General features: G+C 45.6%; 1 protein-coding gene across 1 annotated transcript; it reads right to left on the minus strand.

Annotated features, from left to right (window-relative positions):
• Positions 1-19,521: 19,521 nt before the first annotated feature.
• Positions 19,522-40,240, minus strand: LOC310648724 (uncharacterized protein). The gene is made up of 8 exons (XM_083376744.1): positions 40,204-40,240; positions 38,727-38,893; positions 37,187-37,294; positions 34,689-34,750; positions 33,766-33,808; positions 32,128-32,252; positions 29,771-29,809; positions 19,522-19,841 (listed from the first exon to the last, which is right to left on the minus strand). Exons 2-8 carry the CDS (start codon positions 38,745-38,747, stop codon positions 19,697-19,699), a joined length of 543 nt encoding a protein of 180 aa, XP_083232870.1. The 5' UTR covers positions 38,748-38,893; positions 40,204-40,240; the 3' UTR covers positions 19,522-19,696.
• Between the last annotated feature and the right edge of the window lie 31,849 nt (positions 40,241-72,089).

A 72,089-nucleotide genomic window follows, 5' to 3' on the forward strand; every position in this document is an offset into this window, starting at 1 on the left:
CATTGATTTTGAAGAACTGGTTCAGCCAGACAACCCTGAATTGCATCAAGAAGTTGGAAGACCCAAGCGTACAATAAAACCAACCCAGAAACTCAAAGAAATTTATGAGGCAAAGAAAGATGAATTTTCCACTAATCTGTCAGAGATATGGGACAGAACCACACACGCCATAACAATTTTGCTCAGTGTTGATGGTAATCCTGCTGTATTAAGAGACTCTATAGATCGCTTATCTGCAGCTTATGAACGGTACCAGCAGCTGTCTACAAAATACATAGGTTTTTTGAATGACTCTAATATAGCTAATTCCTCAACATACGGTAATTAATTAAAATTGAGGATCTGAACCAGCAAAGAGATCTCATGGTGCAAGCGGCAAAGAATAAGGCAAAAAACCGTATTGCTGACCTGCAAGAGATCAGATCTCATAGGTCCACATCAAGTAGACACACAGTAGACCGTATTGCTGACCTGCAAGAGACCATATCTCATAGGTCCACATCAAGTAGACACACAGCAAACCGCATTGCTGACCTGCAAGAGACTAGATCTCATAGGTCCACATCAAGTAGACACACAGTACACTCCGCTAGATCCTCTCGCTCCAGGACTTCAACAATAAGTAACAAGTTGGCAGAGGCACGTGCACACCTAGAAGCAAAGAAAGTACATGCTTCCTTTGCCAAACAGGAAGCAGAGCTGGAAGCACAGGAAGAAGTCCGTCAAGCACAGGATAAAGCCCGTCAAGCACAGGAGAAAGCCCGTCAAGCAGAGATGGAAGCACAGGAGAAAGCCTGTCAAGCAGAGATGGAAGCACAGGAGAAAGCCCGTCAAGCACAGGAGAAAGCCCGTCAAGTACAGGAGAAAGCCCGTCAAGCAGAGATGGAAGCACAGGAGAAAGCCCGTCAAGCAGCGATGGCAGCCAAAATAAAGATTCTGCGAATTGAAGGAGAAGAAGCCGTTGCCCTAGCAAAGCTGAAGGCCTTTGAACAAGCGACACAGGAAGATACCGATGTAGATGGTTCCATCCCAACGGAAGTGGAAGATCCGATGGAACGCACCAGTCAATACGTGCTAAAGCATAATGTTTGTAATGATGCAGAGCCATCTTCCACACTGCCTACAAAAATCATAGACATCCCAGAACCACAAGGGCCTGCACTCCTTCAACACCACAGCACAAGTGCATCTTTGGCACCCCCCACTCACCAGTCAGAGACCACAGAACTGCCAAAGCCTACACCTCTCCTCCAAAACAACACAGGTGCGTCAGCTGTGCTTCCCACAAACACCGCAGAAGTTCCGTGCCTGCCAGGGTCTACACCTCTCCTCCAAAACACAGGTGCATCAGCTGTGCTTCCCACAAACACCGCAGAAGTTCTGCGCCTGCCAGGACCTACACCTCTTCTCCAAAGCAACACAGGTGCATCAACCGTGCTTCCTTCAAACAGCACCCAGACCCCAAGCCTGCAGAGACTTGCACCTAGTCAACCCCACAATACAGGTGTGCCAATACTTCAAACGGCATCACCTCTTGTCACTGACAATGTAATTCCCAACCAAGATCAACGGTTGACCCCACAGCCTGCACAAACCACAGGGCATACACCACAGCTGAATGCTCTTGCAACACCTTTCCATCCCAGTGCACCTCATCCTTCTTCTCCAGAGAACCTTCACAATCAAGGAGTCCCACAGGTTTCTTTGGCATCGCGGACTGAAGGGTCAGAACGCTCTGATCATGCCAAATATATGTTTCGCTGAGAGCTTCTCAACTCTAGCCTCTCAAAGTTTAATGACCGTCCAGAGAAATATAGATTCTGGAAAGCAACCTTTAAAGCTGCTATTGCTGATCTCAACTTCAACGTCAGAGAAGAACTTGAACTACTCATAAAGTGGCTAGGCCCAGAATCCGCAGATCATGTGCAAGGGCTGAGTGTAGCACACGTTGACTCCCCAGACACAGGTCTTGCTGCTGCATGGACAAGACTTGACCGAACCTACGGAAGCCCAGAAGCGTTAGAGGCTGCCTTATACGTAAGACTATATAACTTTCCAAAGATAAGCAACAATGACCATTATAAGCTTCAAAAACTAAGTGATCTTCTCACCGAAATAGAATCGGCAAAAAAAGACCCACGTCTAGTTGGTCTACGACACCTGGATTCCTCCTTCGGTGTCGATCCATTGGTGTTAAAACTGCCCTACAGCATGCAGATGGACTGGAAACGGCAGGGCACAGACTACAAATGACGCCATGATGTTTCTTATCCCCCGTTCCCATTTTTTTGTGAATTCATAAGTCAACACGCCTGGATGAACACAGATCCCAGTTTTAACCACCCTCGATCCAGTGCGCATGCTACATTATTATCATCAAGGTTCACCGACAGACACACCTGGACAAGAAATGATCACAGTTTCAACCAACATCAATTCAGTGTGCCTACTGCATCATCATCATCAAGGCATGATAGCACCACAGCTAAACACAGTGACGCACATGGAGCTGTGTTTACAAGAAAGACGGACATCTTGCCTCCTGTGCCATCTCCTCCTAAACGGAGTGATTCAGGTGGTGGGAATGATGATCCTAATCGTCAGTGTCCTATTCATAAAAAACCACACCCTTTCAGGAAATGTCGTCAGCTTAGAGCAATGACTGTACAAGAGCGGAAAGAGGTCCTCCAGAAACTTCGAATATGCTACAGGTGCTGTGCCTCATATGACCATTTTGCTAAAAATTGTAAAGCCTTCATCAAGTGCACAGAATGTGGCAGCGACAACCACGATACGGCTATGCATCCTGATCCACTTCCAGGCAATCCACAGCAACCACCTGTATCCAACCCTGCTTCACGTTATGGCGGGGAGCAGCATGGCGGGGAGCACCAAAGTCACACTCCAGTCACAAACGTCTCATCTTAACTCCAATCTCCAAGTTAGAGACCTTGTTCGGTTCAACGTCCAATGAGCTCAAGACTCGAAAGACACCAAAACTTTCACCAGACCATCGCAGAACTTGTCTTGCCTTTAACCCTTGAACACTGAACTCATTGTTTTCCTGTTGAATCCTGCCTTCAAGAAGAAAAGTGCCTTCAACCTGATCCAGACTATTGAAGCCTGAAAAGGCAATTGTTATTGTTGCAATATATATGCATGTTCTTTTATATTTTTCAGGTCTTGAACGCAACAAGCAAAACCTCAGCCTGAAATGGCAGTTTTATTATTGCAATATGTATGCATGTTTACTTATATATCTCAGGTTTTATGTCCTATATGGACGCATGTTTACCTCTTATATCTCTCAGGTTTTTATGCCTCATATATCATGTTTATTTTTTTATATCTCTCAAGTTTACATTTATATGTATGCATGTTTATTTTTATATATTTTTCTCAGATGTATTACTTATATTTTTAGGTGTTTTCTGACAACAACAAACCACAAACGTGTTTGCATTTGCATAACTACCGTTATGGGATTTTATATGGTGGTATTATGAAATACCAGACGGGGAGTGTGCTGCCACCACATGGCTGTGTGGAGAAATCACAGTGTGGGCAGTCAGACCCTCCTACCCTATGATGTATTTCCTTTCCCCTCCCCTTTCTGGGATGGACTTCCTCCTGCGTTTTCCCTAGAGAGCCATGCTTCATTAGGAGAAAACATGGGGTCCCAATATGCAGACCCTGGGAGCATTATCATTTTCTAACCTTGGAGGCACCTTGGGAATATCTTGGAAATGCTGTACAACGTCATCTGAATTGCAATAAAGGTATTTCTATATAAAAGGTGTTTCTACGAGTTCAAACTATCTGGAGAGACCTGTTAAGGTTAATTATATCTGCTTACACAGACCATAGAAGTCTTACAAGAGATTAATTATAGCACAACAGCTTCGATCCAGAATAATATCAACAATTTCAGTACTGATGTCTGCTTCTGTGGATAGACTATATGCAAAAGATAATATTGAAGAAATTACAGATGCTTTACTGGATCTACAAAAACCCTTGTTTTTTTTCTGTTTTTTTTCCTCTTTCTATTCTGGGTTTTTTTTCTTGTTTTTAATGTATATTTAATATTATTAAGGTTTGTTTTATTCTATATAAGCTAGAAAGTGTTTTTTTTATTTTAGTTTTTTATATATATTTAATATTGCCAAGGTTTGGTTTATCCTATATAAGCTAGAGAGTGATGGATTTTAGAATTTATAGTTGTTAGTACATGGTTGTTTATGTTTGCCTTTCTTTTTTTGTTCTTTTTATATATATACCTTGTATTCAGCTCTGGGAAGTCGGGGGGGAGGGGGGGAGGGGGGGAGTCAGGGGGGAGGAGGGAGGGAGGGGGGGAGGTAGGGGGGGAGGAGGGAGGGGGAAGGGGGGTTTTTTAAAGGAAAATTGTATTTTAAAACTTTTCAATTAAAAAAAATGAACTCAGGCTTGCGACCAAAGTCAAAAATAAGAAAAAAGCTTCTTTCAACATATAAAAAAGAAAAAAGTTAAGGAAATGATTGGTCCATTACTGGGGGGAAATGGCAACAGGGAGAAAGCAGAACTATTTAACTCATTTTTTGCATCTGTCTCTACACAAAGGGAAAAAACAGTCCAACCTACCAAAACCAGTGCCATAAAAAACAGAATAGAAACGCAAGTTAAGATAGGCAAGAAAATGGTAAGTGAGCACCTGTCCAGCCTAGACGAGTTCAAATCACCAGGACCAGATGGATTACACCCCAAAGTTCTCAAGGAACTGGCAGATGTGATCTCAGAAACACTGAACTATATTTTTCAAAGATCCTGGAGCACTGGGGAACTACCAGAGGACTGGAAGAGAGCTGATGTAGTTCCCATCTTCAAAAAAGGGGAAAAATAGATCCAGGAAACTACAGACCTATCAACCTGACCTCAATATCTGGGAAGATTCTGGAAAAGATAATCAAACAACAAATCAGCAAACACCTTGATGCGAACAAAGTTATCACTAAAAGCCAACATGGGTTTGTCAAAAACAGTTCATGCCAGACAAATCTTATTGCATTCTTTGACCAAGTGACAAAATTAGTGGACCAGAGGAATGCTGTAGATATAATTTACTTGGCCTTCAGTAAGGCATTTGATAAAGTAGATCACAACCTACTACTTGATAAGATAGAAAAATGTGGGTTAGATAGCATCCCCACCGGATGGATTCATAGCTGGCTGACAGACCATACTCAGCGTGTGGTCCTCAATGGAACTGCATCTACATGGAAGGAAGTGTGTACTGGGGTGCCCCAGAGCTCTGTTCTGGGCCCAGTGCTCTTCAACATCTTCATCAACGATTTGGATGAGGGGATAGATGGGGAACTCATCAAATTTGCAGATGACACCAAGCTGGCAGGAATAGCCAATACTCCAGAAGATAGGCTTAAGATACAGGAGGATCTGGACACACTCGAACACTGGGCACTATCTAACAAAATGAAATTCAGTGGTGAAAAAGGTAAGGTTCTACACTTAGGCAGGAAAAATAAAATGCACAGATATAGTATAGGTGGTACCTTGCTCAATAGTAGTTACTGTGAGAGGGATCTCGGAGTCCTAGTAAACAATCACTTCAATATGAGCCAGCAGTGTGCTGCAGCTGCCAAAAAAGCTAACACAGTGCTAGCTGCATTAACAGAGGGATATAATCAAGATCACGTGAAGTACTAATACCACTTTACAATGCCTTGGTAAGACCACACCTGGAATACTGCATCCAGTTTTGGTCACCACGATGTAAAAAAGATGTTGAGACTCTAGAAAGGGTACAGAGAAGGGCAACAAAGATGATTGGGGGACTGGAGACTAAAAACATATAGGGAACAGTTGCTGGAATTGGGTATGTGTAGTTTAACGAAGAGAAGGGTGAGGGGTGACATGATAGCAGTGTTCCAATATTTCAGGGGCTACCACAAAGAAGAGGGAGTCAAGCTATTCTCCAAAGCACCAGAAAGCAGGACAAGAAGCAATGGATGGAAACTAGTCAAGGAGAGAAGCAACCTAGAACTAAGGAGAAACTTCCTGATAGTTAGAACAATTAACCAGTGGAACAACCTGCCTCCAGAAGTGGTGAATGCTCCAACACTGGAAGTTTTTAAGAGCAGACTGGACAGCCATTTGCCTGAAATAGTATAGGGTTTCCTGCCTGAGCAGGGGTTGGACTAGATGACCTCCAAGGTCCCTTCCAACTACTTCTTCTTCTTCTTCTTCTTCTTCTTCTTCTTCTTCTTCTTCTTCTTCTTCTTCTTCTTCTTCTTCTTCTTCTTCTTCTTCTTCTTCTTCTTCTTCTTATTCTTATTATTATTATTATTATTATTATTATTATCATCATTATCATTATCATTATCATTATCATTATCATTATCATTATCATTATTAGATTCAGACTGTTAGAAATAAAAGAAAGGAATATAAAGTTTCATTATATTTTGGTTTATTTGATCGTTAAAGCAAAATGTTGTTATTTCTGGTAATCCTTTATGGACTTTCTGCTGACAGAAGGACTGAAAACTGTTGTATCCAATGTTGCATGCAGTTGTTTATAGAAAAGAGATGGCATATGGGATGAAAAGGTAAATATTAGTAAGCTCAGAGGGAGGGAAGATGTCAGGCCCTAGGCCTCTGTAATGTGGAGTGCCTCAGGGCTCCCCCCTCCCCATTCTTCTTTAACATCTATGTGAGACCACTGCAGGAGGCCATCCAGCAGCACATAGTATGGTATCATCAATGTGCTGTTTTTATAACTGGTAAAAAGGTAAAGGTTCCCCCGCACATGTGTGCTAGTCGTTTCCAACTCTAGGGGCCGGTGCTCATCTCCGTTTTAAAGCCGAAGAGCCAGCGCTTGTCCGAGGACTTCTCCATGGTCATGTGGCCACCATGACTCGATGCCAAAGGCGCAAGGAACACTGTTACTTTCCCACCGAAGTGGTCCCTATTTTTCTACTTGCATTTTTACATGCTTTCGAACTGCTAGGTTGGCAGAAGCTGGGGCGAGTAACAGGCGCTCACTGTTACGCGGCACTTGAGATTTGACCCGCCAAACTGCCGACCATCTGATCGACAAGCTCAGCGTCCTAACCCACTGAGCCACCGTTTCCCTTTTATAACTGGTAACCAGATATATATCTCAGCCTCTAGCCATTAATTGGCATATGTCATTTTTATTCAGAATATATATATTCAGAGATAACTGAAGCTTGCTTCACCACTTTTATGACCACGAATGAAGTTTTAAGAAAAACTCTCCCCTGTGCTTAGTTACTGTCACTCTTATTGCTCATTTTCCCCCAACCTTCCAGTTTATCTACAGCCTTGGGATTACCTGGAGATGATCCTTCCAGTTGCTAAAAGGGCCTGATTCTGGTCAGCTTTTTAAAAATCAGATATGGTTAGCTAGGTATTGCCAGCTTCTCTGATTCCAGAAAGGATAATGGAAACATTTTGTACTAAGTCAGATGCTGTTGAGATACTATTCTTCTCAATATATGTCTATAGAGTTATTATGTTCCAGAAGAGCCAGGGTTCACACTGCACAGTAAGTTTATTTGATGTAATTGGCACCTGTCTTGTTTCAAAGTGATCCTGGGAGATGTAAAGTCGCGTGCTTCACCCCTTGTAGTGGACCATGACCGACGCCTCCCCCCTGACTTTAATCGGAGAGTTCTGGAAGTCTGAGAGGGTCAGTTTGGATGGCCTCAGGGGAACCCGCTGGCCGCTCCGCTTGCAGATCTTGAATAGTCCCAGCAGGGGCTTGTGATCTGTGTAAATGAGGAACTCCCTCCCATACAGGTAGTCGTGGAACTTTTCAACCCCCGCGACGACTGCCAGCGCCTCCTTATCTATCTGCGTGTAGTTTCTCTCCGCCGCTGACAGGGTCCGGGAATAGTATGCTATGGGAGCCTGCGTGCCATCCTCCCTTAGGTGGCTGAGGACTGCCCTGTTCTGTACCAGCCTGCTACCGGCCCTGCAGAAAAGGCAGGGACAAACCCTTTTACAATAAGGCAAGAGGCTGGAGTTACGCCTGCCAAATTTATTACTACAAAAACAAACAAGACACGAGCCAAGAAACAGGAGCTTTAAGAAACACAAACTATCCAAGCGGTTGCCTTCAGCAAACCAGCCCTCCCCACACATTCCCCTTATATAGAGTTCAGGGCGTGGCTTCTCTCTGCCTCCTTCCGAGAAGCCCCATTGCCTTCCTCTGTTTACTCCTAATTGACTGCCTCCTGTGTCTGGCGTCCTTGAACAGGGCCAGCTGTGGGTCATCTTCATCCACGCTGTCAGGCTCACACAGCTGGGTCTCTGTGGTGACCAAGTGGGAGGGGCCTGGCTGAGGGCTCTCATCAGCAAGATCTTCAACCCTCTCAGCAAGGTCTTCAACACCCCCTCCTCCTCCTCTGAGTCATCCGACCCAACTGCCAAACCCACAGGCTGACCCTGAATCACAACACGCCCCTATCCCATAAGGGGATGCATCACACGCTAGGCAGATGGGCTGGTCCTCCCTGAAGTGAGTGACCGTTGCGTCCCCGGCTAGCATGTTCTTAAGGGTCCTGAACATGCTTGTGTGTGAGGCAGTCCAGTCCCAGGGTGTTTGTTTGTCCAGGAGCCTGTGCAAGGGCTCTGCGATGGTTGCCTTGTGCGGCAGGAATGTATGATAAAAATTTAAGAGACCAAGGAACGCTTGCAGTTCCGCTTTGTTTTTTGGAATTGGGGCTTCCTTGATAGCCCTCACCTTGGAGGCTGACGGGTGGATGCCCTGAGCATCTATCCTGAATCCCAGGAACTCCGTCTCCATGACCCCAATTTTACACTTGTCCCTTTTTAGTCTTAGACCCACATCCCTAAAACGACCGAGTACCACTCTTAGCCGTGATGCCAGGACGTCCTCCGAGCTGGCCACTATGAGGACGTCGTCGAAATATGGGCAAACCCCGGGGATCCCCTTTAGTGTTTTTTCCATGACTTCCTGGAAAATCCCCGGAGCTACGCTCACCCCAAATTGCAGTCGGTTTACCCGGAACGCCCCTTTGTGGGTGATGATCGTCTGGGCCCTTGCTGCCTCAGGGTCTGCCGGCAGCTGCTGATAAGCCTGGGCAAGATCTAATTTTGTAAATACCACCCCGCCTTGCAGGGATGCCAGGATGCTGCTTACGGCGGGAACCGAGTAAGAATGCGCACTTAATGCCCGGTTGATTGTCCCTTTGTAATCTGCGCAGATTCTAATGTCCCCATTTGCCTTTAACGGGGTAACTATGGGGGTCTCCCAATCCACCCCATCTACCGGCGTCAGCACCCCCTGTTCCACTAACTTATCCAGTTCCTGCTCAATTTTATGCTTGAGCACAAAGGGAACTCTCCTCGCCTTCATCCTGACCGGCGGGACTAGGGGATTTAATTTAAAAGAAATCGGGGTCCCGGTGTACCTCCCCAACCGTTCGTCGAAGACATCCGCGAACTCCCTGCAGATGCCCTCCAGAGAGGGGTGGCACTGCGTTTGGTGGATCCCGGTGATCCCAATGCCCAACACCCTGAACCACCCTAGCCCCACAAGGCTGCTCCGTTGCCCTTTGACAACCAGCACGCTCAACTTCCCCTTAAACCCCTTGTAGTGGACCGTGACTGACGCCTCCCCCCTGACTTTAATCGGAGAGTTCTGGAAGTCTGAGAGGGTCAGTTTGGATGGCCTCAGGGGACCCCTTGAATTTTGACCCTCAGTTTGATTTTTGGGATGAGGAGTGGGTGTTCCCCGGTTTCGCAAACAGCTGACCATCCCACCGTGTGGCTAACCGTAAGCCTCGGCAACTGCTCCCCTGTACCTGTGGCCAGCTGGAAGTCTGCCTCCACCTCGTGTAGACTGTCCCTCGGCCGGCTCCGACAGACCGCCGCGATGTGGCCGGTCTTCCCGCACGCTCTGCACTTTGCCGATTTGAAACGGCAGGAAGACCGGGGGTGCTGTCCTCCACAGCTGGCACAATGGGTAGATCGGTTGGAGGTTCCTGACCCGCAGCCGATGCACGGGGTAGACCGGTGTTGTCCTAGTGAGCTGGGCTGGGTAGACCTGGGGCCGCTGCTGCACTGCTAGGTAGACCGGGAGCGATGGGCGCTGCAGCCGGGAAACTGGGTAGACCAGGGGCCGCTCGTTCCGCATCCACACTACTGATACCGCTGCTCGGCTGCCGCTGGGCGTTGCTCCTTCACACGGTCCCAGGAGTAGGTGGTCGATTGCTGCTGGCGGTGGATGGTGTCTACCTCGAAGTCTCCCCCGTCTGCGTCGCCGGGGCTGGACAGCTGATGGATGGCCCATTCTCCCTTGCGTTGGACTCCTCCACTACATCCCAGGCTAAGAACTCCTCCTGGACATCCCGTAGGGTCAGCTTCTGCTTGGCAAACATCTTCTGCCTCAGCTTCCGGTCCCTTAGCCCGCAGATGATCTGATCTCGCAAACGGACTTCGAGGTTGTCAAAATTGCACAGTCTTGCCACTTGTCGCAGGGCAGCCATGTATTGCTTCGCGGTCTCGCCTGGACGCTGGTACTGTTTCTCAAAACGGTACCGCCAAGCTATCTCTGATGTTTCGGGCTTAAAATGCTCCATTAGTTTGGTTATCAGTTCACTGTACCCGACAGCGTGAATGTCGTCGGGCGCGCAAAGACCGACCGCCAGCTGGTACGTCTCCGTGCCACAGCTGCAGAGTAGTGCCGCTGCTCTCTGTCGGTCATCCTTGACCCCATTCGCCCATAGGTAGCACTTGAGCTGACCTACAAACGCCTCCCACTCCTCAGGGCGGTTGCTGTTGAAGATGGGGTATTGTCCCAGTTGTGCCATTACCTTGATCGGGGTCGTCCTGCGTCGGTTCCTGAGCTGCCGATGGGGGTTTGTCCGCGGCTAGCGTTTTCCAGAGCAGGATCCCACCTTCGTCGCCAGTGTAAAGTTGCGTGCTTCACAGAGAGGCGGACACAGAGCTGGGTAACGATGAGTTTATTCAGAATAGAACGAACTGGGGAAACAGGGGGAACCTGGCGTCTATTTGTACCTGCCCAGGTGGATGGCATCCAATCAGTTCAAACCCGGGCTTCCCGCCAGTGCAGGTGACCAATGGGTTTAAATCCTGGCTTTGCACCAGGCTGACCATGCCTGGGGCTGTCAACAGCTTAACTCATTAGGCTTATCCGCGTGAGCAGTTATCGCCTGGAGCTGTCCAACCCCCCTGCTGATCTGCACCATCAGCCTCCTGCTGTGCTGTTCTTTGTGTATGCTGGGAGGCATACACTGCAGGAGACGTACAGCATTGAAAGCATTAAAACAATAAAAGATAAATATTTCTAAGATAATACAAATGGTTATAATCAAAGACAAAGTTAATAGATGAAAGATAACTAAAAGATAAAAGTTGAGGCGGATTCTCTCTTAATGCATCAACTACCTCCAGTGTCATGCTCTCCTCTTGGGGCCCCCAGTCATCAACCAGAGCCAGGTCGTCAGGCCCATATGGAAGGTCTGAAGGTCTGAAGAGACTATTCCTCAAGTAAGCCATGCAAGTCTTTGAGGGTAGTAACTCACACTCTGAATTGCATCCGTAAGTAAACCAGCAACCAGTACAGCTCGCAGAGCAGTGATGTAACATGGACCCCTCTAGAGGACCTAGGAATTACATGGGTTGCAGCAGCCCTTGCATCAGTTGGCGCTTGTATGTAAGCTTGCTTCTTCTATGGGTTCTCCATGCATTGGATCTATTATTTCAGTCCTTTCATTTCAAATACTACTACCTTTAGATTAGCTTGTCTTTGTCTCTCCAACTGCAGCTATTGTGTAGTGGGTCCGACGCAAGGAAGAGACGCCAGCCGATGTGTGAGTTCAGCTCTTTATTGAAGGGGGTAGTGAACTGGGGAATGAGGGCTACCTGGCCTCCTTATATACCTGGCCAGGTAAGCTAACAGCCAATGGGGTTGGCCCTAGGTTTCCCGCCGAAAGTGTTCAGGCCAATGCCCCCCTGTGCCTGTTGCTATGCAGGTGCCTGCATATATAACACCCCTCCCCCCTCAGAGAAGAACCACATAACAACAACACTTGCAACTACTATAACTATGATTATATATAAAAAACAGTGGTGTCCTTGTGTGAGGGTCACTTGCACACATAGTCCGACAGGTAGGCTGGTGTCCTGTGTGGATGGGTGGATCGTCTGGGTGTGCTTGGCCCCTGGGCTTGGACCGTGGGTTCCTGAGGCCTTTGTGCAGGGCTGCAAGGAGCCGGAATCAAAAAGTCCTCCTCCTCTGGTCCCTGCTCTGTGACGTCCACGGATGGGTTGACCCCTCCTGGAGTGTGGTCCTCCTGTTGATCGTGAGCGTTGAGTTCAGGGACATGTGTGACGCACTCGGGGGCGTGTGTGATGTGCTCAGGGACTCTTCCTCTGAGCTGATCGATGTGTCGCCTTATGCGTCTGTCCCCCTCCACCCCTACAATGTACAAAAGGGGTCCTGTTTTCTCGACCACTGTCCCCAGAACCCAGGGATGTCCAGCCCCATAGTTCCTTGCCCAGACCAGGTCCCCCAGGTTGAGGGCCCTGTGTGTGGGTGATGATGGCAATGGTGATGGTAGTGATGCTGGTGGTGATGGTGATGATGGTGATGATGGTGATGTCGCCCTTCCAGTCTCGGCTGCTACCCGGTCTGGGTGTAGGCAGTCCAGCTTGGTGATGAGGTGCCGTCCCCATCACAGTTCTGCTGGGCTCTTGCTGGTAGCCATGCATGGTGTTGTGTGTTGGGCTAGTAAAAATTTGGCCAGTCTGTGGTGCCAGTCCCCGCTGATGATGTGCCGGAGTGCGTCTTTGGTCGTCCTTACCATCCGTTCGGCCTGTCCATTGGTAGATGGATGGAAAGGCACAGAGGTGGCATGCCTAATCCAGTTCGCCTTCAAGAATGCCTGGAAATCAGCAGCAGTAAACTGAGGCCCATTATCAGACACAATTACGTCGGGGAGGCCGTGTGTGGCAAAGAGAGCTCTGAACAACTGGATTGTCCTCCCCGAGGTCATGTTGGGGACAGGGACTACCTCTAACCACTTGGAGTGACTGTCCACCACTACTAAAAATAGTTGACCCTGAAATGGCCCCGCATAGTCAATGTGAATGCGGGACCATGGCGTGTGTGTGGCCTCCCACCGGTGTACTGGTGCATGTGGCATTTCTGGCCTGGATCTCTGGCACGTGTAACAGGCCCTGACCCGATCCTCAACCTCCTTGTCCAACCCGGGCCACCAGAGGTAGCTCCTAGCCAGTGCCTTCATTCTGACCACCCCCGGGTGCCCTTCGTGTAAGGAGTCCAATACCCTGGAGCATAGTGCGGGTGGAATGATGACCCTGCTACCCCACAGGAGGCACCCCTTGTGTGTGGAGATTTCGTCATGTCTAATGAAGTAGGCCTGAAACTCTGGCCCCGGGGATTTGTCCTGCCACCCTGTGCAAACCCATGAGTGCACCCTGCCCATGATGTTGTCTGTGGCTGTGTGGCTGGCAATGTCCTTGGCAAGAACTGGACACGGGTAGTTCCTGCAGGGCTAGGATCTGTGTGGCTGGTGCTGGGTCTGGGTCGTGTGTGTCTAAGGGGAGCCTACTTAGACCGTCTGCGTCGCCCATCTCCTTCCCTGGCTTGTGCACCAGCTTGCAATTGTATGCTGCAAGGAAGATGGACCACCGGAGCATCCTAGGGGACAGAATCTGGGGGGTTTGCCTGTCTGTGGTGAACAGGCCCAGGAGTGATTTGTGGTCCGTGAAGACAGTGAACTCCCTGCCATATAAGTAATCGTGGAATTTCTTGATTCCTGCCACGATTGCCAGGGCTTCTTTGTCTATTTGGGCGTAGTTTCTTTCTGCTCCAGACAGTGTCCTAGAATAGTATGCTATGGGAATTTGTGCCCCGTTGGGCTCAAGGTGGCTTAGGACAGCGCCCACACCGTAAGGGGATACATCGCAGGTGATGAAAATGGGCTTGGACTCGATGAAATGGGTTACTGTGGACTTGTCCGACAGCAATGCCTTCAGGGCCTTGAAGCTCTGGTCATGGGTGGCCGTCCAGGCCCATGTTGCCTGCTTGTCTAGCAGCCTGTGGAGCGGTTCAGCGATGGCTGCCTTGAAAATGCCGGGAGCAACGCTGACTCCAAACTGCAGCCTGTTCACCCGGAACGCCCCCCTGTGGGTTACTATGGTTTGGATGTCAGCTGTTTCCCTAGTGACCATGAGTTGCTGGTACACCTGTGCAAGATCGAGCCTTGCAAAGATGGCGCCACCTTGGAGGGAAGTGAGAACGTGGCTGACCGCAGGAACCTGGTAAGCGTGCGGGTTTAGGGCGCGGTTCACCGAGCACTTATAGTCGGCGCAGATCCTTATTTCCCCGTTGGATTTGAGGGGGGTCACGATGGGGGTTTCCCACTCCCCTCCATCTACGGGCTCTAAGATTCCCTGGGCGACCAACTTATCTAGTTCGCACTCGATTTTGTGTTTGAGCACGAAAGGGACTCGCCGGGGCCGGACCCTAATGGGGGAGACATTCGAGTTAAGCTTGAATGATATGGGCCCCCCGGTGTACTTGCCTAATGATCCGTCGAAGACGTCGGCAAACTCCCGGCAAACGGCTTCAACGGAGTCCCCCTGGATCCGATGGATCCCGGATACTGAGATTCCCAGGGCCTCAAACCAGTCCAGCCCGACCAGGCTGGCTCTGCGGCCCTCTACCACTACAACGTCCAGGTGCCCTTCGCGACCCTTAAACCCCACTGAAACAGTGGCCTCCCCCTTCACCTTGACCGGCGAGTTCTGAAAATCAGTCAGGGTTAATTTAGTAGGCCGTAATTTAATCCGTTGCTTGCTCCGGCTAATTATGTGATTAAGGGTCTCATCTGAAATAATCGAGACCGCTGATCCAGAGTCAAGCTCCATGCTGCAAGAGACGCCTTGCAAACGGATTGCTAATCTAATTTTGGGTTTGAGAAGCCGGCGGCTACCCGTGTGGTTAATGGCCAGCTGGCTCTTGACATAGCCAATTTTTGTTTTGGTGGGGGCCCCAGTACCTTCGAACGGCGGTTCCTCCGGCTGCAGCTCGTGGATCTCCTCCCGGGGGCGGCGGCTACGGCAGACAGCGGCTATCTGGCCTGTTTTCTTGCAGGCCCGACACGTGGTGGACCGGAACTTGCAGAGGCTGCGCACAGGGTTCCCACCACACCCTGCACACCTCTGAGGAACGGTGGTGTTGCTGGGAGGCCTGGGCCTGTCTGGGCGTCTGGCTCGCTGGTCGGGGGTCGACTTCCGCTGGAGGAGGTCGATGCTCAGGTCGTCCTCCTCTGTGGCCCCTTGCCGGTGGATGCTGGTTGCCAGGTTGCCGGGCCGGATTCCCTGGCAGGCTTGGACGGCCCCGCAGGCCGCTTCGTGGGCTAGGATGGCGTCCTCGGCTTCCTGGAGAGAGACCTCCTTTCTTTCGAACAGGCACTCCTGCTGCCGCCTGTCGCAAAGGCCGCAAATCAGCCGGTCCCATAGCCGCTCCCCCAAATTTGTGAACCTGCAAGTGATGGCAGCTTCCCGCAGGGCGGCGACGAAGTCGGCGCCAGTCTCGTCGGGGCGCTGGTCCCTTTTCTCGAATTGTGACCGTGCGGCCACCTTGGAGCGCCGAGGCTTGAAATGTGCGTTGAGCCTGGCCACGAGGTCTCAGTACGCGACGGTGTTGATGGCCTCCTGGGGGAACAGGTTCGCGGCGACTTCCAGCAGCGCTGGCCCCCCAAAGCAGAGCAGGGCGGCCGCCTTTGCACCGTCCTCCGATATCTGATTGAACCGCATGTACAGTTCAACGTGAGCCAGGTAATGGGCCCAGGTTTCGGGGTGGCGGGTCTCGAATTCACAGGGTTGTCCGGCTCTAGCCATGGCGGCAGTTGCTGTCTTGGTCGTGGCGCTTGGCGTTGCTGGTTCGGCTGGCGGTCGTGGGGGGAAGAAGGAAAAATGCCTTTCCCTTCAGCTCGCAGAGCGTTTCCCCAGTGACTTCAGCTCCTGGTCGGCAGCTATCCCACCTTCGTCGCCACTATTGTGTAGTGGGTCCGATGCAAGGAAGAGATGCCAGCCGGTGTGTGAGTTCAGCTCTTTATTGAAGGGGGTAGTGAACTGGGGAATGAGGGCTACCTGGCCTCCTTATATACCTGGCCAGGTAAGCTAACAGCCAATGGGGTTGGCCCTAGGTTTCCCACCAAAACTGTTCAGGCCAACGCCCCCTGGTGGCTGTTGCTATGCAGGTGCCTGCATATATAACAGCAGCCATTGAGGATTTTACGAATGGGACATCAGCAAAAAGATGCTCTTTAATCTCACAGTGTGATCTCTTCTGTTGGGCTTGGAGGAAAGTCAACCTCACATTTAAGCCTTCTTATCCAAGCCCTAGTCAAGTTGGAACATACTTTGCAGGTAAATGAATTTGTGGTAGAAGATGACAATCCTCTTTTGTGCACAGCTTCAAAAGCATTGTGCAAGGCATTTCTCCCATCCTCCATTTTGCCAGCAAGCAAAGAAATTTTGTAGTGTCATTAACTCAATTCACTTACAGCTAAAGAGAGTGAGAGTCAGAGGATTTCTACATCAGCTAGGAACTCTCATTTGGGTTAGTGAAGTAGGATGGTCTAGAAAAAAATGCAATTTTTGCCTTGTATTTTCAACCAGGTTAGTGAGTGCTAGTACTAGGAGGCGTCCTCTGCTTCCTAGTTCTGCTTTCCCCAATCTGAATTTTTAACTCAGAATGCTCTTAGAATCTGAACTATGTTCAGCTACTAAAAATGGACCCTTTATTTTTTGCATCTTACACTACTACAGCACAAGAGAAATTAGGATATTAACATTCTGTGGGCAGTGTATTTTCTATTTAGTTTATATATGCAAAGAGTTTTGGGTGTGTAGAGTTGTTAAAGATAGAATAGAATAGAGCTGGAAGGGACGTTGGTGGCCTTCCAGTCCAGCCTGCTGCTCAAGCAGCAGAACCTATACTATCTCAGACAAAAACCTCTTTAAAAACCTCCAATGATGGAGCACCCACGATTTCTGAAGGCAAGCTGTTCCATTGGTTAATTGTTCTCACTGTTAGGAAGTTTCTCCTTAATTCCAGGTTGCTTCTCTCTTTGATCAGTTTCCAGCCATTGTTTCTTGTCCTGCCCTCTGGTGCTTTGGTGAATAATGTAACCCTCTCTTCTTTGTGGCAGCCCCTCAAATTTTGGAATACCGCTATCATGTCTCCCCTATTTCTTCTTTTATTTAGCCAAACCCAAATCCTGCAGCCATTCTTCATATGTTTTAGTCTGTAGAACTTTAATCACTTTAGTTGCTCTTCTCTGAACTTTTTCAAAAGTCTCAACATCTTTTTGTAGTATGGTGACCAAAATTGATTGCAGTATTCTAAGTGTAGTCTTACTAGGGTTTTATAAAGTGGTACTAATACTTCGTGTGATCTCAATTCTATGCCTCTGTTTATACAACCCAGGATTGTTTTAGCTTTTTTGGCTGCAGCTGCACACTGCTCATATGCAAGTGATCATGCACTAGGACTCCAAGGCCCCTCTCACAGTTACTGTTTTTGAGCCAGGTCTCACCTAATCTCTACTTATAACTTTGATTTTCCTCCCTAAATGTAAAACCTTGCTTTTCTCCACATTACAACTCATTTTTTGGATAGGGCCCATTGTTCAAGTCTGTCGAGATCTTTTTGGATCCTGAGCTTGTCTTCTGGGGTGTTGGCTATTGCTGCCAGCATAGTGTCATCTGCAAATTTGATGGGTTCCCCTTGTATTCCCTCTTCTAAGTCATTTATGAAGATATTGAAGAGTACTGGGCCTAAGATGGAGCCTTGTACCCCACTGCTTACTTTTCTCCATGTGGATGTAGTACCATTGAGGACTACTCATTGGTGGTGATGTTGACTATTCCACATTTTTTCAAGCTTACCAAGAAATAGGTTGTGGTCCACTTTGTCAAATGCCTTACTGAAATTTAAGTATACTATGTCCACAGCATTTCGCTGGTCTACTAATGTCCACTTTATCAAAGAATGAAATAAGCTTGGTTTAGCATGATCTCTTTTTAACAAACCCATGCTGTCTACTAGTTATAACTTTGTTTGCTTCTAGTTGTTTGCAGATCTTTTTTTATTATCTTTTCCAGGCTCTTTTCAGGGATTGATGTTAGACTGATTGGTCTGTAGTTTTCTGGATCTGTCCCCCCACCCCACCTTTCTTGAAGATGGGAACCACATCAGCCCTTTTCCAATCCTCAGGTATTTCCCCGGTGCTCCGGGATTTTTGCAATGGTTCTGCGAGCTCCTTCAGAACTCTGGGATGTAATCTGTTGCATCCTGGTGATTTATATTCTTCGAGGTCAGATAGGTGTTCGCTAACCATTTTCTTGCTTATTTTAATTTTTATTTCTAGATCGTCTTTTACAGTAGTTTTTTTTTTGTATGTTGGACTACAATTTCTTTTTGTTAATTTTAATTGCAATGAAACTGCAATAGTAACAGTATATATTAGATGTTGTTTTACAGGAATGCTACTCACTCCGTCTTTGGAGAAGTTTCACTAGTGGGAGTCTCTTTTTCAGATCTGACAAAGAACAGACAAACATTTTAGCAGAACAGAAGTTAAAAAGAACTCTGGTGCAGTTAAGATTGTCTTCTTCCAAGGAAATATTTTGGAAGAAAAAAGTTCTAAATTAAAGAACAGCCCTTGACAGACTGTACTACTCACTCAACGTTTGGAGAAGTTTCACTAGCGGGAGACTCTTTTTCAGATCTGACAAAGAACAGAAAGACAGAGCAGAAGTTAAAAAGAACTCTGCTGCAGCTACGCTTGTCTCCCTTCCAGGATGGGAAGGATGATGGCTCATTTGTTTTCAAAGTTCCTAAAATGAAAGGAAGTTTTAACCTAGTTTTTCTCAATCTCAGCGTCTTTTAAGATGTTAATCTTAAGTACGGCTGGGAGTTGAAACCCAGATATCTTAAAGGCCCTGTGATTGAGAAATCCTGCTAAAGACAAATTGTCCTCTGGAACATGGCTACCATGAGCTCCAATCTTTTGGAGAATTTTTTTTCTCCTGGACAAATTAAACAAAATATTGCTCCATCCCAATTTGCTTGCCTTTAGATACGGCTAGCAATTTCAATTTCTCTTTGTCTAGCAACTATGAAACACAACCATTTTATATAAATATGATTCATAAATTAAATAGCAATGGCACCAAAACTTACATACAGTGCTTTATAGCTCTGTCTAAGCAGTTTATAGAATCAATATATTCCCCCAACAATCTGAGTCCTCATCTGAGTCCTCATCAGCAGGATGAAAGGCTAAGTCAATGTTGAGACAGTCAGGTCTGAACTCCTGGCGGTAAGCAGTGCGCCACTGTCTGCTCTTTCATAATTCAATGGTCGGGCGAGTGAAAACACGGAGCCAGACTGCTGTTAGCTGTTTATTCAGGTACACGTGGCCGAACTCACCTTACCTGCCCCGTCGCTGGTATTTATGCCCGGCGTGCCCGTCGCTGGCCAACCCCCAGGCTCAGATTTCCCACACTAGCCCCTGGTCACCCAACCCAGTGTCCAGGAATTCCCGCCGTGCGGCTGGGCCAATCAGGTGGCCGGGCAGGTGTGTGCCTAACATAGCCTCTGGAGGTGTGTGCCTAACATAGCCTCTGGAGCTGGAGCTGGAGCAGGACTTGGAGCTGGAGCCAGACTCGGAGCCAGAGCTGGAGCTTCAGATGGAGCCAGAGTCAGAGGTGCTGGTGGTGGCATTAGCTCCCTAGGAGGACAAAATAGAAACAAAGATTAATCCAAGTTTAAAGGGGTTAATAAAGATCAAGATCTTTTGTTTCCTTGTGTGAACCCAGCATTTCACATTTTTTCTAAAGGAAGCAACAATTATATAATTGCTTTGTTGCAAAAGCCAGGTGTTGCCTGCATGTTAGAGAATGCTTGTGTGTACCCAGGGCCTTACTTTTATGAATCTCAAGTCCAGCTTTCCCAAAATGCCTAAGCAGACTCTTGTTCTTTTTTTCAAGTCTTTGATTCTTATATACATTTATTTCTTTTATGTATTCTCATTCCTTCAGCTTGTTAATTCATAGCTGAAAGTGGGATTTAAAGGATAACTGGGTTAAACTGTTGGACCAGGTGTGGGGAGACCCAAGTTCAAATCTCCACAAATGTTATGGAGTCCTCTGATTTGGAACCAGTCACTTCCTGGGATTAACCCGGCTCACAGGATTGTTGCTGTTGGGATAAAATGAGGGGGATTCTCCTATATGCTACCTTGAGTCCACAGAAAAAAATGGTAAAACACACGTCCAACAAATAAAAATATAAACAAATATTTCTCTAGCATTGGTACCAGAAGCTGGTCAGTTGAAAAATATTCATGTCTCTTCTATAACTTGAGAGACTGTTAACCATCCTAGAGGAGAAGATGCAATAAAATAACAAACTAATTTTAGCCCATATGAAATCTGAATTTGTCACTGAACAAAATACAGACTTTTTTGTTTTGTTTTTGTTGCTCATCCAAACATAAAGGACTTCTTTTTTTATTAATTTTATTCATTTATAACAAAAAATATGAAAATACAAAAGAAATAGTAGAGGACAATAGTAGAAAAAGGGAAAACAAAAAAGAAAGGAGGGGGAGAAACAAAAGGCATTGACTTCCAACTCTCTCTCTCGCAGTAAAATCAGTCATTAAAATCAAATCTCAGCCATTTCTGCATCGGCAAATCAGTCTAATCGGTAAAACCCAAAATCATAATATTATTTTTTCCACCTCAAGCACAAAGACCAGAAGCAGTTTTCAAGGAGAAACAAAAGTACTTAGATTCTTTTCTTTTATCAGCACAATCAATTTGGCCATCACTGTTAATTCCATCAGCTTTTGTAACCATTCGTCCATGGTGGGAACCGAGGCATCCTTCCACTTTTGTGCATAGAGCAATGTTGCTGCCATCACCATATATAAAATCAGAGTTCCAGTTTTTTTTCTAGTTCTCTTTCCATTAGACCCAGAAGGAAAGTTTCTGATTTAATCTTTATGTTCACTTTAAGAATTTTCTGCATTAATATATGAATCCTACTCCAATATTTCTTTGCCTTATCACATGTCCACCATAAATGATAAAAACTCCTTTCTTTACATTTACATTTCCAACATTCATTTGAAATACCTTTAGGGCTTTTCAACTGGTGGTATGCATACCACCAGTGGTAAGCGAGCACCTGGCTGGTGGTATGCAAGCCTGCCTAGGTAATTGGAGTGGGAAAGAGAAAAAAATTAATACGGAGCCACACAGACCTGGAGGAGATCAGTTGGAGCGGCAGAGCTTGCCTGAATCCCCAGGATCTGTGGCGACATACTAATTGGACTGGAGCTTCTGATGCACCCGGAAGAGAAAAGGAGGAGGGCCAAGAGAAGGAGAGGTATAAAAGGGGCAGACTGTCCTGGCCTGTTTTCTGAGGAGCAGCAAGAAAGGGTGAGTGAGCAAGTGTTGTGTTTTGGGGGGAAGGGCTGGCAAGTGAACGGCTCATTCCCAGCTCGCTTGTGGAAAACATGCTTCTTGCTAAGTGAAGCCCCAGGATCAGTGCTGGGCTACAGCTGATACAGCTGTAGCCCACTGATCCTGGGACTTCACTTAGCAAGAAGCATGTTTTCCTCAAACAAAATGAGCAGAAAGCAAGCGGAAAGCAAGAAAGGGGGAGGAACGCAGGATCGATGTGTGCAAGTACAGCTGAGCCGCACTTCTGCACCCAGAGCACGGCTTCTGAGCATGGGCGGCTTCCGAGCGCCGGGCAGCTTCTGAGCGCTGCCAGCTTCAGAGTGTCCCGCGTGGGGTGGCTTCCGAGCGCTCTGTGTGGGTGGCTTCCGAGCACCACCGGCTTTCGAGCGCCCCATGCCGCTGGCTTCTGAGTACTCTATTGTGTAGTGGGTCCGACGCAAGAGAGACGCCAGCCGGTGTGTGAGTTCAGCTCTTTATTGGAAGGGGAAGTGAACTGGGGAATGAGGGCTACCTGGCCTCCTTATATACCTGGCCAGGTAAGCTAACAGCCAATGGGGTTGGCCCTAGGTTTCCCGCCGAAACTGTCCAAGCCAACGCCCCCTGATGGCTGTTGCTATGCAGATGCCTGCATACATAACACCCCTCGCCCCTTAGAGAAGACCCACATAACAACAACAACATGCAACTGCTATAACTATGAGTATAAATATAAAAAAACAGTGGTGTCCTTGTGTGAGGATCACTTGCACACATAGTCCGACAGGTAGGCTGGTGTCCTGTGTGGACGGGTGGATCGCCTGGGTGTGCTTGGCCCCTGGGCTTGGACCGTGGGTTCCTGAGGCCTTTGTGCAGGGCTGCAAGGAGCCGGCATCAGGAAGTCCTCCTCCTATGGTCCCTGCCCTGTGACGTCCTCAGCTGGGTTGACCCCTCCTGGAGTGTGGTCCTCCTGTTGATCGTGTGCGTTGAGTTCAGGGACGTGTGTGATGTGCTCAGGGGCGTGTGTGACATGCTCAGGGACTCTTCCTCTGAGCTGATCGATGTGTCGCCTGATGCGTCTGTCCCCCTCCACCCCTACAATGTACGAAAGGGGTCCTGTTTTCCCGACCACTGTCCCCGGAACCCAAGGATGTCCAGCCCCATAGTTCCTTGCCCAGACCAGGTCCCCCAGGTTGAGGACCCTGTGTGTGGGTGATGATGGCAATGGTGATGGTAGTGATGCTGGTGGTGATGTTGCCCTTCCGGTTTCGGCTGCTACCCGGTCTGGGTGTAGGCGGTCCAGCTTGGTGATGAGGCGCCGTCCCCATCGCAGTTCTGCTGGGCTCTTGCCGGTAGCCACGCATGGTGTTGTGTGTTGGGCTAGTAAAAATTTGGCCAGTCTGTGGTGCCAGTCCCCGCTGATGATGCGCCGGAGTGCGTCTTTGGTCGTCCTTACCATCCGTTCGGCCTGCCCATTGGTAGATGGATGGAAAGGCGCAGAGGTGGCGTGCCTAATCCAGTTCGCCTTCAAGAATGCCTGGAAATCAGCAGCAGTAAACTGAGGCCCATTATCAGACACAATTACGTCGGGGAGGCCGTGTGTGGCAAAGAGAGCTCTGAGCACCTGGATTGTCCTCCCCGAGGTCATGTTGGGGACAGGGACTACCTCTAACCACTTGGAGTGACTGTCCACCACTACTAAAAATAGTTGACCCTGGAATGGCCCCGCATAGTCAATGTGAATGCGGGACCATGGCGTGTGTGTGTCCTCCCACCGGTGTACTGGTGCATGTGGCACTTCTGGCCTGGATCTCTGGCACGTATAACAGGCCTTGACCCGATCCTCAACCTCCTTGTCCAACCAGGGCCACCAGAGGTAGCTCCTAGCCAGTGCCTTCATCCTGACCACCCCCGGGTGCCCTTCGTGTAAGGAGTCCAATACCCTGGCGCGTAGTGCGGGTGGAATGATGACCCTGCTACCCCAAAGGAGGCACCCTTTGTGTGTGGAGATTTCATCGCGTCTAATGAAATAGGCCTGAAACTCTGGTCCCGGGGATTTGTCCTGCCACCCTGTGCAAACCCATGAGTGCACCCTGCCCATGATGTTGTCTGTGGCTGTGTGGCTGGCAATGTCCTTGGCAAGAACTGGGCACTCGGGTAGTTCCTGCAGGGCTAGGATCTGTGTGGCTGGTGCTGGGTCTGGGTCGTGTGTGTCCAAGGGGAGCCTACTTAGACCGTCTGCGTGGCCCATCTCCTTCCCTGGCTTGTGTACCAGCTTGCAATTGTATGCTGCAAGGAAGATGGACCACCGGAGCATCCTGGGGGACAGAATCTGGGGGTTTTGCCTGTCTGTGGTGAACAGGCCCAGGAGTGGTTTGTGGTCCGTGAAGACAGTGAACTCCCTGCCATATAAGTAATCGTGGAATTTCTTGATTCCTGCCACGATTGCCAGGGCTTCTTTGTCTATTTGGGCGTAGTTTCTTTCTGCTCCAGACAGTGTCCTAGAATAGTATGCTATGGGGACTTGTGCCCCGTTGGGCTCAAGGTGGCTTAGGACAGCGCCCACACCATAAGGGGATGCATCACAGGCGATACAAATGGGCTTGGACTCGATGAAATGGGTTACTGTGGACTTGTCCGACAGCAATGCCTTCAGGGCCTTGAAGCTCTGATCATGGGTGGCCGTCCAGGCCCATGTTGCCTGTTTGTCTAGCAGCCTGTGGAGTGGTTCAGCGATGGCTGCCTTGTGTGGGAGGAATGTATGGTAGAAATTCAGCAGACCCAGGAATGCCTGAAGCTCTGCTTTGTTCTTGGGTGTGGGTGCTAGTTTGATGGCCCTCACCTTGGATTCTGTGGGGTGGATTCCCCTGGCGTCTACTCTGAACCCCAAAAATTCTGTGGAAGGAACACCTATGCTGCATTTTTCCTTTTTGAGTTTGAGGCCAGCTGTGCGCAGCCTTGCCAGCACTTCCCTAAGCCTACCTGCCAGTTCCTCTGCTGATGCTCCTGCGATCAGGATGTCATCAAAATAGGGGCAGACTCCTGGAATGCCCTTGAGTGTCTTTTCCATAACCTCCTGGAAAATGCCAGGAGCAACGCTGACTCCAAACTGCAGCCTGTTCACCCGGAACACCCCCCTATGGGTTACTATGGTTTGGATGTCAGCTGTTTCCCTAGTGACCATGAGTTGCTGGTACACCTGTGCAAGATTGAGCCTTGCAAAGATGGTGCCGCCTTGGAGGGAAGCGAGAACGTGGCTGACTGCAGGAACCGGGTAAGCGTGTGGGTTTAGGGCGCGGTTCACCGAGCACTTATAGTCGGTGCAGATCCTTATTTCCCCGTTGGATTTGAGGGGGGTCACGATGGGGGTTTCCCACTCCCCTCCATCTACGGGCTCTAAGATTCCCTGGGCCACCAACTTGTCTAGTTCACGCTCGATTTTGTGTTTGAGCGCAAACGGGACTCGCCACGGCCGGACCCTAACGGGGGAGACGTTCGAGTTAAGCTTGAACGATATGGGGGCCCCGGTGTACTTGCCTAATGACCCGTCGAAGACGTCGGCGAACTCCCGGCAAACGGCCTCAACGGAGTCCCCCTGGATCCGATGGATCCCGGATACTGAGATTCCCAGGGCCTCAAACCAGTCCAGCCCGACCAGGCTGGCTCTGCGGCCCTCTACCACTACAAAATCCAGGTGCCCTTCATGACCCTTAAACCCCACTGAAATGGTGGCCTCCCCCTTCACCTTGACCGGCGAATTCTGAAAATCGGTCAGGGTTAATTTAGTAGGCCGTAATTTAATCCGTTGCTTGCTCCGGCTAATTATGTGGTTAAGGGTCTCGTCCGAAATAATCGAGACCGCTGATCCGGAGTCAAGCTCCATGCTGCAAGGGATGCCTTGCAAATGGATTGCTAATCTAATTTTGGGTTTGAGCAGCCGGCGGCTACCTGTGTGGTTAATGGCCAGCCGGCTCTCAACATAGTCAATTTTTGTTTTGGTGGGGGCCCTAGTACCTTCGAACGGCAGTTCCTCCGGCTGCAGCTCGTGGATCTCCTCTCGGGGGCGGCGGCTACGGCAGACGGCGGCTATGTGGCCTGTTTTCTTGCAGGCCCGGCACGTGGTGGACCGGAACTTGCAGAGGCTGCACATGTGGTTCCCACCACACCCTGTGCACCTCTGGGGAACGGCGGTGTTGCTGGGAGGCCTGGGCCTGTCTGGGCGTCTGGCTCGCTTTTTGGGGGTCGACTTCCGCTGGAGGAGGTCGATGCTCAGGTCGTCCTCCTCTGTGGCCCCTTGCCGGTGCCAGGCCGGGTTCCCTGGCAGGCTTGGACGGCCCCGCAGGCCGCTTCGTGTGCTAGAATGGCGTCCTCGGCTTCCTGGAGAGAGACCTCCTCTCTTTCGAACAGGCGCTCCTGCAACTGCAACTGCCTGTCGCGTAGGCTGCAAATCAGCCGGTCCCGTAGTCGCTCCTCCAAATTTGTGAACCTGCAAGCGACGGCAGCTTCCCGCAGGGCGGCGAGGAAGTCGGCGCCGGTCTCGTCGGGGCGCTGGTCCCTTTTCTCGAATTGTGACCGTGCGGCCACCTTGGAGCGCCGAGGCCTGAAATGTGTGTTGAGCCTGGCCACGAGGTCTTGATACGTGACGGTGTTGATGGCCTCCTGGGGGAACAGGTTCGCGGCGACTTCCAGCAGCGCTGGTCCCCCAAGGCAGAGCAGGGCGGCCGCCTTTGCACCGTCCTCCGATATCTGATTGAACCGCATGTATAGTTCAACGTGAGCCAGGTAACGGGTCCAGGTTTCGGGGCGGCGGGTCTCGAATTCGTGGGGTTGTCCGGCTCTAGCCATGGCGTAGATGTGGCGCTTGGCGTTGCCGGTTCGCCTGGCGGTCGTGGGGGGAAGAAGGAAAAATGCCTTTTCCTTCAACTTGCGGAGCGTTTCCCCAGTGACTTCAGCTCTTGGTCAGCAGCAATCCCATCCTCGTCGCCACTATTGTGTAGTGGGTCCGACGCAAGAGAGACGCCAGCTGGTGTGTGAGTTCAGCTCTTTATTGGAAGGGGAAGTGAACTGGGGAATGAGGGCTACCTGGCCTCCTTATATACCTGGCCAGGTAAGCTAACAGCCAATGGGGTTGGCCCTAGGTTTCCCGTCGAAACTGTCCAGGCCAACGCCCCCTGATGGCTGTTGCTATGCAGATGCCTGCATACATTACATACTCCATGGTGGCTTCCGAGCGCCCCGCGTTGGTGGCTTCCAAGCGCCCCATGTGCCACCACTAGCGATACCTGGCGAGAAGGCGGAGAAGCATCTGGCTGCTTTTCCCTGCTGGGAATGGATGTGGGAAGTGTTCAACTTCAGGCATGATTGCCGAAGCTAAGGAATTGCCTTCCTATCATACTTCCACGTTCTTCGCCTCTCTGCTTTGTTCCGTCAGAGAAATCCCTGTCTTTCCAAGAGAGGCAGAAGTGATTTCCCTTTTGCAAGCAGGAAATCTTGCAGGTCTCATCACAAGGAAGGAAACCCCAGATACGGGGAAGACAGGGAAAATGTGTGTGTGGGGGGGGGAATCCCCGGCTGCAATTCCCATGCAAGATTTCCTGCTTGCAAAAGGGTGATCACTTCTGCCTCTCTTGCGAAGACAAGGATTTCTTCAGCAGAGAATGCCAGCAATCCAGGGTGGGGATGTGGGCAAGGAAGGGAAACCCTTCCTTGGAGCATCCGGGATGGGGGAACCCTCTGCCCCACTGCCTGCCTTCTCCTTTTTTTCTGCAAGGGGGGGGAGGAGGAAGGAGGCGCAGAAGCAGCGGGTGAGATTGCAGCCCATCCCAGAGAAGGGGAAGGAAGAGCCAGTTGGAGACTGCGTCTTTCTCCCCCCATCCCCAGAGGGAGAAGCCCCCCTTGCCTGCCCGCCACCCCAGCCATGCTGTACAAAGCTGCCAGCCACACGACACGCCTGGGCATGTCGGGTCAAGCGGCACCCTGGGCAAAGAAGAGGCACGCGCATGGCCACCTTCAAGCATGTGCTCTCCTCTGCCACTGCGCATGCACAGGCAGGGCCATAATGGCGCCGATTCACTTCACCTGCAGCCACTCCATGTGGTGAAAATGTTCTGCTGCCTGCCAAAACCAGGGAGGGGTCTGGGCAGCGTAGCACAGGACAATGGGAGGAAGGAAGGAAGGAAGGGAAGGAAAGAACAAAGAGGGAAGGGAGGGAGGGAGGGAGGGAGGGAGGGAGGGAGGGAAGGAAGGAAGGAACAAACAGGGAAGGGAGGGACAATGGAAAGGAGGAAGGGACAAAGAGGGAGGGAAGAAAGGAAGAAAGGAAGGAAAGAAGAAAGGTAGGGACAATGGGAGAGAGGGAGGGAGGGATGAAAGGCACCCACCCCAATCCCACCCCATTCCACCAGAGACCCACGGATTTCCACACACACACAGGCACCCTGCAACCTGAGTGATGAGCTGGCCACACACCCCCAGCCATTGACTTCGCTTGTCGAAAAGTTGCAAAAGTTGATCACATGAACCTGGGACATAGAACGTCATAAGTATGAATCAGTTGCCAAGCATCCGAATGTAAGTCACATTACCCTGGGGATGCTGCAACAGTCATAAGTGTGAAAAATGGTCATAAGTCCCTTTTTCCAGTGCCGTTGTAACTTTGAACAGTCACTAAGGGAATTGTTGTAAGTCGAGGACTACCTGTACTTTATCATTTTTTCCTTTTTTTTGGTCAAGTTTTTGACACCTTGCTGGGCGACTGGTGGTACTCGGATAGTGCCTTATTCTAAAAGTGGTACAATAGGTGAAAAGGTTGAAAAGCCCTCTAGATAACGTGTTAAATACCAATGATAAATCATTTTGTAGAAATTTTCTTCTAGGTTATAATTCAATTTCAATTTAAAGTCTTTTATCCACATATTCTCCCATGATTCAAACATCACATGATACCCAAAATTCCTTGCCCAGTGGATCATACGGTGTTTTACACGTTCATTCTCCAAATTCAATTTTAATAACATTTTATAGACCTTGGCGATTATATGATCATCACTACCACTTAGTAGGATTTCCAATTCCTTTTTAGCGAACTCAAAACCATGGTCTTTTTTGTCTAGTTTAAATCTTTCCTTCATTTGTTGATAGGTTAACCAGTGACAAGCGTGACCTTCTAATTCTAATTCTTCCCTAGACTTGAGGATGGGGTTTCCAGAATGGAAAGATACTATTTTACCATCCTCCACCAGTCTGGATTCACCACCATTTCTTTTCTTAAAAAAAAAGCTTGGGGAGGACACTCACGGGGGCAATTTCATAAAAAGCCTTGTTTTATATTTGTTCCAAACTCTTAACATGGCACGTCTAATAAAATGTTTATTAAAATCAACATTAAGGCTTGAATGGCATTAATGGTATGATAAAGTCAAATATAAAGGATTTCTATTGCTTTTCCTTCGGGACTGACGCTAAGCCTGAAAGCTTCTACTCATTAAAGGCATACCTGTTCACACAGGTGTTGAAGTGGTTCTGCACCCTTGCTGCTCTAGGTTAACAGGTTTGGGGGGATTTAAATAAAGATTCTGGGTGGATTTATTCATTTAACAATCGTTGTTTCTGTACCTGTCTTCATATTGATGTTCACTCCTGGAACTGCCTGGACTTGTCCCTGCAGTTTTCTTGGAGAGATTTCAGAAGTGGTTTGCCATTCCCTCCTTCCCAAAGACTGACTGACCCAAGGTCACCCAGCTGGCATAATGCCTAAGGTGGGACTAGAACTCACCATCTCCCGGTTTCTCTCCTAGTGCCTAAAACATGGCATCAGACTATCAATTGTAGCTGTTTGTAAAATGTTAATTTAATTTTATCCTCACTTTTGGATTGCTAAAATATGAGGAAAATATAGTTACATTTGAAAAACAAAGTACTTAATTGCAGGTCATAAGCCCCTATGGTGTAAAATACCTAATAAAGTCAAAATTTAAAAAATTCAATGAAGTACCATAACTGTTCTTACAATACCTTTAACTCTACTCAATTATGTTGGAAACAACTCTTCTACTAATTTCATTTCAACAAAAATGCAGAATTGCTGTGGTGCTTGAAATTTTAAAGAGGAAAACAATATTAGTAAAGTAATCTCCCTTTACTTCTTTGTCAGTAAATTTAAATTTAACATACAAATATTAGTAAATCTTTTGTAGCGCCTGTAGTTACTTACAGTTTTTCCACAGTAATAAACTCAAGGATTACTGGAGGTCTGATAAGTAAAGAAGAGCAGAAATTACAGAGTTTGTTGTAGAACAATATATTTGCAACTTGTATAGTTTGGTTTGTTTTAATGTACAGTTTTTGTACATTGAGTTTGTAAACAAACTTATTTTCAAAACAATATTACATACATTTCCTTTGCCTGCGTTCAGAGAAAACAGCCACAGCCAGAAAAGCAAATTAGTATCCCCAGCAAACTATAGAAGCAGTATATGAAAAGATTAGAACAATCAAATTTTGCAGTCTGCAAAGGCAACAGCTACAGTTTCACACATTATTAATTCTTGCAGAATTGTTGTGGCTTTTTTCAATGGAAAAAAAAGTTCTATAGAATGCCACACTTTTACTTCTATTCAATTTATTTGCAAAGAAAAGCAACTTAGATGATTAAAGGCCTGGAGAGTAAAACATATGAACAACAATTGCAGAATTTGAGAACGGAAGAAGAGAAAAGGAGGATTAGCGGGGACATGATAGCAGTACTCCAGTATTTGAGAGGCTGCCAGAAGAGGAGGAGGTCAATTTATTTTCCAAAGCACCAGGAGGCAAGACAAAGAAATAATGGATGGAAATTAATCAAGGAGAGAAGTAACCTGGAATTAAGGAGAAACATCCTAACAGTGAGGACAATTAACCAGTGGAGCAGCTTGCCTTCAGACAAGAAGAGACTGGACAGCCACTTATCTGAAATGATATAGGGTCTCCTGCTTGAGCAGGGAGCTGGACTAGAAGACCTCCAATGTCCCTCCCAGCTCTATTCTGTTCGGTTCCATTCCGCTCCGCTCCGCTCCGCTCCATTCCGCTCCATTCCATTCCATTCCATTCCATTCCATTCCATTCCGTTCCGTTCCGTTCTGTTCTGTTCTGTTCTGTTCTGTTCTGTTCTATTCTATTTCTTCTCAATATTTGCGTGGCTGCCCATAATTCTGGGTGGCTCATAACAAAGAAACCAATAACTATACGACCATAAAATGAGAACAAAAATCCGTCTTCTCAGTCATCCCCCTGGGATGTACCACCATCAGCTTCAGACATTCTTTCTTCCATCCCTGCACCCAGGTAAAAGCTCAGGTTTTGACAGCCTTCCAAAAGGCTGAAAAAGTGAGGGCTTGCTGAATCATTTGGGGAAGAGTATTCCATAAGGTAGGCACAACCACAGGAAACGGCACACTTCCGAGCTCCCACTAGAGGGCAAGACCTCAGGGAAGGGACCTGGAGCATACCTACCCCATCTGATCTGGTAGGATGGGCAGACACTGTCAGGAAGAAGGGATCCCACAAATATCCTGCTCCCTGCAATGTAGGGATTTAAAAGTGACAACCAGCATCTTGAATTACACCCAGAAGAAAGCTGGGGGACAACACAGCTCCTACCACAGAGGTGTAACATGGGCAAACAGAGGAACACCCAATACTGCACGTGCCACTGTTTTTTGGACCAGATGTAGCTTCTGAGTTACCTTCAAGGGCACTTGAAGTGATCTTCAAAGACAGCCCCATGTAAAGTGCACTGCAGTAATATAAATTTGGAGAAATGCAAATTTGTCCCAAAAATTTTGTAATGAAAAAAATAAAGATGTCCTCTAACTTGCAAAATGGGACTATTCCCTCTATAATTTTACTTTGTCATGGAGGGGAATTCACTGGAGAAAGCAAAGATATTTGGAAGAGTTAGTGGTAAAAGAAGTCCAGGCCATGAAAGAACATGGTGGCTGGACACTATCAGAACTGACATTAGCCAGAGCAGACAAAAACTCAAAGAAGTTATTGCAAGATTGGAAGATGTGGAGAGACTTGGCCCATAGAATCACCAAGAGTTGGACATGACTGAATGCATCACCACCATTGTTGTGTAGCCGGTTCTTGCAGGAATTGAGCAAGACGGAAGGTTCAAAACAGCAACATGCTTTATCAAAGGTCAAAACAGAACAGAAGCAACAAGGGAGCTGCTGTGCAGCTGTTTATACGGTTGGCCAATAGGTGGCGACCAATAGGTTTGAAGCATAGGTTTCCCGCCCAAAGACCTACTTAGCCGGCTGGAGACAACCAGTCTGGGCCGGATAGCACCCACTACAACATACACATGAACTAGCACTTAGCAATTTAATGCAAGCAATTAGCAAGCAGTGCAACAAGAGCAAACACTTACAACATAGACACAAGGCCAATACATTACACCCATCATCATCAGATTTTTGCCAGTTTCTTTCTTGAAATATGTACCAAAGGGAAAAAGAAAAGGAAAGGGAAAGGAGAGGGGAGGGGAGGGGAAAGGAAGGGAAGAGAAGAAAAGAGAAGAAACAATACCTTGCGTTAGCGCAATTATATATGTTTTCCTCTTCTGTGTACTCTTCATCATGTAATTTTTCAATCATAACTTCTTTCTTTATTTCATCTATAGGTTGATACATGTCTTCAACCCAAATGTTTGTCTGAACATGAGGAAAGGATGTTAAAAATGATCATAAAACTTCATTCTAAGTTTTTAATTTATATGTTGCATTATCATTTTATTTGAATCTCAAATTCCAATTCCTGGAATGGAGGTTCTTCCTGAAGGAATATGTGACTAGCAAATTAGAGCAAACTTAATTGTGAACTCCTAATTAGGTCACCAGTTTTAGCTCCCTCTTTATCTACAATAGGGATTCCTGGAACATATTTTGTACTTCTGCCAATTAGTATTAGTAGCCAGTAACATTAATAGTTAGTAACTGTAATTTTAAAAAATTCCCCAGTCCTAGTATTCCTAAATTTTGCAAGGGGTGTTGGGTTTAATATATGTCATTTAATTTGGGCTTAGTTATGATCTATGAAATAAATGCATGCTTTAATATTGTTTGAGAATGAGGCTTTTATCAATTCATCTAGTTGATACAAATATACTTGCAGTAAACAAAGCCATCTTTGTTAATATTGGTATATTTAATAAGTTACAACTGGTTATAGCAAAACTTTTCTTCTGAAAAGATCTCATAGGAATAATATACAAAATACATAAAACTGTATGACATGGTTTGCACACCTGACTCAATACACTTTACACATTAAGTTGCAAATAAGCCATATTTTCATTTCAGGTTTTGTGAATCCAGCCATTGTGATTTATTCCAGAAATAATTTTCTGGTCATCCACAGTTTGGCACAATGTGGGAACTGCAGTATGTCATAAAAAGGTCTACCAAAAAGGTTCAAAATACTGCTTTTTTCTAAATACTATAGCATGTATTTGGGCATTTCAAACTGTCAGTCATCTAGAAATCACAGGTGTAGGACAGGCTGGGATCAAGACCATTGGCTATTACAACAGCCTCCTTCTCCTTCTCCACAGAGAAGCCAGAGTGGTTCTGAATTACTTCTATGTGGGAAGAAAATAAGGGTGCCTCCTGTTCCTGAAGACAATGGATTGGCTTACAGGATCCAGAAGAAATGGAGAGAAGCGAGGGAAATGGCAAATTCAGGAGGAATGGCTGGGAAGCTGCCATCTTTATCCACACTACTGCAGTGCTGGCTTAGATGACTTTAAAATTCAATGAGAGACTTTAAAACAGGAGCAGTTACCTTTAAAGAGAGTACAACAGATGGCTCTAGACATCAGTTGCCAAGTAAAAGCCAACCTTTCCTAAACACTGCAACCCAATCCTAACGTATATGTACTCAGAACTAAGCCCCATTGAGTTTAATACACTCGCAAAATGACAGGATTATTTTTTATTTATTTAAACAAATTTATGGCAGCCTGCAAAATCTAAAAAAAAAATCCACCACCCAGTCACATTACTACCACTACTACTACTACTACTACTACTACTACTACTACTATTATTATTATTATTATTATTATTATTATTATTATTATTATTATTATTATTATTATTATTATTATTATTCAGGCTTGCCTAAGCCACATCTGTAATACTTGTGGTTGCTTCTACATTTACACACCTGTTTTTCCAGTGTACCTCTCTCCATTCTATCCAGAAGTGTCCTTAAAGAAACAATAAAAGAAAAAATGGTGAAATGTTAGCCTGGATAAAACCCTTTTGACAATATTCAAACAAAATGTGGCATACATTTCTGTATTGGAAAATTACACAAACTCTTATGAATATGAAAGATGTACCCGGAAAATAAGTTCTAGCATCATTTTTCAAGATGCTCATAATATAAGCGCTACCCTAAAAATATGCCCCAGTGAAGATCATCAGCCAGATTGACGCATTTAGTACCATATTTTCCCCAAAATAAGATCTAAGTGTAAAATAAGCACTAATGCTTCTTTTGAAGCAAAAATTAATATAAGACCCGATCTTATTTTCAGGGAAATAGGGTATATATTTCTGTTTCTCAACATAAGACTCAAAAGATCTTTTCAGTCACAAGACACGTTTGTGCACATAGAAGCAGTATGCAGATAATAGAAAGCTTAATTGCCTCTTATGCTAAAACACACACTGGCAATTGTCTCCAAGCTTTAAGAGTGCATGTTGCAGGTAACCACATATTTCTTTGGGGATTTTTGGCTTCGTTAGCTTGCATGCTCAGCTTGGCATTCTCAAGTTTGGCATTAGTTTGGCGCTGAAAATAGTTTAAAGTTGCCAAGAGGAGAGGGGGACTTATGGGACCAGTTGGGGAATATAGCAGGAAGCCAATGCTATACATACAAATTCAGACAGCAAAAACGCAGATTATTCAGCAATGTTCTCAGTGTTTTCAACTTTTACATGCAACATCCTATGCACTAAAATTTGCTTTTCAAAGGTGAAACTCATAGGTGCATTGCCAAAATAATCTTGAGACTGGTCCTCATAAGAGCATTTTTAGAGTAGAGAGTTGCAAATAACTAAGTATCTTCAGGCAAGAGTTACCGTTTTTCCAGAGAAGTCCCTTCCATTTCCTTGGCAGTTTGATGGGAACGGATCTGTTTAATCTAAAAAGAGAGCTGTGGTTATGAGGGATAAATGTAACGATTTTTCACAATGAGGAAAAAGAATCAATGACTGGCACAGAGAACAATGTCTTTTCTCTGTTTCTCCATGAGAAACTCTTCGTTTTCTCCATCGTCACTGTGTGAAAAGGTCTGCGGCCTTCAACTTGGTTTTGATAAGGCTTCTAAGAAGGTCTTATGAAGCAAATCAAGCCTACCAGCCAGATGTTCACTATCAGAACTGGAGATGGAAAGAATCCCACTCAATACATCCATTTATTTGACTCCCTCCCCAATAATTTTACAAAAATCAGTGCCACCCTTTCTTGTGATGTTGCTATATCACTGCCACATCTGCTGTGGCTCTTTGAGGCTGAATATATTATATTAAATTTTGGCTGCAGTAATGTGGTCCCCCTGAGTCAGTGTTTAAGGAAATGTTAGCTCTGGGGGATGTCCAGTTAGGTATCACGGTATGACAGGTGTAGGAAGATGGGGTTCCATCTTCCACATTCGATTTTGACCCACTGGGGACCCTAAAAAGGGTCGAAAGTCATCCCAAAGAGGTGATGAAGAAGGAGGGGACACTCGTCGATCGCGGAGGGGCAGCCTTTCTGCTGGATCTGAGGAAGCCCTCCAAACCGGCGGGGGAAAGACTGGATACATTTGTGTGGCCAGTTAGACGCTCCTGACAACCAAAGATAAGCACTAATTAGCAATTTTTGAGCAATGTGGATGGAACTGGGTGAGACTTTATTCTTTTTTTATGACCTTAATACTACTCCCCTGGAAAAAAGAATGCCCAAAGCAAAGTATCCCCCCCGATGAGAGAGGGAAGGGAAGTTTTTGCCTCACTCCCTCAGCAAATTAATTGCTTTGGGGAAACATAGAGAAAACTACAAGATCAATTTGGAATTAATGCAGATTAATACAGCTTTGAAATTTGGGGACTAAAAATACCTTTGAGACTTTTTTTTAGAAAAGATATTTGAAAGTCTGTAAAATAGGCTTGGATTTGGTAAGCTGGAGGGTGGAATCAATGACATCTAGTGGCACTACAATTTATTATGCTTAAAGGAAACTTGGCTTGAAGCCCGGACTTAAATAAGACTCTTTGTTGTTCCTGGAAACTCACTTTTGCAGACTGCAGCTGGGAAAAGGAAAAAAAACGTTTTGGGCTGCTTATCTGTGTTGGACAATAAAGCCTACATACAAAAACAAAATGGGTGTTTCATACTTAGCCTCAAATGATAAAAAAGCATCTTTAACACTTGTCTCCAAAGTCCCCAGCTTGATATACCAACAAGAAAATGTTAATGAATCTCAGAAAGAAATTCTATGTTTAAATCAATCCAAGAGACAATTGTTTCATTTCATGATACCAAAAATAATGCAAATGAGATAAAAGAATGATTTTCTAACCTAAACTTACGAATCCAGACAATGACTACAAAAAGGGAACTAGTAACCTAGAAAACAGAAGGAAAATTAGAAGAGATCTAAAGATCGAGGACCTAAAGGAAGGAATTAACAGACAGATACAGAGAAATAAAAAATTAGAAGATGCAGTGATAAAACTGGTAATGGAAAAGATATCTTACTTGTCAAGATCTCAGAACACATTTGAAGATAAGGAAGAATAGCTGATTGAATGGATGATAAAACTGTTAAGAGAAATGCTGAATATAGACAAACAAGAAAGGAAAAAAAACACTGAAGGAGAAGGATGGAGGCTGTTTAATGAATATAAATGGGTTGAGTGTTCTTCCAAAAATACTTCAATCAAATAATTAGAAGAATAGGATTTGTAACTAGAATATTATACTTTGTTATGAGATGGGAAATATGAATTCTATAAAGGTTTGAATAAGGAAAGCTTTTGGTTATCTAAATATAATTTATTATGAGAAAATTATATGTGATAGAGATATTTTGAACATTGATGGGAAATTATTTTTTTTAAAGCAGGAAAAACAGGATATTGATTGACCAAATGGATTTTAAGTGCAAATGCAATTGAGATATTTTCTGGCTAGAAAAGATATTATAAACTGACATTATGTATAATACCAGAAAATGTGACGAAGATGTCTATATTTAATTGTATATGTATTAACAGTAACAAGAATTGTATTTGCCCACCAGAAGAAGAGAGGGTCAAGGAAGCACTGGATGGTGTAGTATTGGAATTAGACTGAGAAAGTTAGTATCTACCACTGAATTACCAATGGATCCAGACAACATGTTGTTTATTAAGTACTCATTATTGTAAAATTAGAAAATTAATAAAATATGTGTATAAAAAAGGAAATTAGCTCTTCACTAAAGCAATATATTGAGAGTTGGAGAAGTTTGTTTTTTCATTATTCGGCTTTGAGAGATAGTGGAATAATAAATTAAAATAAGGATCTCGAGTAAAATACTTTAGCTTACCTGAACTGAAAGAATTATTAGAATAATTATCATAATAAACACTGTCACCAAAAAAGCCAACACCAAATAAGTAAGGTAGACTTTGCCATCTTGTGGAATTTTCTGTCTTGCTGTCTGTAAGGTTAAACAAAGAGAAGCAAAAGCCTCCATGTATTGCAACATTTTCTTCATCCTGACTAATGACATTGTGGACAACTTGTACTCATCAGAATATATCAGACTGTTCTGTAACTGCTTAGTTCTCAGATAATGCTAAGCTAGAATTTGCTTAATTTGAATGTTTTAGCCCATATTATCACACCTATAAAAATTTAGCAACAACTAATCTGTAAACCCATATCTTGAAGTTAGCTTACTAATCCATAATATGTTTTATCAGGTTTTATTATCTTGAACTTAAGAGCCCTGGTTTATTATTGGTTTATACTTTGTTATACCAGAGGCCCTTACCAATTCATGGTAAACTCAAGGCAAGACAAAAGCAAGTTTCAGAATTTTTGTTCCCCTCCACGCAGTCTTGTAACTTTCCCTAGCAACTTTTCCCCATCAGTTTGGTCTGCTGAATACAAGACAGACGGAAGAGTCTGAGGTCTGTCTGCCAAATCATCCATTATCCCCACAAAACCTGACAAAATACCCATTGGATTATATCAGTCTTATAAATACAAGTTCATAATAAACCCACTTGGGAATTAATTAGTGAATATGCAAGTCATATATTTTATATAAAAATGTTTACAAAACATTAAAGTCTGCATTAATCACTGACCAAATGTAGTCGTATAAATATAGATGGAAAAAGTATTATTGCTGCTAGGACATGGCAGAAACCATATGTGTCAGGCTAACAAATATTTTTTAAAAGTACTCAACAATTAGGTAAACAAGCGATGATTATTTCTTTATGTGCAACACTGTGTATGGATTATTACAAAAATTTCAATTAAAGTAAGTCTTATTTGGTATTTTTTAAATATAGGTATCCATTGTATATTATCCAAGGTACATTTTCCTATTGTTTAGGAAACCTTTGCCAAATTTAGTACTAAAACAATTCTTTAGATATTTATTACAATATCCATTTTGTCCTTTTAAAATAGCGCGTCAAATTTCAAAACCAGAAATTGTTGATAAATCAGTCAGAGACAATTATTCTTCATCATCATTATCGTCATTGTCATCATCTTGTGCAGGAAACATTTAACTTTACCATTGTTCTGTAAATCCCTTTTCTTTAAAGACCAGTGTAAAGATCTTTACACAAGAGAAATTGCAACAACTTTATATATATATATATATACACATGTCACTTTTGCTTGAGAACAGACATGGGAATCATAAGAGAAATGGTGTTCGCACATTACTATAAGCAATCTAAAAGGGCTTCTACTCTAAAAGGGTAACTGCTTTTATAGAAATGAATGTGCAAATAATTTGCACCAATTTGGTCTCTTGGGGGGAAAAAAGACACACATCTAGGTAATCAAATCTTGGTAAAGCTCCTAAGAGTGCGCTTCTTATGACTACTTATCTAGGTCGCTTTTACCTCATCAGAAGGCTTCTCCATTTTTCTGGAGCTTGCTGTAGGGATATGGTTTACATTTTTAGGCGGCAACAAGTAGAACTTCCGCAGAGCAGATAACCTCTCAATTTCTGCTGATTGAATGATTTCTTTCAGGATATGATCCACAGGACAAATTTGGATAGCGTGTTCTTTGCAGGTTTTTTTGATGAAATACATAAACAGGCCAATTATGTTCTTGGAAACCTTTCTGGATTCCTCAGGCTCAACTTCTTTCTCAATAACTTTCTCAGAGTTTTGTTCACTTGGAGTATTTTCCTTTTTTGCCTGCCCTGTGATTATAATATGTTTTACATGGCTGGGCCTTGCTGATCTGTTGGTGGACTTCAGAACAAAGACCACCTTACCAGCCCCGTCCTTACCGCTATCCTCCACTACAATAGAAGAAGTCAAAGGAGGGAGCTCTGTTGGAAGATGTAAAATGGAGAACTTTTGTAAGGAATGACCTGATTCTTGATGAAGCCTGTTAAGGGAAGAAATGTGCTGAGGCTTCCCTATTTCTTCAGCCATAGTATGGGAAGTAGGCTTTACTTGCTTTCCGGCAAAATTTCCAGTGTTTTTTGCAAATCCTCGATATTTTCCAAGCCATTGACCTTTCTGAGCTGCTTTATAGCGGCTCTTTACCCTTTCCAGATGGCTTTTAGTTTTCAAGCTGATTTCACCAGAGGTTTTTGAAATTTTTTTAGCCAATTCCTCTTGGATCGCCAACTCGTGAGTTTTCTCTTCATATTCTGTAATTTTTGCTTTCAGAGCCACCTGTAGCCACCTCTTATGGTTTGGAGGCACTAGTCCCCCTACCCGCTTCCCCCGATTTTTCAGCCCCTCTAACTGATGCAGGTTTCCCTTGCTCTCTACCAATAGGATCCCAACTAAGAAAAGAAAAGCAGAGATGGCAAACCATCCCATTTTATACATCTCCTATTTGACCCCAAAATGGATGCCTTAGAGTATGGCAGCCAACATTAGCGGTCACTCTCTGTGGTTACTAAGCAACCACTTGTCATTCCATATGGAGGCTGCAGGAGAAGGCCATGACATTTCAAGGGTTCTCTTTGGTTGTGACATCATTTTACCACAATTGCTGATATCATAGAATTGCCAGAACCATGGCAACAAAATAGGTAGTGATCTCTTTTTTTAGATAATGAGTTGACTTTATGAGATCATTCAGATATTTGCAATTATTTTTTTTGGGTGAGCAACACAGTGGGAAATATCATACATTCCAATGGGAAATCAGATTGTAGGACCTGGCTGTCATTCTCCAGCTACTAAAACATATTATTGCAAATTACGTAAAGCTAGAAAAAAGGGGGATATTAGTGGAGGGAGGAGGGTAGGAGCACTTAGACTTATATACTGTCCCATAGTGCTTTACTCTCTGAGTAGTTTCCAATGTCAGCATATTGCCCCCAACAATCTGGCTCCTTGGTTTACTGACCTTGGAAGGATGGAAGGCCTTTGAGCCCTTTAGGATCAAACTCCCGGCTGTGGGCAGAATTAGCCTGCAATAGTGCATATAAGATAAGTAGAAGATAGCAGATAAATTATAAAGAGATATCCCTGTGCAGCATCCAGCTATCTTCTTTCCACTCAAATTTATTTATTGTCTTTGTGTTAAATTACAAGCAGTGGAATTTCGCTTATATGAGTACCATCTCTGGGACAATTATCAACATTGAGAATATTAAAAATGACTACTCAGGAAAAAGAAGCTATAATAGCAAAAATGACCCTAAATAAGTTAAAATGTTTTCCAGAACAGCTTGTTCTTTAGAATATTAATATTAATAAGGCTAAAACAAGCAAGTATGGAGTATTTTTTCTTTTGAAATGTAAGGGTAAAAGTCATGGTCTTAATTAACTACTTTTAAAATAATCTGAAGCCCTGTGTTGTGCTCTGGTGAATGGTTGAAATTTTCCAATTTTTATGAACCCCTGATTGGCTAGAAAAAGGGGTAAATGAATGAATAAATAAATAATATTCTTTGACCGCAAGAGGGAGCTACGAAGATGTTTAACTCTGAGCTGGAGTCTGTAGTCAAATCTTTGAAAAGTTCATACAGAAAATAATATATCACTTAGGGGCCAAAGAAACTAATTATACAAAGGATATTTAAAAAAAGAACAAGAGATACAATTAGGTATAGAAAATCACCAACCTACTGTGCCAATTCTACAAATGCTGTATAATGCAAATGTTGTTGTTAGTTGCGAAGTTGTGTCCGACCCATCACGACCCCATGGACAACATTCCTCCAGGCCTTCCTGTCCTCTACCATCTTCTGGAGTCCATTTAAGCTCACGCCTACTGCTTCAGTGACTCCATCCAGCCACCTCATTCTCTGTCGTCCCCTTCTTCTATTGCCCTCAATCTTTCCCAGCATTAGGCTCTTCTCCAGTGAGTCCTTCCTTCTCATTAGGTGGCCAAAGTATTTGAGTTTTAGCTTCAGGATCTGGCCTTCTAAAGAGCAGTCAGGATTGATCTCCTCTAGGACTGACCGGTTTGATCGCCTTGCAGTCCAAGGGACTCGCAGGAGTCTTCTCCAGCACCATAGTTCAAAGGCCTCAATTCTTTGGCGCTCAGCCTTTCTTTTTTTTTATTGAAAAGTTTTATAAAAGTTACAAAAAATCCCCAAAACCAACCCCCCCTCTCCCTCCCCCACTTCCCAGAGCTGAGTACAGGGTTACAAATATAATAATCATAATCTAACTAACATTAACCAATTATATAAATAACCAAGTTCATAATGCGCTTTAACTCCCCTTTAACATAAATACAAGCAAAATAACAGTATGCATAATAATAATAAAAACATAAACAAATTAAAATCCAAATTAATAAACAATACAATATCTAAATTATTAAACAATACTAATACTAATACTAATAATATCATATACTTAAAACTAATAAAAATTCCACTATAATAAACTATTAAAAATAATAACAATCTAAAATTTACTCATAGGCTAAATGGAACATTTTAGTTCCATTTTTATTCTGAATATAATCTATCCATCTTCTCCAGACTGAAATGTATCTTTCTCGTGAATGATCCTTCAAATAAGCAAAAATCTTAGCCATTTCTGCTAAATTTGACACTTTAAGCGTCCATTCTTCTATAGTAGGCAAGCAATCCTTCTTCCAATATTGTGCTACCAATAACCTTGCAGCTCTTATCAAATTCAACATTAAGTTAGTTTCTTTAGTATCACAATCTGTATTAACACCCAATAAAAATAATTGTGGAGTAAACTTTATCCTTCTCTTAAAAATCTTTTGAATGTTTGTTTGCATCAAGGAATATTAAAGCCATCTGTTTCCCTGAATTAATTTAATTTAATTTAATTTAATAACATTTATATACCGCCCTTCTCCCTGAGGACTCAGGGCGGTTCACAGGGCAGAATAAAATAGCAAATACAAACATTAAAAAGAGATTAAACAATTGCCCTAGTTAAAAACAATAGAAGTACAATACTAAAAACCCCAAGATAAAATTAAAAGACCAAAGATAAAACAACCCCACCGATCCCCATCAGGCTAGGCCAGCTTGTACAAACAAAAATGTCTTGAGATCGCGACGAAAGGAGCGAAGATCGGGCGCCATCCGGAGCTCTACCGGTAGCTGATTCCACAGCTCCGGAGCGCCCACAGAGAAGGATCTCCCCCTGGGGGCCACCAATCGACATTCTCTGATCGGTGGCACCCTGAGGAGGCCCTCTCTGTGGGAACGCACAGGGCGCAGGGAGCTTGATGCCGGCATGAATTTCTTTGTACTCTAACACATCAAGAATCATTCTTAAATTATTTTTATCTGACTTTTAGGTAGAAAACTATTTTGGTCTGTATGTATAAATTTGATCAAAAATTTCTTTAGTCTTTCTGCCATTACTGAGGTGAATATTTTATAATCTACATTTAATTGTGATATTGGTCTATAACTTTTTATTTGTGTTAAATAAGAGTCTTTGTGTATTAAAGTAATGTTGGCTTCAGTCCATGTATTTGGTATTTTAGCCTCCAGAAGTATTTCATTACAGTTCTTTCAGGATTGGACTTAATACATCTTGTAATGATTTAGGTAATCCATCTGGGCCAAGAATTTTATCATTTTTTTGCCTTTTTATAGCCTCTATAATCTCCATCATTAATATTTTTCCATTTAATATGTTTTGAATATTCTCTGGAATTTTTGGTAAATCTGCTTTTTTAAAATACTGCTGTATTTTTTCTTTTGGAATTTCCTCTGCCTTATAAAGTATCTGATAATAATCTTTCATAATTTTTTTAATTGTATCATTTTGAAACTGTAATTCACCTTTTGGATCTTGCAGCTTGTTTATCAATTTTTTATCTTTTTCTTTTTTCAGTCTATATGCTAACCCAGGGGTCGGCAACCGGAAAAAGGAAAAGAGCCACTCAGAACTGGTTCCGTCACACAAACAAAAAAGTGGGAGCTGCAAAAAGTGCACGCGCGTGCATCCACTCACGCGCATGCGCAAAAAACATTTTGCGCATGCGCAAAATGGGAGGCACCTGTGCGGCGATGGGTCTCCCCTTTGGAGAGGTGCACGCCGTCCCGTCCGGAGACCTGCCACGTTCGTCAAACGGGGCCAGGCCGGCGTGCGCAGGGGGAGGGGGCGACGGGGGCTTTTCTCCTAAGAACAGCGGCTTTTAAAAGTGGGAGGGTCGGAGCGCTGTGGGCAGGTCCAGAGAGGTGGGGGACGAAGCCCCACTTGCCTGGAAGGGGGGCAGAGAAGCGAGTTGCTGCAGCCCACCTTGGGGGGCTCCCGCCCTTTGTTCAGGCGCCAGCATCCCAAAGAAGCTCAGCCAGGAAGCCCGCCCCCCCGCCCGCTTTTCCGGAGGGGGGCAGAAGGAGGGAGCATGTCCCTCCCTTCTTTGTCTGCTCTGCGGCTGCCCTGCGGAAGGGGAACAACGCCTCGTGTGCCCAGCCTGGCCCCTGGCCCCGGCGCAGGGAGCAAGAGAGGCGGCGTTTGGGCCGGGCCAGAGGATGAAGCCGGACCTGCCCGCGGCACTCCCCCCTCCCTCCGAGCAGAAACCCAGTCCTTGCCGCTCCCGAGGATCTGCGAGGCTAGGGGAGCCGCCCTTCCCCTCGTTTGCCCCGGCGGACGCTCCTGGCGCTGCTGCTAATGGGTGCGATTCCAGCCAGAGGCGTCAGAAAGCCGCCACCATCCTTGGGAGAGGTGCGCGCACACTCTCCAAACCGCCGCTAAAGGATAACAATATTGTTTAGTCTGGTTTAAGATACCATAAACATGGTAAAGCAATTACCTCATTAAAACATCATCTGGATGCAGGCAGAGAGAGAGGTATGAAGAGATGTTTCCAAGAGTAGTAGAAATAAATTATCAACATATTGCATAGAAAAGATATCCAATGGGGATGCTTCTTTTAAAAACAATTTTTAACAATGTTCGTCCTTATCCTCCCAGGCAGAACGGAGAAGCACGGTCGTTTCGCAGCTGGAGCCCAACTCACTTCATCCCTCATAAAACCCAGGCAGGAAAGGCCGGCGCGCTTCCCAGAGCCGCGCTCTTGACTCGCCAAAGCTTGCTGGGTGCTGAGCTCGCTGGCGGAATAAAGAAATCGTCTCTCCCTGTCTCACGTGTAAATAAATCATCAGCCTCACTTACTTGACCACCGGCTTGCTTGTCATTCAGGGAAATAATGGTTAATCGATGGCTAATCGATGGAGACGTGTAACGTGTTAGTTTGCAGTCCTTCATCATCCTATTTTCTTCAATTGCCCCGGGGTGTGTGTGTCGTGTGCGGTACTTACAGAATCGATGGCGGGGTTGGGCGGGGGGTGGGAACGGACAGAGACGACTGTTAGAGATTAAACTTGATTTGGGTGACAATATTATATAATGGAGTAAAAGCACCTTTAAGGAGTTAAACGGCCTAAGGGTGTGGCTGTAATTATTCCACATAAAAGAGAGTTAGATGTTACACGTAGTTGCTCTTGTATATGTGTTTGATGTTAGTGTTTGGATACCTCTTGTTCTCTTGTTTGCTAACTTGATATTTATTCTCTCAAGAATCAACTGCTTGCTACAGTGTATATTGTTTTTGATATTGGTAAGCAGCTTTTGTATTTTGATACTATGTTTTTATGGACTGACTTTTATGTGCATGATACTGGATTGATACTTGGACTATTTCTTACTGTGTTTCTTTTTGTTGTCTGAGTAAAAATAAGTTATAAAACTCGTGTTAGTGCATTACTGTTTGCCTAAAAGTCCCAGTACAACTTCCACTGTATATTAATAATACTCTGTTAAACAAACCATTTTTTCAACAACATATTCTAACAATGGTTATGGGCCCAGATCCAGTGTGGTGCTGAGGACAGGCACAGTATTGTATTTATATTTCCTAACTGAGTTTTCAAATTCAGACAATGGCACAAGGACTATTCAATCCATTCTGCATTACCCGGCTTAATGGGTCAAACTACGTATCCTGGTCTACACAATGTAGTTTGCTATTACAAAATCAAGGTCTTTGGAAAATAGTCCATAATCCTCCTGATGTAACTGCCTGGGATCCAACTAATGAAGAAGATAACAAGAAGATTGTAGACTTCAATAAAGACAATGATAAGGCTTTATCTATCATTGGGCTAACATTAGGAGACCAACAGCTAGTCCATGTGCGTGGAGAAGAATCTGCTGCTAAATGTTGGGCTAAGTTGAAAAAGATTTTTGTTCGGGACAGTGTTGGTGCTCATATAAATCTTACCAGAAAGCTATTTAGAGCTAGACTGGAAAAGAATGGCGATATGTTAGCTCACCTTAACTTTATAAAAGCAACTTTGTTGGAACTGCAAGAAAAAGAACTTATTTTCTCAGAGCTTCACCAGGTTTACATCATTTTATCATCATTGGATGAGAGCTACGATGCCTTTGTATCGTCCTTGGAGGTTTTGTCCAAAGAAGACCTAACTGTTTCTTCAATAACTGGAAGGTTGTTGGAAGAATCAAGATGTCGTATGGAGAGAAAACAGTTGAGAGAGCCATTGCAACAAGAAATAAAGAAGACTGAATCTGCTTATATTTTAAGGAAATGCTTTAATTGTGGGTTAAAGGGACATATTGCTAAGTTTTGTCAGAATAGTAATTGTCAGAGAAAGGAAAGCCATAGAAAGAATAAAAAGCTGATTAATGTAGCTGTAGCTAATAGAACTACTAATAACCACAATTGGTGGGTGGTAGATAGTGGAGCTACACACTGTATTTCAAAAATAAAAAGGGATTTTGAGAATATAAGGTCTAGTAAAAAATATATTTCTATGGCTAATGGCTGGAGAGTCAAGGTCTCTGGAGAGGGTAAGGTTTACTGTTCATTTTTAAAACAAAATTTGGAAATGCTATATGTTCCCAGATGTGATTATAATCTATTATCAGTTAAGGCATTATTGGAAGCAGGTTTTAAAGTTACTTTCCAAGGGGAGGAATGTCTTATTCAAAAGAATGAAGTGAACTTAATAGCTAATATGAAAGATGGTTTGTTTGTAATTAGCAATGATCCTATAATAATGGCTACTACTTGTACAAATCAAAAACCACATGATGAATGTATTCATTTATTACATAGAAGATTGGGTCATGTGAATTTTAATACACTAAAAAGAACTGTAGCTTTGTCTAATGGGTTTAAGTTAAAGGCTTGTAAGAAATATCTGCAGTGTAACGTATGTGGTAGAGTAAAGAGCAGGGCAGCACCAGCTAATAGGTTAGATGGATTTAAAACCACAACTCCATTAGAACTGGTATTTATGGATTTGATAGGTCCTATGAAACCCAGTTTAGGGGGTGCTTGCTACATATTAAATATTCTAGACCATTATAGCAGATATGGGTTCTGTTATCTCCTTACGTCAAAAACTGAAACTATACAAACAATATCTAATTGGCTCAAGTTTGTACAAAGGAAAACTCAGTTAAATGTAAAAACCATAATAACAGACAATGGAACTGAGTTTGTTAATAAACAGTTCAATGAGCTGTTAGTTTCAGAGGGAATAGAGCATAGACGTACAGCTCCTTATAGACCTCAGCATAATGCATTTGTTGAACGGAGGGGCCAAACATTGCAAGCTATGATTAGATCTATGATTGAAGATTCTGGTTTACCTGATAGCTTATGGGGAGAAGCAGCAAAATGTGCTAATCATATTTTAAACAATGTGGTTAGTTCAGCTACAGGTAAAATTCCTTATACCTTATGGTATAAGAGAAAACCAAATCTTAGTTATATTCACACATTTGGGACACCTGCTTGGGTACATATTCCAAGTTCAATAAGAAATAAAGGAGAACATAGAGCTAAACAATTATTTTTTGTTGGCTATGAGTTAAACCATAAGTCTTATCGGTTCTGGGAGAAAGGTACTAAAAACATTTATTGTAGTTCTAGTGCTGTTTTTCAAGAACAGTCAGGCTGGGAAAGGGTAGAAGATATTGTATATATTCCTCAACAAGATTTAACTAACTCCTCAAATGAAAGTGATAAAGAAGAGGAGGAACCTGCTAGAGAGATCAAACAAGAACCACTGATAGTGGAGACAGGAGAGGAAGAAGATAATAATGTAAACGTACCTATAAGTCCAATAATTCTCAGAAGGTCTAACAGGGAAAGACAACAGCCTGATCGTTTCGAGGCAGGTTTAATTTGTCAAATAGACATTGAACCTTCTAATGTTGAAGAAATAAAAATGTATCCTGAGAATGAAAGAAAGAATTGGAAAGTAGCTATGGATAAAGAAATAAAGTCTTTGCAAGATCTTAATGTTTATCAAGAGGTTAAAATACCTAAAACAGAAAAGTTAATTGGATGTAAATGGGTTTTTAAACTGAAAGAAAGTGTTACAGGAGAGGTAATACATAAAGCAAGATTAGTTGCTCAAGGATTTGCACAGAATAATAGTGATTATGATGAAGTATTTTCCCCAACGTTAAGAGCTTCCACTCTTAGGGCTGCTTTAGTTTGGGCAGCAAATAAGAATTATAGTATAAAACATGTAGATATTGAAACTGCTTATTTGCATGCAACATTAAACCATGATATATATATGAAAGTTCCATCAGGAATAGAAAGTAAGGTAGGGTACTGTTGGAAACTGAATAAGAGTTTGTATGGTTTAAAACAGTCAGGTTATGAGTGGAATAGATGTTTAGTAAAAGAGTTAAATAGTTTGGGATTTAAAGCTAGTATTGCAGATCCTTGTTTATTTATAAAACAGCAAAATAGTGAATTATCATTGTTATTATTATTCACTGATGATATTGCTATTATAGCAAAAGATGAAACAGAAACTGAAAGAATAATTTCAGGGTTAAAAAGAAAATTTAGAGTAAAAGATCTAGGAGCTATTAGTCATTATCTAGGGCTGGATATTGTCAGGACTAGTAAAGGATTTAAACTGTCTCAAGCTAAGAAAATTAATGGTTTGCTGAAACGTTATAATATGGAAAACTGTAAACCAGTAAAAACACCTATGGTTCAAGGTTTTGAGAGTTCAGCAGATAACAGCAATGTCTTTGATAAAAAGATATATCAATCATTAATAGGCAGCTTGATGTATTTATGTAACTGGTCAAGACCTGACATAGCATTTACAGTTAATCATTTAGCTAGATATTGTGAGAATCCTACAACCAGATGTTGGCAAGGTGCGAAAAGAGTTTTAAGATATTTGAAGCACACCATACATTATTCTCTATATCTAGAGCCAACAAAGGAATTGGAACTAAAAGCATTTGCAGATGCTAGTTTTGCATCTGATACTGTAACCAGGAAATCCACTTCAGGATTGGTTGTATTATTGGGAAACGCTTTAGTAGGATGGAGGTCTAACAGACAGAAGCATATAAGCTTATCAACAACTGAATCTGAATTTTCTTGTTTATCTTTATTATGTACTGAGCTATTGGTATGGAAACAATTATTGTTTGATATGGGTTTAAATTGTAATGAACCAATAAAAGTGTATGAAGACAATCAAGCAGCTATAAAATTAGCAACTAATGCTGCAGTGAAAACTAGATCAAAACATACGGATCTACGGTATCTAAATGTCAGACAATGTGTTAAAGATAATTTGATTAAACTGGAATATTGTGCAACTGAAGATAATATTGCTGACCAGTTTACTAAAGCTCAGGGTGCTATAAAGCATAAATCTGTTTGTGATATGTGTAATTTGAGATTGTAAAAATATATGTATAATATGCCACCCAAAAGGGGAGATTGTTAGAGATTAAACTTGATTTGGGTGACAATATTATATAATGGAGTAAAAGCACCTTTAAGGAGTTAAACGGCCTAAGGGTGTGGCTGTAATTATTCCACATAAAAGAGAGTTAGATGTTACACGTAGTTGCTCTTGTATATTTGTTTGATGTTAGTGTTTGGATACCTCTTGTTCTCTTGTTTGCTAACTTGATATTTATTCTCTCAAGAATCAACTGCTTGCTACAGTGTATATTGTTTTTGATATTGGTAAGCAGCTTTTGTATTTTGATACTATGTTTTTATGGACTGACTTTTATGTGCATGATACTGGATTGATACTTGGACTATTTCTTACTGTGTTTCTTTTTGTTGTCTGAGTAAAAATAAGTTATAAAACTCGTGTTAGTGCATTACTGTTTGCCTAAAAGTCCCAGTACAACTTCCACTGTGTATTAATAATACTCTGTTAAACAAACCATTTTTTCAACAACATATTCTAACAACGACCATTCAACCCGCGCGGAGAGCCCATCAAGCAGCGCTCTGAGGGAACAGGAGAGCGGGACGAGATCGGGCTTTTGCCCTTCGGCTGAAGGCGAGGCGCTCGCCTCTAGTTGCAGACCTGGCAAATGGGGGATAGCCAGAAGTTGCGCAGAGGGGGGGGAAACGGGGCCCGCTACGAGTCGCTTCAAGGGAGTCACAGCACTTTGGGGAAAGGCAAATTTTTCCCCCCGACTCCGCAAATGAAAAGCGCCACGCGCCTGAGTCTCAGAGCACGCCTGAAGGGGAAGTGAGAATCCAGGCGACGGGGAGGCCGAGTATGTGTGTGTGTGTGTGTGTGTTCATTTTCCCCATTTCTCACAACCAGGTCGCAAGGGGTTTTGCCCTCGTTGCCTGTGGACGCGCAGGACAAGTCCTCCGTCCCAGCCAGGCTCAAAAAAAAAACTTCCTCCTTAGCCGAGCGCTTCGGGAAACAGCATCGGCAGCAAAGATGGGCGAAGACGAGAGATGTTTCCCCTCATGTAAAACGCCTAGTCTAGTGTTATACTGTGTTCCTTTCGGGCGGCGAGGTACGGGGGGTGGAAGGAGGGGAAGGGGAATCCATTTTATTTTATTTTAAAGGAAATGTAAGTGTCAACCTCGTCTTCGCCGGGAAAAGCAAGCACACAGGAAAAACCACGAAGTAGTACGGATGACTGCGAGAGTACCTTTAATAGCAGGATCTCCAAGCAATAACAAAGTCAGCATTGGGAACCACTCGTCCCAACACTTCTTTTAAATGTTGCTACTAATTGATTAACAGCCCCACCCGTTAGCCCCACCCTCCCCCACGCAGACCAGCATCCGCCTGAACCACGTAAAACCCCACCCCTCTATCCTGTCGCCCCACGCCCTGCTTCTTCCCCTGACGCCGAGGTCCATACAGCGTGAAGGAAGGTGTAAGTCCAATATCCCCCTCTCTCATACCCTGGAATCCCTATTGTGCTCCCCTCCACCAACCCGGTGTTCCGTGTCACACCCGCAGCCCCTTGGCAAGCCCCATCATCTGATCGTAGCTGTAGAACGCCCTGCATCCCCGCCGGTATGCAACCAGCCGAAACGTCCGTAAGTCTCGTCTCCAACCGCGTAACACTTGCGCGATGGCCGGGGTTCGCCCCTCACTGTTGCCGCCCCACAGTTGCTTCCCCTTGCCTGCCGGGACCTGTTTCAGGCCGCCGCACAGCTGCTAAGGCTGGCGCGGCTTCCCCGTGTTCGGCGAGACCCGTTTTCGGCCGCCAAACAGCCGTTCGGGCAGGGGCGGGTCCTCTACAATGCGCTTTTGGCCACCGATCAGCTGTTCGAGCAGGCGCGGCCTCGGCGTTGACGCCCGAGCTCTTTGTCGGCCGCCAAGCAGCTGTTCGAGAAGATACGGCCCCAGCGTGGGCGCCCGGGGTCTCCGTCGGCCGCTGATCAGCTGTCAGGTACGGCTGCAGCTGCGGGACACCCGGGGTCTTTGTCGGCTGCCGAGCAGCTGTTGGAGAAGATACGGGCCCAGCGTGGGCGCCCGGGGTCTCCGTCGGCCGCTGATCAGTTGTCAGGTGCGGCTGCAGCTGCGGGATGCCCGGGGTCTTTATCGGCCGCCAAGCAGCTGTTCGAGAAGATACGGGCCCAGCGTGGGCGCCCGGGGTCTCCATCGGCCGCTGATCAGTTGTCGGGCACGGCTGCGGCTGTGGCTGCGGGCTGCGGGCTGCGGCTGGATCCCTCTCCCGGTGAGTATGTCGAGCCCGAGGGGCTCGACAGTCGGCCCCTCCTACCAAGGCTCCTCCTGGAAGGCAAGACATAGAAGTCATACATGCACTAAAGAGAGCAGCAGTTTCCCCTCGACCCTCTCCCGAGGGTTTACCAGGGTGCTTCTGGTGGAATGCCTTAACTAATCTAGGGGCCTGAACATTCGATTCCGCCACCCAGGATGCCTCAGTAATCGGGTATCCTTTCCACAGCACTAGGTATTGCAGTCGCCCTCTCCGCATGCTGGAGTCTAGAACCTCCTGTATCTCATATTGTCCATCACCCACGGGCCCCGGCCCTACTGGCTCCCCCCGGACAGGAACGGGGGCTGGTTTTAGCAAGCTGCCGTGGAACACGGGATGCACCTTGCCCAGGAATTTAGGCAGCCGAAGGCGCACCGTGACCGGGTTGATGATGTGGGTGACCTGGAAGGGGCCTATATACTTAGGGCCCAGCTTCTTGCTAGGTATTTGTAACCTCAAGTATTTTGTAGATAAGTACACCCAGTCCCCAACCCCTGGGGTGTAGAACGGTTGGCGCTTCTTCTCTGCTTGGGCCTTTACGATACTGGCTTGCTTGTTCAGGGCCTCCTTGGTTGCTGCCCATGCCTTTCTGATTTGTAGCATCCACTCCTGGGGTTGACAAGGGGAAGCCGATCCCTGGTCGCACTCGGGAACAGGAGGGAAGTCGTAGCCAGACACCACTGTGTACGGTGGGAGACCAGTGCTACTGTGCACAGCGTTGTTGTGGGCGATTTCTGCAAACGCCAGTAGGTCAGCCCAATCTGCCTGCTGGTACGAGACATAACTGCGTAGGTATTGCTCCACTGCCGCGTTGGCCCGTTCAGCAGCACCGTTCGTGCAGGGATGGTACCCCGAGCTTAATCCCTGGGATGACCCGATGAACTGGAGGAATTCATGCCAAAACCTGGCGGTAAACTGCACTCCTCGGTCCGAGATAACGCGTCTAGGCGCCCCGGGTAAGCGGTACACGTGGGTTATAAATAGCCAGGCCAGACGCCGGGCCGAGGGCAAGCCCCTCAACGGGACAAAATGGGCCTGTTTAGAAAACAGGTCAACCACGGTCCAGATAACAGTGTACCCCCGGCTCTCTGGTAGGTCCACGATGAAATCCATCCCGATGTCCTGCCATGGCCGGCTAGGGTCCGCCACTGTCTGTAAAAGCCCCGCTGGCTTCCCAGGCTGGGGTTTGGCCATAGCACACGTGCGGCAACGCTGGACATAATCTTTGACCTGCCGCCTCATCCCGGGCCACCAGAACTGACGTCTAGCAAGGTGCAGGGTTTTCAGGAACCCGAGGTGTCCGGCCTGCTTGGCATCATGACACCTATAAAGCACAGTCTCTCGCAGGGTTTGCGGCACGTACATCTTACTCCCATACCAGGCCAGGTCATCCCGTCGGGTTAGGAGCCGCGGGTGCTGCTGTAGCCAGCCATCTCCCACCAGAGCTTTTTTCAGCCGCTGTACAAGGTCATCCACAACCTTGTTCTGTACAGCCCGTACCATCTCTGGGCCGAGAGGAGGGATAAGAGCTTGCACCACCTCCTCCCGCTGGTTGTCATACTGCGGAAGCCGTGAGAGGGCATCCGCCAGGAAATTCTTCCCCCCTGGGACGTATTTCAGGGTAAACCTGAACCACCTGAAATACAGGGCCCACCGCACATGCTTAGGGGCCAACTTACGTGGGGATTGTAGGGCTTCTAAGTTCCTGTGGTCCGTCCATACTTCGAAGGGCTTCTCTGCCCCCTCCAGGAGATGCCGCCACGTCTCCAATGCCCACCGAACAGCGTAGGCCTCCTTTTCCCAGATAGCCCAGGCGCGTTCGGTGGTCGATAGCTTTTTGGACGCATAAGCACAAGGTTGCAATGCGCCTTTACTGTTGTGTTGCAATAGAACAGCTCCGACTGCCACGTCGCTAGCATCTGCTTGCACAATGTATGGCGCTGCTGAGTCGGGATGCAAAAGTATGGGCTCTCGGGTGAACAAACCTTTCAAGGTCTCGAAGGCCCGTTGACATTCTATGGTCCACGTTACACGCAACCCTGGCTGTGGTTTCACTGCTAACTTCTTGGTTTTTAGCAAGTCTGTTAATGGAAGAGCTACTGCAGCAAAAGATGGTATGAATTGGCGGTAAAAATTGGCAAACCCCAGGAAGCTCTGTAGCTGTTGTCTGGTCCCCGGGGCTTGCCACTGCAATATAGCCTCCACTTTCTTTGGATCCATTGCAATCCCGGCCGCCGAGACCCGATAGCCCAAGTAGTCCAGTCGAGACGCGTGAAATTCACATTTTGATAATTTCACATACAACCGTGCCTCTAGGAGTTTCCGCAGAACCTGGCGTACAAGGGCAACGTGCTAGTCCATTGTCTCCGTATATATAAGGATGTCGTCAAAATACACGAGCACCCCCCTATATAAATGTTCATGCAAAACTTGATTTATTAGTTGCATGAACACGGCGGGGGCCCCCTGGAGTCCGAATGGCATTACACGAAATTGGTAGCTGCCCAATGGGCAGTTAAACGCCGTTTTCCACTCGTCTCCTCTCTTGATACGCACCCGATAATAGGCTTCACGTAAGTCCAAGTGGGTAAACACCCTCCCCTTAGAGAGGTGGGACAACATGTCTTTCATCAAGGGCAGTGGATACAAATGTTCAACACACACTGCGTTGACCCCCCGGTAGTCCACACAAAGACGCAGCCCCCCGTCTTTCTTCTCCCTAAAAAGAACTGGTGCTGCCATCCGCGAGCGAGCTGGTTGTATGAACCCCCGTGCAAGATTCTTGTCGATGTAACTCCGGAGTTCTGTCATCTCCTGCGGGGTCATGGCATACATCCGGGGCTTAGGAAGTTTGACCCCCGGCTCCAGCTCAATCGCGCAGTCCGTCGGTCAATGGGGAGGAAGGAGATCGCATTCTTGCTCACTGAAAACCTCGAGGAATTCGGTGTACTCTGGCAGCACGTGTACCTCTGCCCCAGCCCTGCAACTCTCCTCCGGCTTCCCTGGCGGGCCAGACATGCTTGGCCGCTCATGATCAGGGGGCTGTAGCCCAATCCCTAAGCGCAGGTGTCGACAACCCCCCTCCCACCAAATGGTCGGCCCCCACCTGTCCAGCCACATTAGTCCCAGAATCACCTCCTCCGTCACGGAGGGCACCACGATGAACCGCAACCATTCCCAGTGCTCCCCCATATCCAGCCGCACAAGTTCTGTGACATGGGTGATAGGCACCCCCCCCAGAAGAGACCCATCCACCTGCTGGAAACGTATTGGATTCCTCAGCTGTACCACCCCAACACCCAGTTTGGCCACCACCTTCCGGCTAATGAGACACCTCGTGCTACCCAAATCAATTAAAGCCTTAAACTCCATCACCTCCCCCGTGGCGGGGTTTGTTAACGTAACCAGGACTGAAAATGGGCTAACCGGAGCACTTACCATGGGGTCCTCCTCTGGCCTATCACCATGCTCGTAAAACTCCACGTTCACATTGATGGCACTGTCCTCCTCCGTCTGGCCGCTTCCCCCTGGTGTTGACTCCACAGCCTGCCGAGAAGCCCGGGAACGCTCTGCAAAGCGCCCAGGGGTTGTGCTCCTTGCTGGGGTTGCTGCTGCAACCACCCGGGGTGCGGGTATAGGGCAGGCGGCCACGCGGTGCCCTGGCTGATCGCACCTGAAGCAACGCAGAACGGACCGTGGTGGCTGGACGGCAGGACCCAGCAACAATGGTGGCGGCTTCTGCACCTGGCCCTGCGACCTCGGCGGGACCTGATGGGAGTCTCCTACGGCCCGCACACGGCGTTGACAAACCCGTAAGGCTACATCCAGCTCAACCACGACCCGCAGCCACTCTTGGAGCCTAGGAGGGATCCCACGGACGATACAAGCCCATAGGAGATAATCGTCCAGTCCGGCCCAGAAATGGTGGACCAGCATCCTCTCTGGCCAGGAACTGAGCCTGCCGGCCACTTCACGAAAGTCCTGCACATAGGCTATAGCTGGACAGCCATTCTGCCGCAGGCCAACGATCTCAGCCTCCGCTCGGTGCGTGCGCGTCACATCCTCGAATCGTGTACGCAGAGCTTTGAGGAGAAGGCCAACATCCCCCAGCTCACGGGCACGGTCACCGTAGAGGTTCGCCACCCAAGCCGCTGCCTCCCCTTGCAACGGCGTAGTGACAGCCATCACCATCCCCCACTGGGATGTATACAAAGGACCGTACTGGTCCAGATGGTGGATGGCTTGTCCGAGGAACAGGGCCAAATGATCAGGGTTGCCATCAAAGGTCACAGGCAGCGGTGGTGGGCCCCAAACCACAGGCCCTCCCCAAGGACCTGCCGGGCCTCCCAGCCTCTGTGCAACCCCTGGTTGTTGCCACCCCAGCACCCCTGCTGGTACAGCACCCCCCCGGCCTTGTTCCACCAGGTCCTGCGGGGCCCAAGTCGGGAGCAGCTGCCGGTCCCGGCGGTGGAAGGCCTGGGACCTGTGGGGTACCAGGGGCCTGCGGGGCCCGAAAGCGGGGACTCGCCAAACGGAATCGGGTTTGGCTCCTGCGCTCCGGGTCGGTCCTGGTTTGTGTCCATCTACCGGTCTCCAGGTCGGTATCAGTAGGGGTCCACGGCCGAGGTTCTCCAAAATGGTCCCTCAGGACGTCCATGGTGTAACTGCCAGGAGCCGTGGTGTAGCTCCACTCCTCTCCGCCCTCATCGGTGGCATGACGCTCTCTCCACTCCCAGAGGGACACCTTCCCTCTGGATGGTTGATTTTGTCCAGCCACTGGCTGACTCAAGACAGGGCTGAGCCACCATTCCCCAGGCTTCTCCTGGACAGCCGGTTCTGGAGCCTCAGCTCCCTTTGGTGCTGGTCCAAGGTCCCGGACCTTAGGCCGAACCACTGGTGGGGCCTCTGCCAATTCCCCCACCTCAAGAGGCACAGCAACCCCAGCTGGTTCCTCCCCTCCTGCCACGGGCACACCGCCCTGGGTCCCCTCAGCCATGGTGGCAGGCGAAAACCAGAGCCCAACGAAAGGAGCGCTGTGCTGATTGAACGCTGACTTACTGTCAACCTCGTCTTCGCCGGGAAAAGCAAGCACACAGGAAAAACCACGAAGTAGTACGGATGACTGCGAGAGTACCTTTAATAGCAGGATCTCCAAGCAATAACAAAGTCAGCATTGGGAACCACTCGTCCCAACGCTTCTTTTAAATGTTGCTACTAATTGATTAACAGCCCCACCCGTTAGCCCCACCCTCCCCCACGCAGACCAGCATCCGCCTGAACCACGTAAAACCCCACCCCTCTATCCTGTCGCCCCACGCCCTGCTTCTTCCCCTGACACCGAGGTCCATACAGCGTGAAGGAAGGTGTAAGTCCAATATCCCCCTCTCTCATACCCTGGAATCCCTATTGTGCTCCCCTCCACCAACCCGGTGTTCCGTGTCACACCCGCAGCCCCTTGGCAAGCCCCATCATCTGATCGTAGCTGTAGAACGCCCTGCATCCCTGCCGGTATGCAACCAGCCGAAACGTCCGTAAGTCTCGTCTCCGACCGCGTAACACTTGCGCGATGGCCGTGGTTCGCCACTCGCTGTTGCCGCCCCACAGTTGCTTCCCCTTGCCTGCCGGGACCTGTTTCAGGCCGCCGCACAGCTGCTAAGGCTGGCTTCCCCGTGTTCGGCGAGACCCGTTTTCGGCCGCCAAACAGCCGTTCGGGCAGGGGCGGGTCCTCTACAACAAGCTTTTGGCCGCCGATCAGCTGTTCGAGCAGGCGTGGCCTCGGCGTTGATGCCCAAGGTCTTTGTCGGCCGCCGAGCAGCTGTTCGAGAAGATACGGCCCCAGCGTGGGCGCCTGAGGTCTCCGTCGGCCGCTGATCAGCTGTCAGGCGCGGCTGCGGCTGCGGGACACCCGGGGTCTTTGTCGGCCGCCGAGCAGCTGTTCGAGAAGATACGGGCCCAGCGTGGGCGCCCGGGGTCTCCATCGGCCGCTGATCAGCTGTCGGGCGCGGCTGCGGGCTGCGGCTGGATCCCTCTCCCGGTGAGTATGTCGAGCCCGAGGGGCTCGACAGTAAGCTTGTCATCAACATCAGGTTTGGAGAGCTGCCTCCGAATGGAAAGGTCCTGCGGCCCGTTACTAAACTCTACATATTGCAGAGCACACATATGTCCACCCCCATAGGGCATCTTCCCCTCACAAATCTTCCCTTCCCTTCCAAGCAGGAGCCCCGCAGCAAACGACCAGCGTCGCCTTCCCCAAACAATGCAGTTCCTTGGAGCGATGTGGACAAGTGCGAAAGGAAGCCCGGCGGCCAGACCGCGCTCCTGCCCCGCCTCCCCAAGGGCTCGCGCGCGTTACCTAATAGCTCACGCGCGGCCTCTCGCGTGGTTGCCGCCCCTTGCGAGCCCGCTGGCTGGCTGGTGCTGGCTCTGTCTCTCTCTCTCTCTTCCTTCCTCCCTCCCTCCGTCCCTCCCTCCCTCGGTCTCCCCATCCCCCTTTTCTGGCTCAGCCCCACGTCACCAGGAGACCAAACGGGGACATCATGGCGGAGCGGAGGAGACACAGGAAGCGGATCCAGGTACCGGGCTGGCTTATCTCCTCCCTCTTTGCAACCGCTCTGCGGGATGAGTTTCCCTTTTCCTTCTGGCTCCCCTCCCCTCCCCCGCCCGGTCACCTTTCCCTCCCTCCCCCCCTCTGCCTCCTCCGAGGCCGCCACCAGTCAGCATCTCTCCTGCCATTTCTGCGGCTTTTCCGTCACCCCCGCCGCCGCTCCCCCTTCCCCGCGGGGCCAACCGCATCCGGTGCCTTCTTCCTCTGGAGGGAAAATCGTGGCCCCTCCAGTTCCCGCTTCTCTGGGCAGAGCGCCGCCTTGAAGGTTTGGAGAGCTGCGCGCGCACCTCCACCCGTTCGGAGAGGTGCGCGCACACCAGGCGACTGGGAGCTGCAGGAGACGGCTCAAACAGCCGCATGCGGCTCCGGAGCCACGGGTTGCCGACCCATGCTCCAGGTGTTCACTGAATCATTGTTTGATCATCTTTTCCAGAATCTTCCCAGGTATTGAGGTCAGGCTGATAGGTCCGTAGTTTCCTGGATCTATTTTTTCTCCTTTTTTGAAGATGGGAACTACATCAGCTCTTTTCCAGTCCTCTGGTAGTTCCCCAGTGCTCCAGGATCTTTGAAAATTATAGTTCAGTGGTTCTGAGATCACATCTGCCAGTTCCTTGAGAACCTTGGGGTGTAATCCATCGGGTCTTGGTGATTTGAACTCGTCTAGCCTGGACAGGTGCTCACTTACCGTTTCCTTGCCTATATTAACTTCTGTTTCTATTCTGTTTTTTTATGGCACTGTTTTTGATAGATTGGACTGTTTTTTTTCCCCTTTGTGTAAAGACAGATGTAAAAAATTAGTTAAATAGTTCTGCTTTCTCCCTGTTGCTTGTCACCTTCTTGCCACTTTCACCCACTAATAGACCAATAATTTCCTTCACTTTTTCTTGTTTTTTACATGTTGAAAGAAGCTTTTTTTTGTTATTGTTGACTTTGATTGGAAGCCTTAGTTCATTTTGAGCCTTAGCTTAGTTCATTTTGAGCCTTAGCTTCACCTTTGCAGGCTTGGACTATTTGCTGATATTCTGACTTAATTATGTGCCCCTCTTTCCACTTTCTATTCTTGTCCCTTTCATCTTTCAATTTATCAGAGAGTCCTTTATGCAGCCATGCTGGTTTCTTTTGAGAGCTGTTATTTTTCTTCTTTGTTGGCATTGTGCTAGACTGGGCTTTTATTATCTCACTTTTCAAAATTTCCCAAGCTTCTTGAATTGTTTTCCCCTTTAGGATTCTCATCCATGGAATCTTTTCCAAGCCCTCTCTAAGTTTATTGAAATTTGCTCTCCTAAAGTCCAAGACTCTACTTTGACTGTGTTCTATTGCTTGTGTTTCCATAATGTTGAATTCCAATATTGCATGATCACTTCCTCCCAAGGTTCCTGTGGCTTCAACACCTTGTATCATTTCATCTCTGTTAGTGAGAATTAGATCCAAAATGACTAATCCCCTAATTCCCTTCTCTACTTTTTGGGTGACAAAGTTGTCTGCTAGGTTTGTCAGGAATCTGTTTGATCTTCCACTTGGTGCAGAGTTGTTTCCCAGTTGATGTCAAGGTAGTTAAAGTACCCCATTACTATTGTGGTGTGCTTCCTACATACCTTAGTTAGCTGACAAGCAAAAAGTTCATCTATTTCCTCTGTTTGGTTGGGTGGCCTATAGTATACACCTATGGCAATGTCATTTCCCCCCTCCCCCTTTTTATATTGACCCAAATGCATTCAAGTTTACAGTTTTCATCATTCTTGTGCTCTATTTCTGTAGAGATGTAGTTCTTTCTTATATAGAGAGTAACTCCACCTTCTCTTTTATTTGGTCTGTTTCTTTTAAATAGTTCAATTTTTTTAAAATATCATGACAGCATTTTGCCCAGTATTACCAATGCATAATTTAGATAAAACTATCACATTAGAGATTGAAAATAAATGCTTATATGTTCCATGATTAGTTCTATAGTAGTTTCACTGAGCAGTGATAGAATAAGAAAAGAAACATAAGAAGAAGATTATTACCCTACACAAGCAAACTTGAGCTCATGAAGCTCTTGTAGTAGACACACCTCATGTTTCAGGAAAAGGATAGACATATAAAACCCATTTACAACACGTACAGAAAAGGAAGAACAAAACTTTTCCTGTAGATGAACTTAAAACATTCCGTCCTGACAACTTTGGGCTGTTCTTACAGGTACAGAGAGAGAAAGAAGAAAAAAACCCCACATTTCTCTTCACCCTGTTTGCTGTCCAGACAAACAGACTGAGGGTATTTTCCTTTTGGTAGCTTATTTTAAGCAGAATTTCTAACAGAATTTTAAAATTCTTTTCTCTTTGGATTAGAGACAGTTAACAGTTACATTTACCTCATACACATATACACACAAAGACAAGGAAAAGAGAACAGAAAAGGGAAACCGAGCTCTTAGTTTTACACATCCTGGTCATTCCCACCATAAATCTTAGTTAGCTCAAATTAGGGAAGGCAAAAATCTTAACATAACACGTCCTTGCATAGAAAGAGAGAGAGAAAAATCACTATTCCTATATTTTATTTTCCTTTTCCTTTTAAGTACTTTTATTTAGCCAAATTGGTTTCCCAGCAAAGCCCTGAGCAAAACCCATTCTTCACAAAATTCCCTTTACCACTTTTTCTTCATATTAGCTAGGACGGGCACTTGCCTCTCATCCCATGCCATCAGCAAATCACTTAAAGGGGATCCGAGTACGACCCTCGAGCTACCCATGTTTCCCTTCAAATGTGTGTTCAATGGGCTCTAGCTGGGTCTCCCTCACAGCAAAATCCCTACCACACTGCCTATCAGTTTTTTGACTAAAAAATGTCCAAAAGGACTCTGGTTCTCAACGCAGAGTAAGGGCCCCTCCTTTAATGGGAACACTTCCTTTCAGTTTGCAGGCCAAAAGGGGTCTGAGAGGACGTACTGTCCCCAACCAGCAGGTATAGGCTCCTCCTTCCACCGGCTTTTCACAACTACTTACAACTACACTTTTATTCACAACTTTTCCTTTGTGCACACTTCTACTTTTACTATTTTAGACTCAGAGGAGTCTGGGAGGATTTGCTTGCCTTTTTCCCAAGCAGTGATCATGAGCACCTCATTCCCAGACCTGGGCTTTGCTTACAGGGTCTTACCAGCTGATTGCCCACATCTGATTCTCTCATTCACTTTTCCATTCCATCTCACATAGCCTCTCCCTTTTCCCTAAGAAAAAGTTCTTTGCTCTGGTCAAACCCCCATGCTTTCCTGGGTCTGTTGGTTGAACAGATTCTTTCTGCGGTTAGGAAAGGCCAGAGACAGCAAAATCCAACTGTGATTGGGAAATGGGTCTTTTCATTCACATACACAGACATACACACATTTCTCTCCCTCCCCTGGGCTTTAAAGTTAAAATTTAGAGGTACTCACCTTCTTTCCAAGGCAGCCCTTGAGCTCAAACTCAAAACTCCCTTTACTACCCTTGCTCCAAATGGGAAGAGCCTGGGAAACCCATCCACAGACACAAGGGGTCTGCTGCTGGCAAGATGGTGCTTACCAGTCTCAGTCCATTAGAGAGGTTAGCTTGGAGTCCCATCTGGGATGCCAAATTGTTGAAAGAAAAAAATCTTTATCAGGGTCCAGTCCAAGCCAGGAATAAATAACATGGAGACTGCTTTAGAAACAAAGTTGTAGTTTATTGAAGAGGAGAACCAGACAGAAAGATGGCTCTGGAAAAACTGACCACATGTAGCAGGGAGTGGTAGGCTTTTATACCTTCTTGAGCTTTTGTTTGGAGTTGTTCCTGTGGCATGAACTTTGACCTGAGTCTGAGTGAGCCTTTCTGATATTCTGATTGTGGCAGGTTAATTCTATTATGTCCCAAAAGTCACATCCTGTTTCCACAGGGCTGTGGCTGATTATTGTTGGATTTTTTGGTGTGAGGGATTGTTTATTCTAGGGATCTTTCTTTCTAATCCAAGCTTCCTGGCTCCAATCTTTCTGAGAAGATTATCACATCTGCATTTCTGCAGACCTGGTTTCTGTTTGGGGCAGAGAAACTTGGGTGGGGGTTGGTTTCTGCCTTTAAAATCCTTTGGGGAAATATATTCTGCCTTTTTAATATTTCCCAAAATATTTCTTTCTCTGGATTCTTCCAACAACATGAAGCATTAGTACCACTTTATAAAACCCTAGTGAGACCACACGTGCAATACTGCAACCAATTTTGGTCACCATACTACAAAAAAGATGTTGAGAACTTGAAAAATGTTCAGAGAAGAGCAACTAAGATGATCCAAGGCATGGAGACTAAAACATATGAAGAACAGCTGTAGGACTTGGGTTTGGCTAGTCTAAAGAAAAGAAGAAATAGGGGTGACATGATAGCAGTACTCCAGTATTTGAGAGGCTGCCAGAAAGAAGAGGGTGTCATGTTATTCTCTAAAGCACTAGAGGGCAGGGCAAGAAACAATGGTTGGAAACTGATCAAAGAGAGAAGCAACCTGGAATTAAGGAGAAATTTCCATGCTGGCTCAGGAATTCTGGAAGTTGAAGTCCATGAGTCATAAAAGAGCTAAGGTTGCCTACCCCTGTAGGTTTTCCAGCTCTATTCTATTCTATTTTTCACACAAAACTATAGGGCCATTCATGGTAATTGTGTCCATCATAGTAATGTAGGGAGGATAAGAGCAGTCCAATTTCTACAGTTATAGAAAATGGCTATGTGAAAAGGACAGTATGCTTATCATGAAAATATACCCTAAATTCTAAATTTTCTCTGCTCTTCTATTTGATATGTATACTCTTGTAGTGGAGGCTAATATCTAGCTGAGCAGCCAGTTAAAATAAGGCAAATGGACAAAGATAATTTACAATCCACACTGCAAATCCAATGTGTGGCAGCCCTAGTCACAATGTGTCACAAATACTAGTCAGAAACAGCATACTTGAAATCTCTATATTCTATTTTGCCCGAGTGTATATTGTACAGTACAACAAAGTGGGATTTAGCCATACCTGTAATACAGACGTCCTCAAATAATTGGCTATACATTAATTTTGAAATGTATTCTTTTTACATTCTGTAACCCTGAACAGAATGTAAAAGGAATATGAAGGTTTCTGTAACTGGAACGAAATTGTTTCTTGCTTTCTGTAATCAGCTTTTGCACCAAGGAAATCTCATGCAAGCATGGGATATATATACATGGATGGGATGTACTGAAGGAGGGAATAAGGGAGTGTACAGAAATGATTGATGTCTTCCTTATGATGTAATGGCTCTGATGGCTGATTTTCATTGGCTAACAAAGTTTATAAAGCAATGCTACTAACTTTCTAAGGTGTGGCACTTCTGGATGTACCTCTGCCAGCATTTCAGACTGTCTGCCACCCAGCCATCTTATTTAATCAAATAAAGAGCTGTAAGAAGCCTCTGCTTGGGTTATCTGATTAGATTGATATGGTATCTCAAGTTCAAGTAAGGGCCAGGGACCTTACATTTCTGGCAGACCTGAACAGGAACTTGGAGGTTTTTTCTTCAAGGTTGTTTCTCTTTGAAACTCCCTGTGAATGAGTCCTGTTGTGACTCAGCAACCTTCAGGCATGACATCCAGGAAAACTAGTGGGGTCAGTTATAAAGTCAAGAGCACTCCTAGAACCTTTGTGTCTGGTGACTTTTGAACTGGCCACCTTCCAGCAGACCTGAGTTTGTCTGAACCCTGAATGTTTAAGAGACTTCCATCTTGTCTCAGTGAAGGTAAGAGGAGACAAGAACACAAGAGAAACTTGGTAAGTAGAAACAAACATTCTGGAATGAGGAAGAGGGAGGGAGAGGGAGGGAGTGTATTTGTGTGTGTGAAATGCCTGAGAGGCAGGAATTTAGTTGCTTGCAGCATGATAAAGATGAATGACTGTTAAGGAAACCCTCCTAAAGGGGCCCTGCATAAGAGAGGGCATGGACAGCCCCAATGTTGAAGGAAAGATATCTAGAAATCTCTGGGGGTTGTTCATTTGCACTGAGCAAATGAACTGGTGTTTAAGGGAAAAGAGGGGTCAAGGTGCAGTAGCACAGCAGCCAAGGGATTTTGGGGCTCCATGCTCTCTGGCTGAATTTCTTCCTGTTAGGGGACCCTAAATGGGCCAGAAGCTGCCCCAAAGATGTGACAAAGAAGGAAGGAAGTCCTGCGGACCACAGAGAGATGGTGGTCAACCGATTGATCCAGGAGAAGCCATCCAGAAACCAACAAGAGAAAGATTAGCCTAACTTCACAATGTAGCCCAAGCTACAAGCAACTGAAAACAAAAAGCACTATTTTAACCTGATTGTAAACAGCGCGTTTGAATCTGGGTAAGATCATCAATTTTCTCTATCCTACTTATTAAATTTCCTGGAAATAAAAAAAATTCCAAAGAAGGAAAAAAAAACCTCTAAATGTGAAGGAGGGGGATTTTTTCCCCACCCTTTTACTGATGGAAGCAGTGAATTAAACCTTTTATGGAGGACCAAAACATACATAAATAAAATGAAGTGAATATAAAACCTAAATTTGGATACGTTTGGAATTGTTGAATGGTTAAAGTTCTCATTTTAAAGGCAATTTTCTATTTTGATAATTTGAAAAATAAACTGGTGCTGACATCTAGTGGTGGATAAAGAATATACAGGTTTTGGCAAAATCTGGAAAAAACTAGCCTGTGCTTGTGACCTTCAAAGCTATAACTATTGAAAACAGCTGGGACAAAAAAAGAAAGCAATTTGGATTGCAGTCAAAGAGAGGATTATAAACTTCAGGAAACCTTTTTGAACCTTTTTGGATTATAAATATCTACTAAACTGGGACTCTAAAGCTATTTGCAGAGAAAAAAAACTTTGATTCTTGACCACTATGGAAAATCAGAGACTTGCAGAAAGAACATATCAAGAAAAAATAAATACCTTTCAAGAGGAGACATATGAGATGCTGCAACTAATTCAAACAACAATGACTTCAAACCACAAAGAAATCCAAAATAACTTTGAAAACATAAACCAATTCATCTACAATTAAACTTTATAACAAAAAAATCCCAGGAAATAACAATAGAGAAGGAGCAGATAAAACAGATAACTGAACAAAAATTCGAGGATAGCGAGTCAAAGATGGAATTTAACACAACAAAGAAGTATGATTTAATCCAAGTGGGAAAAAAATTACAAGAAATATTGGTTTTGGAAAAGACAACTTATACTTTAAAACCACAAGACAAATTTGAGGATAAGAAAAAAGACTGGTCAAAATGCATTGCAGAGACATCAGCAATACCAATAGAACACAGGTCTGCAACCCGCGGCTCCAGAGCCACATGCGGCTCTTTCAGCCGTCTCCTGTGGCTCCCAGTCCTCTGCCATGTGCAGTCCAAAAAAAAAAAGTGGGACTAAAAAAGTTCAACCAATCAATTCAAATATGCAGGGTAGGTGCATATCTCGCCTTGGCTCCACTCTTCAGTCAAACCCTGTTCTGCGCATGCGCGCAGGTACGCGCATGTGCACACATTTTTTTGTGGCTCCCAGTTTTTCCTTTTGTGAGGGAACCGGTTTCGAGTGACTCTTTCACTGTTTCAGGTTGCTGACCCCTGCACTAGAACTAGAAATACAAAAATGATAAGAGATACAGAGAGAAAAAGAAAGAAAAAGATTTTCAACAAACATGAAAGTGCAAATGCCTCTTACAAAGATATTGTACTTGAGTTATTTTTTATATCTACAGTGACACCTACAAGAATATGGAAAGACTCTTTGATTCAGCAGAATATAGTAATTAAAGATATTGGGGAAAAGAAGGCCAAAGTGAAAATTAAGAAAATAGATGATGGGACTTATCAGAGAGAATATTTAAAAAAAAGAAACACCTGTTTGAATATGGTTAAAATAATAGAAAGATTTTGGATATGAATTTTACTTTAAGAGGGAGGAGTCTCTCAAAAACATGGTATCTCTCTTCTCTTTTCTTCTCTTACTTCTTGATATGAGTAATATAAAAGAGTTAGAATGGCTTATATATAAGGACATATTTTATATATATAATGTGATTGATTTTAAGAAAAAAATGTTTTGAGTAAGAGTTAAAAGACCAGATGACTAGATTTATTAAATGGAATATTTAAGGATTAAATATATCCTTAATTATGGTAAAAAATGGAAACTTTTTGGAAATAAATGTATTAGCTGAGGGGAAACATGGACTTTCAGTAGTATACTATATTTTTATCCCTGTTTACTCTTGTTTTTTTTCTTTTAGTCTTATTTATTCCTTAAGTAAGGCAAAATTTATGGGATGGTTTACATGAGAAAAAATAAAATCAAATATTTAAATGTAATTAACGTTGAGAAAATCTTAACTAGTAAGAATGTTTTGAACATTGTGGGAAAAACAAATGTAAACAAGAACTGTAAACAGGATCTATGATGAGGCAACCAGAATAACTAGATAGAAAAGAAATATTATATTGATGTGATTATTATTTGCAGAAATATTAGAAAAAAATTTATACTCAATTGTTATCTATCAAAACAATAAGAATTGTATTAACTAAAGGTTGGTAAAAGATAACATTATGGGAAGAAGGGAAAATCAAGTAAAGCTACTATGTGGATTATAGATTATAGAAACCAATTGTTAGTGAATGTTTTTAAATGTAAACCCAGACGACACATTGTTTACTGAATATTAAGGTGACCATGTTAAAAAATTAATGAAATATATTATAAAAAAGGGGAAAGGGGGGCCATGTTTTCAGTAGGCTGCATGTTAGCCCATTGGAAAGCACTGAAATTGTAGCAGTGAAAATAATCTTCAAGAAGCTTGAAAAACTTTGTGCACCTCTGGTTGGCTAGCTTATCTTTTTAAAAACTTAAGCCACAGAAGAAAAGAAAGAAAAGAAAAATTCAAAGAAGAATAAGTTTTTCCCCCTCTAATCTGGCTCTTTGAAAAGACAATATTTTTTCTGTTAGACACTGGCACCATCTACTGTCCTTGGAAATCATCCCTATTCTTGAATATGAAGAGAGGAGGCTACTCTCTGCAATTTTCTCCTCCCCCTTCACACCTGCAAAGGGCCCCAAATTCAACATCCCTTTTTAGTCCTTCCCCACTGTCCTTTAAATTTGCTGGAAAAATTGGAAGCAACCATAAATGTTCCCCTCCCTTTTTGAAAATAAAAATAAAAAGGGAGGCCTGCTTTGACCTCAAACCCCAAATTGATATGTTTCTTAAATATTTGGCCATCCAGAAAATTAAGCTTGGGCTTGGAATCGTGAGAAAACTAAGAGATGGCTCAGGGCCCAATGTCACATTTTGACTGGAATCACAACTTGATTTTTCTTACTTCTTGGAGAATAAGCAACAGGCCTGTAAATGTTGTCTTAATAGTATGTGTGTATATATGTGTGTCTGTATTGTTTTGTGTTATTTCCAAGACTTGGGAGAGGGACAAAACCCTGATAATAACAAACAAAAAGACATTATTTAAAAAATAAATGGTTTGCCTGGAAAAGGCATGAAAATGAAATACCTGTATGTGAAATTGTTTATACAAGCAGTTTGAATGGAAGTGAATGTGTGAATATGCTGAATGTGCAAATGTATGTGTGTGAAAGTTACCCACCATACCCCAGGCTGTGGAAGAAATAGTAAATTGTAGACTTTGTTGTTGTTGTTGTTGTGAACTAAGTAAAAGGTGTTTGCATGAGAATGTGAAGAGAGAAAACTATTTTGTTGAAAGAATGATGTGAGATAAGTTCAAAAGGGGCCAAGATCCCCGTGCAGCTTTTAAAAAATTTGTTCAGCCTTCTTCATTACTGTCTTACTACATTTTTTTTTACTTTTTTTCTTTGGAAGAGAGAGACGGAAAAAGGGAGAAGAGGGGGAGGTTTGGGTTGATCATTTTAAACTTTTTTTCCTCTGCTTAACTCTGGCCTGGAAGGAGGAGGGAAAGGAGGGAAAGGAGGAAAAGTGCGGTGGGTGAAGTCTGAGATTGCAGTTTTTGGCTTCTAATTTTGCTCAGGGACAAAAAAAAAACTTGTTTAGCATGGCTTCTCCTTTTCATAAATGTATCATTTCATTTCCCTGCTGCAGTTTAGTGTCCAGAACTTAGAAATGCCGAATATGTAACATCCTGTCCCCCCCTCCCCTTTTTCTGCTGAGGCTTTGGTTTAGTTTTTGGGCTGGTTGCCAATGATTGTGTGTGTGCAGAACAAAAAGAATATAACTACCGTATTTTCCGGCGTATAAGACGATTTTTGAACCCCTGAAAATCTTCTCAAAAGTTGGGGGGTCGTCTTATACGCCAGGTCGTCTTACATGCCGGGGAAAAAAAACAAATCAGTCAAGCGTACTTTCTTGCAAAGCCGGGCCGCCCCGTGCAACCGAGCTATCTCCGGCGCGGCTCCGGGACACAGCTGGGCGGGAGCGTCGGGCGGCTCTCCCCACGCAAAGCTTTGCAGGTAACTCGCGGGCTAGGGAGCGGCGCCCTCTGCACGCCCGCGGACCCGGAGCCGCGGCGGAGAGGCGCTTTTTCCCTTTCCCTTCATGGGGGTGGGTGGTGGTGTGCGCCTCTCCAGGGACTGCTGGGTGGGCCGCGTGAAGCCGAGCGGCGCTTCCCACGCGAGTGGCTTGGCAGAGGCGCTGGGAGAGGCCGGGGAGCGAGGCGGGCTGGCGGACAAAGGCGAGAGGGGCGTGCCTGTTCTGAAGGTTCTCCCGGAGCCTGGCCTGGGGTGGGGGCTAGGGAGCGGCGCCCTCTGCGCGCCCGCGGACCCGGAGCCGCGGCGGAGAGGCGCTTTTTCCCTTTCCCTTCATGGGGGGTGGTGTGCGCCTCTCCAGGGACTGCTGGGTGGGCCGCGTGAAGCCGAGCGGCACTTTCCGCGCGAGTGGCTCGGCAAAGGCGCTGGGAGAGGCCGGGGAGCAAGGCGGGCTGGCAGACAAAGGCGAGAGGGGCGTGCCTGTGCTGAAGGTTCTCCCGGAGCCTGGCCTGGGGTGGGGGTGGCACCCCCTGGGCCTGCTTTCCCCCTCTAGCCCCGCTCCTCCCCCGTGCCTGCCGCTCTTCTCGGCCTGGCTTGGGGCTGCGGCTGCGGCTGCCGGCCCCTTGTTCCGGGAAGCCCCGCGAGGAACCATGTGGCTTTTTGCAGTTTTGCTTAGCTTCCTGTTTGGCGGGGCCTTCCTGCAGCTGCAACATTCGAGCAAACTCGCATGGGGCAAAGAGGGAAGGAAGGAGACTTGGGGAGCCTAACTTTTGGGGACCAGCAACTTGGGAAAGCTGTAGCCTCAGGCTTCCTTCCGGACTCACCTGTCACCAGCACCACTCTTCCCCCCGCGGGGATGCGCTTCCGCCGGGCGGTGCTGGCTGAGACGAGCCAGCAGGCAGCCGCCATGAGCGCGGTGCTGAGGGGCAGCGGCAGGACGGCCTGGCCCAGCGCCTGCAGGACGGCCAGCAGCCCCATGTGCATGCGCAGCAGCAGCCGCTGGCTCAGCAACAGGTCGGAGCGCAGGAGCCGCACCGCCAGGCTGCCCAGGAAAAGCAGCCACACCGAGAGGCTGCACGCCCAGGCCAGCTCCATGAGGGGCAGGGCGGGAAGCCGGCCAGGAAGAGGGACCGGGAGCCCGGGCCGAGCGCGCCTCGGCCGACAGTGAGAGGGAAGCGGCACGTGAGTTCTAAAAAAGAGGCTGTGGGCGGAGCTGCCCCACCCTGCGCCAAATGGGAGAAGTTCAAGGCCTGGGGGGGGAAGCAGGAGGGGCGCCAGCCGTGGCGGGGTGGCGGCTGCCCTCCGGCGCTGCCTGCCGCCTGGGAAATGCTGCACCTCGGGGGCCGGCAGAAGCGCGGGAGCAGCGGGAGGGCCGGCGGGTAAGTATTTTCCGGCGTATAAGACAAAACCTTCAAAATCTTCTTAAAAGTAGGGGGTCGTCTTATACGCCGGGTCGTCTTATACACCGGAAAATATGGTAACCTGATAGATAACATAACTAATGGCAACTGCAGCTCTCCCTTTTGCTAAAAGGAAGAACCTTAGGAAAATTGTTTTGCTTAGATTTGTAAATGTTTTCAAAGGTTTGCTGCTCTAATTTCAGCTTTGCATATATGTGTATGTATGTATGTATGTGTGTGTGTGTGTATTCAGCACATTAACTCAGAATACCTCAGGACTGGGCTAGGACAAAGAAACCAGCTGATTTGAAACCTGCCCAGTTCTTGAGCTCAGTGAACTAGTCTGATTAGAACATGAAGTGATAGAATTGCAGACAATTGACTGACTTGTTTATGGGACTAGCAAAATAGCTGAAGGGAGAGCATTGTGATATGTGGTGATAGATAGAGAAGAGAATGTTGGTGGAAGCTGGTGGGGGGCTTTCCCTCCCTGTGGTTAGCTCAAGCCTGTGGGCTCTGAGCCAGGCTCTGTTCATGAGAAGAAGGGGAAAATGTGGATACTTTTCAAAAATTTGGAAAGAAGATTGATTAATAGTAAAAAGGGAAAGAATTAAGTCATGTGAAGTTGGTGCAGAAGCAGCAGAAATGGCACAGAAAGAAGTGAATGTTTGACAAGGAGGAGTTAAAAAATGTGTTTAGTTTTTTGTTGTTTTTTAAAGCTTATGGATGTGGGATATACACAGTGGCTGGACAGGTTGTGACATCTAGTGGTGAGGCCATTTCAATATAGGTCTCAGCTCTGGAAAACTTGCTTTGAAATGATGTATGGAAGTTGCATGAAAGTTCAAGAATGTCAGTGAAGAAGGGAAGAAAGTTACTCAGTATATGAATAATCTGGTGCAGGTTTTGTCTTCTATTCCAGTACAGGCACAGGATACCCTACCATCTGTCTCTGACCATCATTGTTCCTGGAGAGTGGGTTTATGTGAAAGAATTGTAACCTATACCAGCCCACCCTCATCAAGTCCTCCTGAGCATCTCAACTGCAATGAGAAGTGAAAGGAATCAAGGTTTGGGTCCATGAAAGATTTGTTCCATCTTTCCCTCTTCAATGGCAAGCCCAGCAGCTGGATGGCCTAACTTCAACCTGCCTCACCTGTTGAACTGTTTCCATCTAACTGGGAGAAAACTTCAATGGACTGGACTACCCTGGAACTTGGGTTCATAGTATATATACTGTGTATTGCTACTTTTTTTTTTACTTTGTTGCTGCTGTTTCCCCCACACCTTCTTCAGACCATGGGCCCAATACTTAAAGAAGCAAAAGGGTGTTTATAACAAGACTATGTATTCCACTTGCAAAGTGGGGGATAGGGTCATTTGTTATGCTCCTGACAATACAATAAAGCCCTACCAATAACTTCAAATCTGGACATATGGAAACAATACCTCTTGGCAAAGAATAACATGAGACTTATGATAGTGCCTGTGTCTTCTTTGATGCATGCAAACCTACTGACTATAATCAAGCTAAATGGACTAAATGTTGAGACAGGCCTCCCCATTTAACACAAAATATATTTATGCATCCTACCTACTGGCACAAATGAAGGAAATTCAATGTGATTAAAAGAGTCAGCACTTCTCAGTGCAACGTTGATTCCTGCAACCCAGTATGCTTCAAGATAACCAGACCAGCGGACTTCTCAGCATCATTTGGACTAGCTATCAATGGAACCAGACACAATTATGGCTTCAAGTTGACACTATTATACCATCATCCCAGAAACATTTTAGTTTTTCATTCTTTTTACGATGAACTGAAAACCACAATTGAAATTCCCTCAGTATCAAAGAACTTTTTTATTGATTTCGCCGCAGCCTCAAAACACTCCTTTTCTACCTGGCTGACCTGGACTGACAGGGATTTTAATTATGTTTTTAATTTTTAACTCTAATTTTTAATTTATTTTAATTTTAATGTATTGTACAGGGGCCTTTAATTTTAATTGTATCTTAACTTCTGTATATATATATATATATATATATATATATATATATATATATATATATATATATATATATATATATATATATATATATATGTTTAAGTATTTGTCAAGGCTTTTTGAATGGACCTTGCTAATTAACTCTTTCATTCCTGTTTTGGCCCGGCTCAGGGCTTATCCACAGGAACTAGTCAACTTATGACAGCTCATTATTTGTGCAAATTATTCAAATTGCTAATAAAGAATTTGGGAGGCTAAGATGATCATTTCGAACT

Source organism: Vipera ursinii (genome assembly GCF_947247035.1).
Source record: "Vipera ursinii genome assembly, chromosome: Z".
Lineage (NCBI taxonomy): Eukaryota > Metazoa > Chordata > Lepidosauria > Squamata > Viperidae > Vipera > Vipera ursinii.

Excerpts from the sequence above, each read along its gene's own strand:
- LOC310648724 (XM_083376744.1), bottom strand. The coding sequence starts at position 38,747 with ATGGAGAAGCCTTCTGATGAG. Across the intron at positions 34,751-37,186 it reads TTATTCTAATAATTCTTTCA|ATTAAACAGATCCGTTCCCA; the intron begins GTTCAGGTAAGC and ends CTCTCTTTTTAG. Across the intron at positions 29,810-32,127 it reads TATAATTGCGCTAACGCAAG|ACCTCCAGTAATCCTTGAGT; the intron begins GTATTGTTTCTT and ends TTTACTTATCAG.